General features: G+C 42.9%; 1 protein-coding gene and 2 pseudogenes across 2 annotated transcripts in view; 1 reads left to right on the forward strand and 2 right to left on the reverse strand.

Moving 5' to 3' along the window:
• LOC106591924 (cytochrome P450 3A27-like) overlaps window positions 1–6,888 on the reverse strand; it is a 17,558-nt pseudogene extending 10,670 nt beyond the window's left edge. Inside the window, exons 1-5 of the transcript XR_006758151.1 lie at window positions 6,596–6,888; window positions 6,335–6,428; window positions 5,959–6,011; window positions 3,769–3,868; window positions 3,163–3,276 (exon numbers count right to left, since the gene is read on the reverse strand). The product of XR_006758151.1 is annotated as a cytochrome P450 3A27-like (transcript). The remainder of the gene's footprint in view (window positions 1–3,162; window positions 3,277–3,768; window positions 3,869–5,958; window positions 6,012–6,334; window positions 6,429–6,595) is intronic.
• An 18,067-nt stretch (window positions 6,889–24,955) lies between these two features.
• Window positions 24,956–52,948, forward strand: LOC106591899 (cytochrome P450 3A27). Its single transcript, XM_045690520.1, is given in 14 exon segments — window positions 24,956–25,252; window positions 25,396–25,489; window positions 25,857–25,909; window positions 28,056–28,075; window positions 28,078–28,154; window positions 31,998–32,111; window positions 39,013–39,101; window positions 42,768–42,916; window positions 43,022–43,149; window positions 43,376–43,454; window positions 43,954–44,114; window positions 45,594–45,820; window positions 48,201–48,363; window positions 52,319–52,948. Coding segments are annotated over 14 exon segments (1,539 nt in total). The 5' UTR covers window positions 24,956–25,178; the 3' UTR covers window positions 52,430–52,948.
• A 7,780-nt stretch (window positions 52,949–60,728) lies between these two features.
• Window positions 60,729–70,370, reverse strand: LOC106563974 (G patch domain and ankyrin repeat-containing protein 1-like; annotated as a pseudogene).
• Between the last annotated feature and the right edge of the window lie 1,719 nt (window positions 70,371–72,089).

Raw genomic sequence — 72,089 nt, forward strand, 5'->3', positions numbered from 1 at the left:
ACGACCACACAACTACTGACCACAACCACAGAACTACTGACCACACAACTACTGACCACAACCACACAACTACTGACCACAACCACACAACTACTGACCACAACCACACAACTACTGACCGCAACTATTGACCACAGCTACACAACTACTGACCACAACTACGGACCACAACTATACAACTACAGACCACAAATACCGACCACAACTACCCACCACAACTACTGACTGCAACTACTGACCACAGCTACACAACCACCGACCACACACCTACTGACCACAACTACTGACCACAACCACACAAATATTGGCCACAGAACTACTGACCACACAACCACTGACCACACACCTACTGACTGCAACTACTGACCACACAACTACTGGCAACACCCACTGACCACAACCACTGACCACAACTACTGACCACAACCACACAACTAAATTAAATCAAATGTATTTGTCACATACGCCGAATACAACAGGTGTAGAACTTACCATGAAATGCTTACTTACAAGCCCTTAAGCAAGAATGCAGTTCAAGAAACATAGATAAGAAAATATTTACTAAATAAACTATAGTAAAAAATATGTAAACAATTTGGGTGGCCATTTGATTAATTGTTCAGCAGTCTTACGGCTTGCGGCTGCGACAGAGCCTAGACTCTAACCAGGATCTCGAGTGGCACATTATTATTAGACCATTGCGCCACTTGGGGAGAGCTGGGTGACTGGAGTCTTTGACAATTTTTGGGGCTTTCCTCTGACACCGCCTAGTATATACATTTGAAGTCGAAGTTTACATACACCTTAGCCAAATACATTTAAACTCAGTTTTTCACAATTCCTGACATTTAATCTGAGTCAAATTTCCCTGTCTTAGGTCAGTTAGGATCACCATTTCATTTTAAGAATGTGAAATGTCAGAATAATACTAGAGAGAATGATTTATTTCAGCTTTTATTTCTTTCATCACATTCCTACTGGGTCAGAAGTTTATATACACTCAATTAGTATTTGGTAGCATTGCCTTTAAATTGTTTAACTTGGGTCAAACGTTTTCTGTAGCCTTCCACAAGCTTCCCACAATAAGTTGGGTGAATTTTGGCTTTTTCAGTTATGCCCACACATTTTCGATAGGAATGAGGTCAGGGCTTTGTGATTGCCACTCCTATACCTTGACTTTGTTGTCCTTAAGCCATTTTGCCACAACTTTGGAAGTATGGTTGGGGTCATTGTCCATTTGGAAGACCCATTTGCGACCAAGCTTTAACTTCCTGACTGATGTCTTGAGATGTTGCTTCAATATATCCACATCATTTTCATTGAAGATGCAATCTATTTTGTGAAGTGCACCAGTCCCTCCTGCAGCAAAGCACCCCCACAACATGATGCTGCCACCCCCGTGCTTCACGGTTGGGATGGTGTTCTTCGGCTTTCAAGCCTCCCCCTTTTTCCTCCAAACATAATGAGGGTCATTATGGCCAACAGTTATTTTTTGTTTCATCAGACCAGATGACATTTCTCCAAAAAGTACGATCTTTGTGCAGTTGCAAACTGTCTGGCTTTTTTATGGTGGTTTTGGAGCAGTGGCTTCTTCCTTGCTGAGCGGCCTTTCAGGTTACGTCGATATAGGAGTCGTTTTACTGTGGATATAGATACTTTTGTACCCGCTTCCTCCAGCATCTTCACAAGGTCCTTTGCTGTTGTTCTGGGATTGATTTGCACTTTTCGCACCAAAGTACGTTCATCTCTAGGAGACAGAACGTGTCTCCTTCCTGAGCGGTATGAAGGCTGCGTGGTCCCATTGTGTTATACTTGCGTACTATTGTTTGTACAGATGAACTTGGTACCTTCAGGCGTTTGGAAATTGCTCCCAAGGATGAACCAGACTTGTGGAGGGCTACAATTTCTTTTCTGAGGTTTTGGCTGATTTCTGTTGATTTTCCCATGATGTCAAGCAAAGAGGCACTGAGTTTGAATGTAGGCCTTGAAATACATCCACAGGTTCACCTCCAATTGGCTCAAATGTTGTCAATTAGCCTATCAGAAGCTTCTAAAGCCATGACATCATTTTCTGGAATATTCCAAGCTGTTTAAAGGCATAGTCAACTTAGTGAATGTAAACTTCTAACCCACTGGAACTGTGATACAGTGAATTATAAGTTAAATAATCTGTCTGTAAACAATTGTTGGAAGAATTACTTGTGTCATGCACAAAGTAGATGTCCTAACCGACTTGACAAAACTATAGTTTGTCAAAAATAAATTTGTGAAGTGGTTGAAAAACAAGTTTTAATGACTCCAACCTAAGTGTATGTAAATTTCCAACTTAAAATGTATACTATTCTATCCATGTATTCTACAGATTTGCTATATATTCTATTGACATAATGTCTATACATCCCATCACATATGGGGAGGCAGGTAGCCTAGTGGTTAGGACGTTGGACTAGTAACTGGAAGGTTGCTAGATCAAATCCCCGAGCTGACAAGGTAAAAATCAGTTGTTCTGCCACCAAAACAGCACACTGTTCCTAGGCCGTCATTGTAAATAAGAATTTGTTCATATCTGACTTGCCTAGTTAAATAAAAGGTAAAATCAATTAAAAAATATATATACATATATATAATTTAATACTCCAGACTTCGACATTGCTCATCCTAATATTTCTATATTTCTTAATTCCATTATTTAACTTTTAGACTTGTGTGTATTGTTGTGTATTGTTAGTTATTACTGCACTGTTGGAGCTAGGAACACAAGCATTTCACTACACCCGCATCTGCTAAATATGTGTTTGCAACTAATACAATTTCATTTGATTTAGTTTTGAGTTCATAACAAGCGATAATGAGTTCATAAAGAGTTTCTAACAAGCTAAAACGAGTTAGTAAACAGTTTATAACAAGCTATAATGAGTTTATAAGGAGTTTATAACAAGCTATAAAGAGTTTAGAAAGAGTTTATAACAAGCTATAATGAGTTTATAAAGAGTTTATATCAAGCTATAATGAGTTTATAAAGAGTTTCTAACAAGATATAATGAATTAGTAAATAGTTTATAACAAGCTATAATGAGTTAGTAAATAGTTTATAACAAGTTATAAAGCATTTATAAGAAGTTGATAAAACATAGAAAGGGAGAGATGGAGGGATGGTTCTACCTCTTTTAGTCGTCCAGAGGTAAAGGAAGGTGAGAGGACACTGCCAATCCGTCTCCATGTATCGTCCTCGGCGACGGACAGCGCATCAAACATCTCACCGTTCAGATGGAAGTCCTAAAACATGGAGGACAGTTGTATTAATGATCAAACAGCTCACCATTCAGACAGAAGTTCTAAAACATGGAGGACAGTTGTATTAATGATCATACAGCTCACCATTCAGACAGAAGTTCTAAAACATGGAGGACAGTTGTATTAATTATCAAACAGCTCACCATTCAGACGGAAGTCCTAAAACATGGAGGACAGTTGTATTAATGATCAAACATCTCACCGTTCAGACGTAAGTTCTAAAACATGGAGGACAGTTATAACAATGATATGATTTCATATTGATCAAAGTATTTACATAATAGTCACACTACTTTAAAATGAATGAATAATGAATGCCACAAATAATGTATTAATAATATCAGTAATAATGTTAGGATTATTATTATTCAGATTATTATTAGGGGAATGTGTGTGTGTGTGTGTGTGTGTGTGTGTGTGTGTGTGTGTGTGTGTGTGTGTGTGTGTGTGTGTGTGTGTGTGTGTGTGTCTTACTCTGCGGTTGGGGAAGATGTTGTAGCACTCTTTAATCAGGATGGTCTTGATCATGCTTTTGTCCATGATACACAAAACAGGCTGCCTCCCATCATAGATCCTTCACAGAGGAGAAAGATACCTGGCTTTAACCACTATTTATATATACACCTACATGGTACACAAAACAGGCTGCCTCCCATCATAGATCCTTCACAAGGAGAAGCACACAGGGTTGGGGAGTAACGGATTACATGTAAGGGATCTTTTTTTAAACGGTAACTGTAATCTGTTACATTACCAGCAAAAAATATTGTAATCAGATTACAGATATTTTTTAAAAACTAGATGATTACTTTGAGGATTAATTTAAATTCAGAAAAGATGTTTGTGAAAAAATAACTTTGACACTTCTCTGTTTTCTCAATGACATTCAAATCAGCATTGAAAAGAGCCGCAAGTTTAAGTTTGTTTAATCCTATTATTATATATAGTAGTGTTAGGTTCTGATTTCTTGATTTATGAAATCATGAAATATACTTATTCCTGTCACTGAGGGAGAGAGGGGAATGTATCATGTTTACATTATGTCAGGATATGTTATTGTCATGGATCCTATGAGAGGAGGATAGACACCGTCTGGTACAAGACAACATAACAGCCGTGAGTTGGGGAGGAGTGAGCACTTTGGGGCAGAGGTCAAGTCAGATGAAGTGAGGAAGAACAGGAATCACTAAGGTTCTGTATTGGCTGTTCAGATGTGTAGGAGGAGACTCAGCATAGGAGAAAGGGTTAAATATCAGTGTTTGTGTGAATATGTATTTTGTCTGATGCAGCTGTATTGACCCTAATGGGCGAATAAACTTGATTTAAGCTTTATTAATCATCCGTGAGTTTTACTGGGTTCATTTAGAACCTAACAGTAGAAAGCGATATGTTAGAAGAAGCCTACATAACCAACCCAGGAAGTAAATGTATTGCCTCTTAAAGGGAAAGTAATCTAAAAGTAACTGAATGTAATCAGATTACGTTACTTAGTTTGGGGTAATGTTGGACAGGTAAAACTAGTAACTGAATGTAATCAGATTACGTTACTTAGTTTGGGGTAATGTTGGACAGGTAAAACTAGTAACTGAATGTAATCAGATTACGTTACTGAGCTTGGGGTAATGTTGGACAGGTAAAACTAGTAACTGAATGTAATCAGATTACGTTACTGAGCTTGGGGTAATGTTGGACAGGTAAAACTAGTAACTGAATGTAATCAGATTACGTTACTTAGTTTGGGGTAATGTTGGACAGGTAAAACTAGTAACTGAATGTAATCAGATTACGTTACTGAGCTTGGGGTAATGTTGGACAGGTAAAACTAGTAACTGAATGTAATCAGATTACGTTACTTAGTTTGGGGTAATGTTGGACAGGTAAAACTAGTAACTGAATGTAATCAGATTACGTTACTGAGCTTGGGGTAATGTTGGACAGGTAAAACTAGTAACTGAATGTAATCAGATTACGTTACTTAGTTTGGGGTAATGTTGGACAGGTAAAACTAGTAACTGAATGTAATCAGATTACGTTACTGAGCTTGGGGTAATGTTGGACAGGTAAAACTAGTAACTGAATGTAATCAGATTACGTTACTTAGTTTGGGGTAATGTTGGACAGGTAAAACTAGTAAATGAATGTAATCAGATTACATTACTTAGTTTGGGGTAATGTTGGACTGGTAAAACTAGTAACTGAATGTAATCAGATTACGTTACTGAGCTTGGGGTAATGTTGGACAGGTAAAACTAGTAACTGAATGTGATCAGATTACGTTACTGAGCTTGGGGTAATGTTGGACAGGTAAAACTAGTAACTGAATGTAATCAGATTACGTTACTGAGTTTGGGGTAATGTTGGACAGGTAAAACTAGTAACTGAATGTAATCAGATTACGTTACTTAGTTTGGGGTAATGTTGGACAGGTAAAACTAGTAACTGTAACAGATTACATTTAGAAAGTAACCTACCCAACACTGGAAACCGACATATTTATTAACCACCTCTTATAAAATTACATAGAAAACATTATTCTGGTTTTGGTTGACATTACTAATACTATTCCTCATGGTCACATGACAGCTCGAGCAGGTGATGAATTGTAAGGAAAGAGCATAGTACAGTTGTGAGTCATCTTAGTACGGTACAGCCAACTGAACTCACCCCCAGATTCTCCCATGCTTCTGAACGCACTCTGTGTCAAAGTTAGTGAAACCCTGCAGAGAGAGACAGAAAAGGAGAAACAGCTGATTCATGCCTGGGCATGCCCTAGGAGGTCATCCAGGTGTGTCCTACAGCTGAACAGAGAACACAACTGAAACAGGTGAGGGTTGAGGAGGGTTTGTTCTTTTCTATGGTCCTCAGGGTCAAGCAACACAACGTCTACACTGATCATGTCTCATATTACCTTTTATTTATCTATTGTTCAAACAACCGGCTCGTCCTCTTTTTCCTTATCAATGTATTGTTTTACACAGGGAGGAAAATAACACTATTGTTTAAAATATGAGAGAGATGTTTATTCTGAATGGGCACTAACCTTTTTATACTCCATCATTGTGCCAAAGTAAAGTAGGGGTTTGGGACCAGGGATACCCATCTTAGTGAAAACACCATAGGGCCAGTACCCGTACCTGTACACACACATTAACTAGTAATATGTTCTACAGAAGTATACAAAATATATATCTTATCTTGCATTGTTGGAAAAGGACCCCTAACTAAGCATTTCACTGTTTGTCTAAACCGGTTAACTACGATAAATGTGACAAATAACATTTGATTTGATGTAAGTCCTTACACTACTATTAGGGTGATGAGGAGGGCCAGGAGGGTCCATGTCTCAGCGGAGAAGTATGGCAGAAAACTCATCATCTTTCCTCCGGTTCGGCTCCCTGCTGCTTCTGAAAACAAAGGTTCCGTTTTCTCTCAGGCTCGTTTGAGTTCACTTCTCCAATGGTCTGACAGGTTTTCAGTTGTTTTTTTCTGTCCGGTTCTAGTGTGGTTCTTCTGTGACGAGGCCGATCTCAACTATCGACCGTTGCTCTTCTCCGTACTCTGTTTGAGACCGTGCAGGTTACAAGTGATTATTGTATCAGGTCGGAAAAGCACCTGTGTGATGCTAGCTAGAATAATGATGAGCAACAATGGAATTTGCGGTTTGACTTCAAAATAAGAGTCCCATACTGTAACTGATGCAAACGGATAGAAATAGTGTAATTGTGACTGCATTATAATTGCTTTGGGACATACTTCTATTTTACTGTACAGCTTTACCTCTGGATCTTGGGTCCATGAAATCTGAAGAGTTTACACAAATAATAGCGTTATAGCTCTTATTGCAGGACTTTAACTGTTGGAAATCACCTCACAATTCCATAAGTTTATTTAAAAAATAATAACATTTAACCTTTATTTAACTAGGCAAGTCAGTTAAGAACAAATTCTTATTTACAATGACGGCCTACCCCGGAAGATGCTGGGCCACTTGTGCGCCGCCCTATGGGACTCCCAATCACGTCCAGATGTGATACAGCCTGCATTCGAATCAGGGACTTTAGTGACGCCTCTTGCACTGAGATGCAGTGCCTTAGACCGCTGCGCCACTCGGGAGCCCTGTACATTGCAATATGAATGTTCAATAGGCACTATAGGCTGAATTATGAGGTGATTTCCCACAGGTAAAGTCCCGCAATAAGAGCTACGATGCTAATATTTGTGTAAGCGCTTTAGAATTGTAATCCGTGGGTGTCAATGACTAGGCTGGTACCCCACATCATGATCCCAAGATCCATAAGGCTGGTACCCCATGTCATGAACCCCAGATCCATAAGGCTGGTACCCCATGTCATGAACCCAAGATCCATAAGGCTGGTACCCCATGTCATGAACCCCAGATCCATAAGGCTGGTACCCCATGTCATGAACCCAAGATCCATAAGGCTGGTACCCCATGTCATGAACCCAAGATCCATAAGGCTGTACCCCATGTCATGAACCCAAGATCCATAAGGTTGGTACCCCACGTCATGAACCCCAGATCCATAAGGCTGGTACCCCATGTCATGAACCCCAGATCCATAAGGTTGTACATTCAAGGTATGTTGCAGTCCTGAAGACTAACATCCACAGTGCAATTTTATCAGATTTTATTAGGTGTCAAATTAACTAATTATTATATTTTGTTGAATTTATATAACATTATTCCAACCTTGTTTTCGAATTATCTCGTCCAAATGTAGCATGATTCCATTTGTATCCGTTTGCATCAAGTTTCAATTGGTAACTTTTATTTTGAAAACCGAACCACCGATTCTACTATTGTTGCTCAGGCAAATGTTGTTCACGACAAACACGCAATAAGGAGATAGGAGGGACACTGTGTGAGAGGTCAATGCGAAGCAGGGATACTTATTCTCCCTTTTGTTCTTTAACTATTTGCACATCATTACACCACTGTGTGTAGACATAATATGACATTTGAAATCTGGATGTGGAAAAGTGTTTATCTGGATATTTACTTTGGTCGAAAGGACGGTTAAAATCAAAAACACAATAACAAGCCAACTCACTTCCTCGTTACATTACGAGACTCACTGCAGCGAATGCACTCTTTCTTTCTCAATCTCGTGCGCGCACACACACGTTAACTCCGCCTGACCCTCACAGCCACTCAGCTGTAATCGTCAGTCCTGGTGCCGTACCAACAGTAACAACACAGCATTTTCCATAACACAACAGTAAATCACAGATAGAACAACGAGCCAGATGTTTCACCGGATGAATAAATCTGAAGCATCCGGTTAGTATTTCAAATACCAAATATGGTGATGGGAGGAAGTCCAGTGGCCGTCAGTGGGAGAAGACGGAGCAAGATTCTCATTAATGAAACACCAATCTCAGTCGGTTTTCTGTTTCCCAAACTAGAATCTGTTTTCGACTTTAGCCAAAGTTACAAAAAAATGGCATTGTTTAGGATGAGTGCAAGGGCGAATTGAGTCAATACACACATTAACCTCACAGAGTAGGCGTTCCCTAACGGAAATCAAATCAAATCAAATTCAACAGGGGTAGACCTTACAGTGAAATGCTTACTTACGAACCCCTAACCAACAATTCAGTTTAAAAAAATACAGATAAGAATAAGAGATAAAAGTAACAAGTAATTAAATAGCAGCAGTGAAATAACAATAGTGAGACTATATACCGGGGGTTACCAATACAGAGTCAATGTGCGGGGGCACCGGATATTTGAGGTGGTATGTACATGTAGATAGAGTTATTAAAGTAACTATACATAGATGACCGCAGTGGTGTAAAGAGGGGAGGGGGGCACAGCAAATTGTCTGGGTAGCCATTTGACTAGATGTTCAGGAGTCTTATGGCTTAGGGTTAGAAGCTGTTTAGAAGCCTCTTGGACCTAGACTTGGCGCTCCGGTACCGCTTGCCATGCAGTAGCAGAGAGAACAGTCTATGACTAGGGTGGCTGGAGTCTTTGACCATTTTTAGGGCCTTCCTCTGACACCGTGTAACGGCTGTCTGGAAGAGGGAACCAAGGTGCAGCAGAGGATGTGTTCATCATTAGAATTTTAATTCAAATAAACAAGAGAACACTACAAAATGAACAAACGACAGCAAACAGTCCTGTTAGGAAAATACTCAAAACAGAAACAATTACCCACAAAACCCAAAGGAAAAACATGCTCCTTATGTGTGACTCCCAATCAGCAGCAACGAGCTTCAGCTGTGCCTGATTGGGAGCCACACACGTGGCCCAAAACAAAGAAATACCAAAACATAGAAAAAGGAACATAGAACGCCCACCCAATGTAACACCCTGGCCTAACCAAAATAAAGAACAAAAAACCCCTCTCTATGGCCAGGGCGTTACACACCGCCTGGTAAAGCTTGGCCCCAGCGATGTACTGGGCCGTTTGCACTACCCTCTGTAGTGCCTTGCGGTCAGAGGCTGAGCAGTTGGCATAAAAGGCAGTGATGCAACCAGTCAGGATGCTCTTGATGGTGCAGCTGTAGAACCTTTTGAGGATCTGAGGACCCATGCCAAATCTTTTCAGTGTCCTGAGGGGGAATAGTTTTTGTCGTGCCCCCTTCACGATTGTCTTGGTGTGCTTGGACCATGTTAGTTTGTTGATGATGTGGACGTCAAGGAATTTGAAGCTCTCAAATTGCTCCACTGCAGCCCCGGCGACGAGAATGGGGGCGTGTTCAGTCCTCTTTTCCTGTAGTCCTGTTACAACTTTTACAACACACACATGTAAACTACTGTTACAAACACACACCTGTAAACTACTGTTACAATCACACACCTATAAACTACTGTTACAAACACACACCTATAAACTACTGTTTCAAACACACACCTGTTACAATCACACACCTATAAACTACTGTTACAAACACACACCTGTAAACTACTGTTACAAACACACACATGTTAACTACTGTTACAAATGCACACCTTTAAACTACTGTTACAAACACACACCTGTAAACTACTGTTACAAACACACACCTATAAACTACTGCTACAAACACACACCTGTAAAATACTGCTACAAACACACACATGTTAACTACTGTTACAAACACACACCTGTCAACTACTGTTACAAACACACACCTGTAAACTACTGTTACAAACACACACCTGTAAACTACTGTTACAAACACACACCTATAAACTACTGTTACAAACACACACCTGTTAACTACTGTTACAAATGCACACCTGTAAACTACTGTTACAAACACACACCTGTAAACTACTGTTACAAACACACACCTATAAACTACTGTTACAAACACACACCTGTTAACTACTGTTACAAATGCACACCTGTAAACTACTGTTACAAACACACACATGTTAACTACTGTTACAAACACACACCTGTAAACTACTGTCACAAACACACACCTGTAAACTACTGTTACAAACACACACATGTTAACTACTGTTACAAACACACACCTGTAAACTACTGTTACAAACACACACCTGTAAACTACTGTTACAAACACACACCTATAAACTACTGTTACAAACACACACCTGTTAACTACTGTTACAAATGCACACCTGTAAACTACTGTTACAAACACACACCTGTAAACTACTGTTACAAACACACACCTATAAACTACTGTTACAAACACACACATGTTAACTACTGTTACAAACACACACCTGTTAACTACTGTTACAAATGCACACCTGTTAACTACTGTTACAAACACACACCTGTTAACTACTGTTACAAACACACACCTGTAAACTACTGTTACAAACACACACCTTTAAACTACTGTTACAAACACACACCTGTCAACTACTGTTACAAACACACACCTGTAAACTACTGTTACAAACACACACCTGTAAACTACTGTTACAAACACACACCTATAAACTACTGTTACAAACACACACCTGTTAACTACTGTTACAAATGCACACCTGTAAACTACTGTTACAAACACACACCTGTAAACTACTGTTACAAACACACACCTATAAACTACTGTTACAAACACACACCTGTTAACTACTGTTACAAATGCACACCTGTAAACTACTGTTACAAACACACACATGTTAACTACTGTTACAAACACACACCTGTAAACTACTGTCACAAACACACACCTGTAAACTACTGTTACAAACACACACATGTTAACTACTGTTACAAACACACACCTGTAAACTACTGTTACAAACACACACCTGTAAACTACTGTTACAAACACACACCTATAAACTACTGTTACAAACACACACCTGTTAACTACTGTTACAAATGCACACCTGTAAACTACTGTTACAAACACACACCTGTAAACTACTGTTACAAACACACACCTATAAACTACTGTTACAAACACACACATGTTAACTACTGTTACAAACACACACCTGTTAACTACTGTTACAAATGCACACCTGTTAACTACTGTTACAAACACACACCTGTTAACTACTGTTACAAACACACACCTGTAAACTACTGTTACAAACACACACCTTTAAACTACTGTTACAAACACACACATGTTAACTACTGTTACAAACACACACCTGTAAACTACTGTTACAAACACACACCTATAAACTACTGCTACAAAAACACACCCGTAAACTACTGCTACAAACACACACCTGTTAACTACTGTTACAAACACACACCTGTAAACTACTGTTACAAACACACACCTATAAACTACTGCTACAAACACACACCTGTAAACTACTGTTAGAAACACACACCTGTAAACTACTGTTACAAAGACACACCAATAAACTACTGTTACAAACACACACCAATAAACTACTGTTACAAACACACACCTGTAAACTACTGTTACAAACACACACCTATAAACTACTGCTACAAACACACACCTGTAAACTACTGCTACAAACACACACCTGTTAAGTACTGTTACAAATGCACACCTGTAAACTACTGCTACAAACACACACCTATAAACTACTGTTACAAACACACACCTGTAAACTACTGTTACAAACACACACCTGTAAACTACTGCTACAAACACACACCTGTTAACTACTGTTACAAACACACACCTGTAAACTACTGTTACAAACACACACCTATAAACTACTGTTACAAACACACACCTGTTAACTACTGTTACAAACACACACCTGTAAACTACTGCTACAAACACACACCTGTTAACTACTGTTACAAATGCACACCTGTAAACTACTGCTACAAACACACACCTGTAAACTACTGTTACAAACACACACATGTTAACTACTGTTACAAACACACACCTGTAAACTACTGTAACAAACACACACCTATAAACTACTGCTACAAACACACACCTGTAAACTACTGCTACAAACACACACCTGTAAACTACTGTTACAAACACACACCTGTAAACTACTGCTACAAACACACACCTGTAAACTACTGCTACAAACACACACCTGTAAACTACTGTTACAAACACGCACCTGTAAACTACTGTTACAAACACACACCTGTTTCAAACACACACCTGTTTCAACACACACCTGTTTCAAACACACACCTGTTTCAAACACACACCTGTAACAAACACACACCTATAAACTACTGTTTCAAACACACCTGTTTCAAACACACACCTGTTACAAACACACACCTATAAACTACTGTTACAAACACACACCTGTTTCAAACACACACCTGTAAATACTGTTACAAACTAATGTTACAAACTGCAGGAGGAGATAGATACTGTGTTCCCCAACAAGGTAACCCCCACACCATGACCAAACTGCCGGAGGAGATAGATACTGTGTTCCCCAATAAGGTAACCCCCACACCATGACCAAACCGCAGGAGGAGATAGATACTGTGTTCCCCAACAAGGTAACCCCCACACCATGACTAAACTGCAGGAGGAGATAGATACTGTGTTCCCCAACAAGGTAACCCCCACACCATGACCAAACTGCAGGAGGAGATAGATACTGTGTTCCCCAAAAAGGTAACCCCCACACCATGACCAAACCGCAGGAGGAGATAGATACTGTGTTCCCCAACAAGATAACCCCCACACCATGACCAAACTGCAGGAGGAGATAGATACTGTGTTCCCCAACAAGATAACCCCCACACCATGACCAAACTGCAGGAGGAGATAGATACTGTGTTCCCCAACAAGGTAACCCCCACACCATGACCAAACCGCAGGAGGAGATAGATACTGTCTTCCCCAACAAGGTAACCCCACACCATGACTAAACTGCAGGAGGAGATAGATACTGTGTTCCCCAACAAGATAACCCCCACACCATGACCAAACTGCAGGAGGAGATAGATACTGTGTTCCCCAACAAGATAACCCCCACACCATGACCAAACTGCAGGAGGAGATAGATACTGTGTTCCCCAACAAGGTAACCCCCACACCATGACCAAACCGCAGGAGGAGATAGATACTGTCTTCCCCAACAAGGTAACCCCACACCATGACTAAACTGCAGGAGGAGATAGATACTGTGTTCCCCAACAAGATAACCCCCACACCATGACCAAACTGCAGGAGGAGATAGGTACTGTGTTCCCCAACAAGATAACCCCCACACCATGACCAAACTGCAGGAGGAGATAGATACTGTGTTCCCCAACAAGGTAACCCCCACACCATGACCAAACTGCAGGAGGAGATAGATACTGTGTTCCCCAACAAGGTAACCCCCACACCGTGACCAAACTGCAGGAGGCGATAGGTACTCAAATCAAATCAAATGTATTTATAAAGCCCTTCTTACATCAGCAGATATATCAAAGTGCTGTACAGAAACCCAGCCTAAAACCCCAAACAGCAAGCAATGCAGGTGTAGAAGCACGGTGGCTAGGAAAAACTCCCTAGAAAGGCCAGAACCTAGGAAGAAACCTAGAGAGGAACCAGGCTATGAGGGTTGGCCAGTCCTCTTCTGGCTGTGCCGGGTGGAGATTATAACAGAACATGGCCAAGATGTTCAAATGTTCATAGATGACCAGCAGGGTCAAATAATAATAATCACAGTGGTTGTCAAGGGTGCAACAGGTCAGCACCTCAGGAGTAAATGTCAGCTGGCTTTTCATAGCCGATCATTCAGAGTATCTCTACCGCTCCTGCTATCTCTAGAGCGTTGAAAACAGCAGGTCTGGGACAGGTAGCACGTCCGGTGAACAGGTAAGGATTCCATAGCCACAGGCAGAACAGTTGAAACTTAAGCAGCAGCACGGCCAGGTTCACTGGGGACAGCAAGGAGTACAGGAGTTACAATAACAAATAACCCCTTTACTGGTCAGGACGTGACAGTATCCCCCCCCCCACAAAGGTGCAGACCCCGGATGCACCTCAAACAAAAAAAACTAAAATAAACCCCAAAACAAAAAAATAATCCGGACTGTAGACCGTCTCTGCAGGTTCCGGACTGTAGGGCGATTCTGGCTGCGCCGGTTCTGGACTGTAGGGCGACTCTGGCTGCGCCGGTTCTGGACTGTAGGCCGTCTCTGCAGGTTCCGGACTGTGGGCCGTCTCTGCAGGCTCCGGACTGTGGGCCGTCTCTGCCGGTTCCGGACTGTGGGCCGTCTCTGTCGGTTCCAGACTGTGGGCCATCTCTGCAGGCTCCGGACTATAGGACGTCGCCGGAAGCACTGGACGGGGAACTGTCGCCGGAAGCTCTAGATGGGGAACTGTCGCCGTAAGCTCTGGACGGGGAACTGTCGCCGAAGCTCTAGACAGGGAACTGTCGCCGGAAGCTCTGGACGGGGAACTGTCTCCGGAAGCTCTGGACTGGACAGGCGCACTACAGGCCTGGTGCGTTGGGCTGGCTTTGGAGGCGCCAAACTAGAGACACACACCTCAGGGCTAGTGTGAGGAGCAGGAACTGGATACACCAGGCCATGAACAAGCACTGGAGGTCTGGAGCGCACAGCCTGCACCACCCGTCCTGGCTGGGTAGTCACAGTAGCCCTGCACGGGCAGAGTGCTGGCACAGGGCGAACTGGGCTGTGCAGAGGCCTGATGGCTGTCGTGCGTAGAGCAGGCACCGGGTAGCCTGGGCCTAGGAGACATACTGGTGGCCAGATGTACTGTGCAGGCATACTCCTACCTGGCTGGATGTCCACTCTAGCACAGCACTTGCGAGGGGCTGGAATTGCTCGCACCGGACTGTGCGTGCGCATGGGCGAGATCGTGCGCACTTCCGCATAGACCAGCGCTCTTCTGATCCGCTGCTCCCCATAATAAGCACAGGGAGTTGGCTTAGGGCTCACCCTTGGCCCAGTCAACTACCCGTGTGCCCCCCCAAAAAAAGTTATTGGGGGTGCCTCTCGTGCTTCCGTCATTGGGCACGCTCTTCGTACTGTCACCGTTCCTCCCTCGCTGTCTCCACCTGTTTCCATGGCAGGGTCTTGTCCCCTGCCATTACCTCCTCCCATGTCCATGATGTCCTCCACTCCCTTCTCTCCCTGGCCCAGGATCCTTGCTCCTCCTGGGCCCACTGCTTGGTCCGTTGGTGGTGGGTAGTTCAGTCACGGCCGTCGTAAAGATGGGACCAAGGCGCAGCGGGAATGTGAATACTCATCTTCTTTTATTTGAAGAAGGAAAACCAAAACAAACACTTAATCAAAACAACAACGATGAAAAACAGTCCTGTGAGGCACACAGCTACACACACGGAACAACTACCCACAAAAACCCATGAAAAAAACACCCCTACTAAATAGGACCTTCAATTAGAGGCAACAAGGAACAGCTGCCTCCAACTGCCTCCTTTTTTTTTTTTTTTCCCAAGATGGCGTAGCAGTTCAGACGTCCTCTACCCTCCTCTTGTCGTGTCCCGTGTATTTATATATTTACATATTTATTTATTTTTTCTTCACTTATCTTTTTATATATATATATATTCTTTTTTAATTCTAAAACTCAACCTCAAAGCACTCTCCTGCAACCCGCCTCACCAATTTAAAAAAAGAAAGTATTATTTACCTCATCTGAATTCCACAACAGAAGCTAGCAAGAGGTTAGCCATTTTCACTGGCTAACGTTGAAGTTCAGCTAGCCACGGTTAGCTGTCCTCAGCTATCCATTAGCTCGAAAAGCTATCGCCAGTTTTTGTACAGCGCGACTCAGACCAGAGCATACCGGACCTATTCTCTCTCCTTTCCCCGACTTCTACCGCAGGCTCTGGACATTTACACCTGGATCTTGCAGCTAACTAGCTGCTACCTGAGTGACTATTGGCAACGTCGGTCACGGAAATAACACACATTATTACGGAGCTAGCCAGCTAGCCAGCTGAAGAGTTCCGTCAGCCACTCCTGGGCTATTCCTGAGCTAGCCAGCTGAAGTGTCTCCTGGGCTACAACTCACCTATCCTGACCCGTTTTACTGCCGATCCGGAGCCCCATCGGGTCTTCACGACTGGACCACCGACGTTATCTGCCCGAGGGAGTTATCCAACTGGCCCCTCCGTCGCGACGTAACCTGATCGCCCATCTGCGGCCCGCTAATCGTTAGCTGTCTTTTCGGCTGCGATCTGAATAGGTCTATCGGACACTTTTCTTGGGCCACTATAACTATCTATTTTGCCAACTTGGACAGGTCCCCCCTTCCACACGGAACCCCACTAACCCACAGACGGAAACGCACGAGCTGGCTAAAAAACAGACCTCCCTCCCATCTTCCACCAGCTTGCTACCTATGGCCCGGCTAGCTGTCTAAATCTCACTGGACCCTTTGATCACTCGGCTAAGCATGCCTCTCCTTAATGTCAATATGCCTTCTCCATTGCTGTTCTGGTTAGTGTTTATTGGCTTATTTCACTGTAGAGCCTCTAGCCCTGCTCATTATACCTTATCCAACCTCTCAGTTCCTCCACCCACACATGCTATGACATCTTCTGCTTTCAATGATGTTTCTAGAGACAATATCTCTCTCACTATCACTAAATGCCTAGGTTTACCTCCTCTGTACTCACATCCCACCATACCTTTGTCTGTACATTATACCTTGAAGCTATTTTATCGCCCCCAGAAACCTGCTCCTTTTTCTCTCTATTCTGGACGTCACAGACGACCAATTCTTATAGCTTTTAGCCGTACCCTCATACTTATTCTTCTCTGCTCCTCTGGGGATGTAGAGGTGAATCCAGGCCCTGCAGTGCCTGGCTCCACTCCTACTCCCCAGGCGCTCTCTTTGATGACTTCTGTAACCGTAATAACCTTGGTTTCATGCATGTTAACATTAGAAGCCTCCTCCCTAAGTTTGTTTTATTCACTGCTTTAGCACACTCCGCCAACCCGGATGTCCTAGCTGTGTCTGAATCTTGGCTTAGGAAGTCCACCAAAAACTCTGAAATCTTCATCCCTAACTACAACGTTTTCAGACAAGATAGAACGACCAAAGGGGGCGGTGTTGCAATCTACTGCAGAGATAGCCTGCAGAGTTCTGTCCTGCTATCCAGGTCTGTACCCAAACAATTTGAACTTCTAATTTTAAAATCCACCTCTCCAAAAACAAGTCTCTCACCGTTGCCGCCTGCTATAGACCCCCCCTCGGCCCCTAGTTGTGCTCTGGACACCATATGTGAACTGATTGCCCCACATCTATCTTCAGAGCTCGTGATACTAGGTGACCTAAACTGGGACATGCTTAACACCCCAGCCATCCTACAATCCAAGCTTGATGCCCTCAATCTCACACAAATTATTAATGAACCCACCAGGTACAACCCCAAAGCCGCAAAACACTGGCACCCTCATAGATATCATCCTAACCAACGTGCCCTCTAAATACACCTCTGCTGTTTTCAACCAAGATCTCAGCGATCACTGCCTCATTGCCTGCACCCGTAATGGGTCAGCGGTCAAACGACCTCCACTCATCACTGTCAAACGCTCCCTGAAACATTTCAACGAGCAAGCCTTTCTAATCGACCTGGCCCTGGTATCCTGGAAGGATATTGACCTCATCCCGTCAGTAGAGGATGCCTGGTTATTTTTTAAAAATGCCTTCCTCACCATCTTAAATAAGCATGCCCCTTTCAAGAAATTTAGAACCAGGAACAGATATAGCCCTTGGTTCTCCCCAGACCTGACTGCCCTTAACCAACACAAAAATATCCTGTGGCGTTCTGCATTAGCATCGAACTGCCCCCGCGATATGCAACTTTTTAGGGAAGTTAGAAACCAATACACACAGGCAGTTAGAAACGCCAAGGCTAGCTTTTTCAAACAGAAATTCGCTTCGTGCAACTCCAACTCTAAAAAGTTCTGGGACATTGTAAAGTCCATGGAGAATAAGAACACCTCCTCCCAACTGCCCACTGCACTGAGGATAGGAAACTCTGTCACCACCGATAAGCCCACTATAATTGAGAATTTCAATAAGCATTTTTCTACGGCTGGCCATGCTTTCCACCTAACTACCCCTACTGCATTCAACAGCACTGCACCCCCACAGCAACTCGCCCAAGCCTCCCCATTTCTCCTTCTCCCAAATCCATTCAGCTGATGTTCTGAAAGAGCTGCAAAATCTGGACCCCTACAAATCAGCTGGGCTTGACAATCTGGACCCTTTCTTTCTAAAATTATCTGCCGAAATTATTGCAACCCCTATTACTAGCCTGTTCAACCTCTCTTTCGTGTCGTCTGAGATTCCCATAGATTGGAAAGCAGCTGCTGTCATCCCCCCTCTTCAAAGGAGGTGACACTCTTGACCCAAATTGCTACAGACCTATATCCATCCTACCCTGCCTTTCTAAGGTCTTCGAAAGCCAAGTCAACAAACAGATTACCGACCATTTCGAATCCCACCGCACCCTCTCCGCTATGCAATCTGGTTTCAGAGCTGGTCATGGGTGCACCTCAGCCACGCTCAAGGTCCTAAACGACATCGTAACCGCCATCGATAAGAAACATTACTGTGCTGCCGTATTCATTGACCTGGCCAAAGCTTTTGACTCTGTTAATCACCACATCCTCATCGGCAGACTCAGTAGCCTTGGTTTCTCAAACGATTGCGTCGCCTGGTTCACCAACTACCTCTCTGACAGAGTTCAGTGTGTCAAATTGGAGGGCCTACTGTCTGGACCTCTGGCAGTCTCTATGGGGGTACCACAGGGTTCAATTCTTGGGCCAACTCTTTTCTCTGTATACATAAATGATGTCGCTCTTGCTGCTGGTGAATCTCTGATCCACCTCTACGCAGACGACACCATTCTGTACACTTCTGGCCCTTCTTTGGACACTGTGTTAACAACCCCTCCAGACGAGCTTCAATGCCATTCAACTCTCCTTCCGTGGTCTCCAACTGCTCCTAAACACAAATAAAACTAAATGCATGCTCTTCAACCGATCGCTGCCTGCACCTGCCCGCCTGTCCAGCATCACTTCTCTGGACGGTTCTAACTTAGAATTTGTGGACAACTACAAATACCTAGGTGTCTGGTTAGACTGTAAACTCTCCTTCCAGACTCACATCAATCATCTCCAATCCAAAGTGAAATCTCGAATTGGCTTCTTATTTCGCAACAAAGCATCCTTCACTCATGCTGCCAAACATACCCTCGTAAAACTGACCATCCTACCAATCCTCGACTTCGGCGATGTCATTTACAAAATAGCTTCCAATACCCTACTCAACAAGCTGGATGCAGTCTATCACAATGCCATCCGTTTTGTCACCAAAGCCCCATATACTACCCACCACTGCGACCTGTACGCTCTCGTCGGCTGGCCTTCGCTTCATAATCGTCGCCAAACACATTGGCTCCAGGTCATCTACAAGACTCTGCTAGGTAAAGTCCCCCCTTATCTCCGCTCACTGGTCACCATAGCAGCACCCACCTGTAGCACGCGCTCCAGCAGGTATATCTCTCTGGTCACCCCTAAAGCCAACTCCTCCTTTGGTCGTCTCTCCTTCCAGTTCTCTGCTGCCAATGACTGGAACGAACTACAAAAATCTCTGAAACTGGAAACACTTATCTCCCTCACTAGCTTTAAGCACCAGCTGTCAGAGCAGCTCACAGATCACTGCACCTGTACATAGCCCATCTATAATTTAGCCCAAACTACTACCTTCTTCCCCTACTGTATTTATTTATTTTATTTATTTTGCTCCTTTGCACCATATTATTTATATTTTATCTTTGAACTTTCTTCAAACTACAAATCTACCATTCCAGTGTTTTTCTTGCTATACTTTATTTACTTTGCCACCATGGCATTTTTTAGCCTTTACCTCCCTTATCTCACATCATTTGCTCACATTGTATATAGTCTTATTTTTTGATTATTATTATTATTATTTTTTTTTTTTTTATTTTATTTATTTATTTATTTTTTTTTAATTTTTTTTTTATTCTACTGCATCATTGATTGTATGTTGTTTTACTCCATGTGTAACTCTGTGTTTTTGTATGTTGTCGAACTGCTTTGCTTTATCTTGGCCAGGTCGCAATTGTAAATGAGAACTTGTTCTCAACTTGCCTACCTGGTTAAATAAAGGTGAAATAAAATAAATAAAATAAATAAAATAAATAAATAAAATTGAAGGTCAACCCAATAAACTAAACATAGAAATAGAATAACTAGACACAGACATAGAAATAGACTAACATAGAACATTAACCACAAAAAAAAAACGAAACACATAAAACAAACACCCCCTGCCACGTCCTGACCAAACTTACAATAACAAATAACCCCTTTACTGGTCAGGACGTGACAACATCTCTGCAGCACTCCACCAATCCGGCCTTTATACTAGAGTGGCCAGACGGAAGCCACACCTCAGTAAAAAGAACATGACAGCCCGCTTAGTTTGCCGCCAAAAGGCACCTAAGGGACTCTCAGAAACAATATTCTCTGGTCTGATGAAAAAAATATTGAAATTTTTGGCCTGAATGTCAAGCATCACATCTGGAGGAAACCTGGCACCATCCCTACGGTGGTGGCAGCATCATGCTGTGGGGATGTCTTGTAGCGTCATATGGGAATCCCAATCACGGCCAGATATGATGCAGCCTGGATTCAAACCAGGTACTGCAGTGATGACCCTTACACTAAGATGCAGTGTCTTAGACCACTGAGCCACTTAGGAGCCCATTATACTGCCACTGTTTGTCTATGGAGATTGGTGCTCTATTTCATACACCTGTCAGCAACGGGTGTGGCTGAAATAAACAAATCCACTAATTTGAAGGGGTGTCCACATAATTCACACTCAATAATTATATTTAAAAGAAGGTGAACTGGGGATAAGGTAGGCGAACTAGAACTATAATAAAACTCAGTGTTCATATTTTATTTCTTCTTAAAATAAATAAATATGCATATGTGCATCATTATAATAAAACGCAGGCCTAGAAATACCTTAATTAATGATGTTTACGACTTATCCTTCAACTTGTACTGTTTTCAAAAAATATCCCTCCATATACCCCTCAAGAGTCTTATAATAAGTAATGTCAAACTGTGTAGAATTACAGGAAATGCATTTTAAAATGTCAAAAACAATTCAGGGGGAGGAACCCCGGACCCCACCTCACCCCCAATATCTACACCACAATTTTGCTCTTGATCTATATGGACAACTAAATGGTTTAGGAAGAAACAGGAAGAACAATGGATGGAAAAGCCTAGAAGAAGAGGGGATGAGGAAAGAGGTGAACAGTGAGGGTGAAGAAGAGGGGGAGGCTCACTGAGATCAGAAAGAGGGGGATACTGATCTTGAAGAGCGATATGGAGGAGAAAGGGCTGTTGGTGTGGTTGAAGGTGTCCATGTCAACACTGAAGTAACAACTGATCATCACATCCAGGATGTAAGAAGAACCTGTAACACAACCACACAACTACTGACCACACAACTACTGACCACAACCACACAACTACTGAACACAACCGCACAACTACTGAACACAACCACACAATTACTGAACACAACCACACAACTACTGACCACACAACTACTGACCACACAACTACTGAACACAACCACACAACTACTGACTGCAACTGCTAACCACACAACAACCAATCACACAACTACTGATCACAACTAGTGAAGCAACTACCGACCACACAACTACTGACCCCACCTACTGACCACACAACTACTGACCACAACTACCGACCACACAACTACTGACCCCACCTACTGACCACACAACTACTGACCACAACTACTGACCACACAACTACAAACCACAACTACTGTCCACACAACTACCGACCGCAACCACCGACGACAACCACTGACCGCAACTACTGACCGCAACTACTGACCGCACAACTACTGACCACACAACTACTGATCACACAACCACTGACCACAATCACACAACTACTGTCCACACAACTACTGATCACAACTACTGATCACACAACCACTGACCACAATCACACAACTACTGATCACACAACTACTGATCACAACTACTGACCTCAACTACTGACCACACAACTACTGTCCACACAACTACTGATCACACAACTACTGATCACAACTACTGACCTCAACTACTGACCACACAACTACTGACCACACAACTACTGATCACACAACCACCGACCACACAACTATTGACCGCAACCACTGACCGCAACTACTGACCACACCATCCGGTGAAACATCTGGCTCGTTGTTCTATCTGTGATTTACTGTTGTGTTATGGAAAATGCTGTGTTGTTACTGTTGGTACGGCACCAGGACTGACGATTACAGCTGAGTGGCTGTGAGGGTCAGGTGGAGTTAATGTGTGTGTGCGCGCACGAGATTGAGAAAGAAAGAGTGCATTCGCTGCAGTGAGTCTCGTAATGTAACGAGGAAGTGAGTTGGCTTGTTATTGTGTTTTTGATTTTAACCGTCCTTTCGACCAAAGTAAATATCCATATGAACACTTTTCCACATGGCTTCCATCTTCAGGCAATAAAGAAATGACCTCATAACTCTCTTGTAATCAAAGTTATCTCATCTCTCTGCCAGGGGCCTAGTTGCAAAACATTTAATAAACGGAAGCAAACTGAACGAAACGTGGAGGGACCTACCTGTATTTATCCAATATTAACTCAAATTTTGCTCCGTTTGCTTCCATTTAGTTCTTAAACGTTACATGGTTTCCATAATGAATGTGCTCCTGCTCTCTCTTGTCGATCATTCACCAATTTAAATTCAATTTAAGGGGCTTTATTGGCATGGGAAACATATTTTTACATTGCCAAAGCAAGTGAAATAGATAATTAACACAAGTGAAATCAACAATACAAACATTTCAAATGTCATATTATGTCTACACGTTGTTGTAATGAAGTGCAAATAGTTAAAATACAAAAGGGAAAATCAATCTCCCTGCTTCGCTTTCACCTCTCACACAGTCTCCCTCCTATCTCTTTATTGCAGTGTGTCATGAACAACATTTGCCTGAGCAACAATACTAGAATCGGTGGTTCGGTTTTCAATATAAAAGTTACCCATTGAAACTGATGCAAACGGATACAAATGGAATCATGCTACAATTGGACGAGATATTTCGAAACATGGTTAGAATATTGTTATATAAATTTTAAAAAAGACAATCATTTGATAATTTGATGCCCCCAAAAAAATCTGTTGAAATTGCGCTGTGTATGTTAGTCTTCAGGACTGCAACATACCTTCAATGTACATCCTTATGGATCTGGGGTTCATGACATGGGGTACAACCTTATGGATCTTGGGTTCATGACATGGGGTACCAGCCTTATGGATCTGGGGTTCATGACATGGGGTACCAGCCTTATGGATCTTGGGTTCATGACATGGGGTACCAGCCTTATGGATCTTGGGTTCATGACATGGGGTACCAACCTAGTCATTGACACCCACAGATTACAATTCTAAAGCGCTTACACAAATATTACAATCGCAGCTCTTATTGCGGCACTTTAACTGTGGGAAATCACCTCACAATTCAGCCTATAGTGCCTATTGAACATTCATATTGCAATGTACAGGGCTCCCGAGTGGCGCAGCGGGTTAAGGCACTGCATCTCTATGCAAGAGGTGTCACTACAGGCCCTGGTTCGAATGCAGGCTGTATCACATCTGGTCATCATAGGGCGGCGCACAATTAGCCCAGAATCGTCTGGGTTTGGCTGGTGTAGGCTGTAATTGTAAATAAGAATTTGTTCTTAACTGACATGCCTAGTTAAATAAAGGTAAATGTTATTATCTTTTAAATAAACTTATGGAATTGTGAGGTGATTTCCCACAGTTAAAGTCCTGCAATAAGAGCTACGATGCTAATACTTGTGTAAACTCTTCACATTTCATGGACCCAAGATCCAGAGGAACGCTGTACAGTGCAATAGAAGTATGTCCCAAAGCAATTATAATACAGCCACAGTGCGACTTCAACAATTTTTTGTGTCAAATTAACTACTTATTGTCTTTTGTTTAATTCATATAACAACATTCTTACCCTGTTTAGCATTATCTTTTCCAAATATGGCATTATTACACTATTTTTATCCGTTTGCATCAGTTTTAGTATGGGTCTCTTATTTTGAAGTCGAACCGCAAATTCCATTGTGGCTCATCATTATTCTAGCTAGCATCACACAGGTGCTTTTCCGACCTGATACAATAATCACTTGTAACCTGCACGGTCTCAAACAGAGTACGGAGAAGAGCAACGGTCGGTAGTTGAGATCTGCCTCGTCACAGAAGAACCACACTAGAACCGGACAGAGAATACAACTCAAAACCTGTCAGACCATTGGACAAGTGAACTCCGAAGAGCCTGAGAAAAAACGGAACCTTTGTTTCCAGAAGCAGCAGGGAGCCGAACCGGAGGAAAGATGATGAGTTTTCTGCCATACTTCTCCGCTGAGACATGGACCCTCCTGGCCCTCCTCATCACCCTAATAGTAGTGTAAGGACTTACATCAAATCAAATGTTATTTGTCACATTTATCGTAGTTAACCGGTTTAGACTAACAGTGAAATGCTTAGTTAGGGGTCCTTTTCCAACAATGCAAAATAGAACATATTACTAGTTAACTTGTGTGTGTACAGGTACGGTTACTGGCCCTATGGTGTTTTCACTAAGATGGGTATCCCTGGTCCCAAACCCCTACCTTACTTTGGCACAATGATGGAGTATAAAAAGGTTAGTACCCATTCAGAATAAACATCTCTCTCATATTTTAAACAATAGTGTTATTTTCCTCCCCATGTAAAACAATACATTGAGAAGGAAAAAGAGGACTAGCCGGTTGTTTGAACAATAGATAAATAAAAGGTAATATGAGACATGATCAGTGTAGAAGTTGTGTTGCTTGACCCTGAGGACCATAGTAAAGAACAAACCCTCCTCAACCCTCACCTGTTTCAGGTGTGTTCTCTGTTCAGGTGTAGGACACACCTATGTGACCTCCTAGGGCATGAATCAGCTGTTTCTTCTCTCTCTCTCTCTCTCTCTCTCTCTCTCTCTCTCTCTCTCTCTCTCTCATCTCTCTGTGTCTTTCTCGCTACAGGGCATCACAAACTTTGACACAGAGTGCTTTCAGAAGTATGGGAGAATCTGGGGGTGAGTTCAGTTGGCTGTACCGTACTAGGATGACTTGCAACTGTACTATGCTATTTCCTTACAATTCATCATCTGCTCGAGCTGTCATGTGACCATGAATAATAATAATAATATCAACGACAACCAGAATAATGTTTTCTATGTCATTTTATAAGAGGTGGTTAATAAATGTGTGGGTTTCCAGTGTTGGGTAGGTCACTTTCTAAATGTAATCTGTTACAGTTACTAGTTTTACCTGTCCAAAATTACCCCAAACTCAGTAATGTAATCTGATTACATTCAGTTACTAGTTTTACCCCAAACTAAGTAACGTAATCTGATTACATTCAGTTACTAGTTTTACCTGTCCAACATTACCCCAAACTCAGTAACGTAATCTGATTACATTCAGTTACTAGTTTTACCTGTCCAACATTACCCCAAACTCAGTAACGTAATCTGATTACATTCAGTTACTAGTTTTACCTGTCCAACATTACCCCAAACTCAGTAACGTAATCTGATTACATTCAGTTACTAGTTTTACCTGTCCAACATTACCCCAAACTCAGTAACGTAATCGGATTACATTCAGTTACTAGTTTTACCTGTCCAACATTACCCCAAACTCAGTAACGTAATCTGATTACATTCAGTTACTAGTTTTACCTGTCCAACATTACCCCAAACTCAGTAACGTAATCGGATTACATTCAGTTACTAGTTTTACCTGTCCAACATTACCCCAAACTCAGTAACGTAATCTGATTACATTCAGTTACTAGTTTTACCTGTCCAACATTACCCCAAACTCAGTAACGTAATCTGATTACATTCAGTTACTAGTTTTACCTGTCCAACATTACCCCAATCTAAGTAACGTAATCTGATTATATTCAGTTACTAGTTTTACCTGTCCAACATTACCCCAAACTCAGTAACGTAATCTGATTACATTCAGTTACTAGTTTTACCTGTCCAACATTACCCCAAGCTCAGTAACGTAATCTGATTACATTCAGTTACTAGTTTTACCTGTCCAACATTACCCCAAGCTCAGTAACGTAATCTGATTACATTCAGTTACTAGTTTTACCTGTCCAACATTACCCCAAACTAAGTAACGTAATCTGATTACATTCAGTTACTAGTTTTACCCCAAACTCAGTAACGTAATCTGATTATATTCAGTTACTAGTTTTACCTGTCCAACATTACCCCAAACTAAGTAACGTAATCTGATTACATTCAGTTACTAGTTTTACCTGTCCAACATTACCCCAAACTAAGTAACGTAATCTGATTACATTCAGTTACTAGTTTTACCTGTCCAACATTACCCCAAGCTCAGTAATGTAATCTGATTATATTCAGTTACTAGTTTTACCTGTCCAACATTACCCCAAACTAAGTAACGTAATCTGATTACATTCAGTTACTAGTTTTACCTGTCCAACATTACCCCAAACTAAGTAACGTAATCTGATTACATTCAGTTACTAGTTTTACCTGTCCAACATTACCCCAAACTAAGTACGTAATCTGATTACATTCAGTTACTAGTTTTACCTGTCCAACATTACCCCAAGCTCAGTAACGTAATCTGATTATATTCAGTTACTAGTTTTACCTGTCCAACATTACCCCAAACTAAGTAACGTAATCTGATTACATTCAGTTACTAGTTTTACCTGTCCAACATTACCCCAAGCTCAGTAACGTAATCTGATTATATTCAGTTACTAGTTTTACCCCAAACTAAGTAACGTAATCTGATTACATTCAGTTACTTTTAGATTACTTTCCCTTTAAGAGGAAATACATTTTTCTTCCTGGGTTGGTTATGTAGGCTTCTTCTAACATATCGCTCTCTACTGTTAGGTTCTAAATGAACCTAGTAAAACTCACGGATGATTAATAAAGCCCATTAAGGTCAATACAGCTGCATCAGACAAAATACATATTCACATAAGCACTGATATTTAACCCTTTCTCCTACGCTGAGTCTCCTCCTACACATCTGAACAGCCAATACAGCCAATACAACCCTTTGTGTTTGTCCTCTGTGAAGGATCAATGATGGGAGGCAGTCTGTTCTGTGTATCATGTAGTTGTATATATATATATATATAGTGGTTAAAGCCAGGTATCTTTCTCCTCTGTGAAGGATCTATGATGGGAGGCAGCCTGTTTGTGTATCATGGACAAAAGCATGATCAAGACCATCCTGATTAAAGAGTGTTACAACATTTTCATCAACCGCAGGGTGAGACACACACACACACACACACACACACACACACACACACACACACACACACACACACACACACACACACACACACACACACACACACACACACACACACACACATCCCCCTAATAATAATCTGAATAATAATAATCCTAACATTATTACTGATATTATTAATACATTATTTGTGGCATTCATTATTCATACATTTTAACTTCTTATGGATGGTGGCAGTATTGAGTAGCTTGGATGACTGACGTGCCCAGAGTAAACTGCCTGCTACTCACTCCCAGAAACTATGATATGCATATTATTAGTAGATTTGTATAGAAAACACTCTGAAGTTTCTAAAACTGTTTGAATGATGTCTGTGAGTATAACAGAAGTCATATGGCAGGCAAAAACCTGAGAAAAAATCCAATCCAAAACAGGAAGTGGTCTGTAGGAGTTCAATTAATTCCCTATTCAAACTACAGTGTCTGTGGGGTCATGTTGCACTTCCTAAGGCTTCCACTAGATGTCAACAGTCTTTAGAACCTTGTTTGAGGCTTCTACTGTAAAGCGATGAAGAATAAGAGCTACTGGAGTCAGAACACTGCCAGCAGGGCATGAGCCTCAGGCATGCGCACTCACGTGAGAGGTACCTCAGTTCCATTGCATTTCTGAAGACAAAGGATTTCTCCGGTTGAAACTTTATTGCGGATTTACGATAAAAACATCCTAAAGATTGATTCTATACATCGTTTGACATGTTTCAACGAACTGTAATGGAAATTTTTTAGTTTTCATCTGACATGCGCGTCCTGAATTTGGATTTGTGAACTGAAGGCGCGAACAAAAAGGAGGTACTTGGACATAAAGGATGGAATTTATCGAACAAAACCAACATTTATTGTGGACCTGGGATTCCTGGGAGTGCATTCTGATGAAGATCATCAAAGGTAAGTGAATATTTGTCACGTCCTGACCAGCAGGTGGAGTAGGTGTATAAGTTTTGGTCAGGGCGTGGCAGAAGAAGTTGTGTTTTCTATGTTCTGTCTAGGTTGGGTGTTTCTATGTAGAGTTATTTGGGGTGGACTTCCAATTGAAGGCAGCTGTGTGGTGTTGCCTTTGATTGGAAGTCCTATATTAGTTGGGTGTGTTTGTCTGTGTGTTTGTGGGGAATTGTTTGTGAGCACTGCCACACTGTTGTTAGTCGTGAGTACTGTTTATTGTTTAGTTTTTTCTGTGGATGCTTTACTCTTTTTTGTGAATTAAAAGAATGAGTATCCATATACCTGCTGCATTTTGGTCTTCCCTTCAACACCACGACGAATTTCGTGACAATATTTATAATGCTATTTCTGACTATTGTTGACTCCAACATGGCGGATATATTGTATGCATGTTTTTGTGTCTGAGCGCCGTACTCAGATTATTGCTTTTTAGGTAAAGCTTTTCTGAAATCTGACACAGCGGTTGCATTAACCTGTTATGGCTAGGGGGCAGTATTTTCACGGCTGGATAAAAAACGTACCCGATTTAATCTGGTTACTACTCCTGCCCAGTAACTAGAATATGCATATAATTATTGGCTTTGGATAGAAAACACCCTAAAGTTTCTAAAACTGTTTGAATGGTGTCTGTGAGTATAACAGAACTCATATGGCAGGCAAAAACCTGAGAAGATTTCATGCAGGAAGTGGCCTGTCTGACAAGGTGTCATTCTTCTTGTCTCTGTTTATTGAAGAGTGAGGATCTTAGCTGTCCTGTGACACTTCCTACGGCTGCCATAGGCTCTCAGAAGGCGGCAAAATGCTGAATCGTGGCTTTGCAGGCTCTGGCTGAAAAAAAGTAGCGCGTTTGGGTAGTGGCTGGTTACAGTACTGTGAGACTCAGGCTCGTGCCCGCGTCGACCGAAAGCTTTGTTTTCTTTCCTCTGTTTAGCTAAATGGACATTCCCGGTCTGAATATTATTGCTTTTTTACGAGAAAAATGGCATAAAAATGGATTTTAAACAGCGGTTGACATGCTTCGAAGTACGGTAATGGAATATTTAGATTTTTTTTGTCACGAATTGCGCCATGCGCGCGACCCTGATTTACCATTTCGGATAGTGTCTGGGACGCACGAACAAAACGCCGCTATTCGGATATAACGATGGATTATTTTGGACCAAACCAACATTTGTTATTGAAGTAGCAGTCCTGGGAGTGCATTCTGACGAAGACAACAAAAGGTAATCAAACTTTTATAATAGTAAATCTGATATTGGTGAGTGCTAAACTTGCCGGGTGTCTAAATAGCTAGCCCGTGATGGCTGGGCTATGTACTTAGAATATTGCAAAATGTGCTTTCACCAAAAAGCTATTTTAAAATCGGACATATCGAGTGCATAGAGGAGTTCTGTATCTATAATTCTTAAAATAATTGTTATGCTTTTTGTGAACGTTTATCGTGAGTAATTTAGTAAATTGTTAGCAAATTCCCCGGAAGTTTGCGGGGGTATGCTAGTTCTGAACGTCACATGCTAATGTAAAAAGCTGTTTTTTTATATAAATATGAACTTGATTGAACAAAACATGCATGTATTGTATAACATAATGTCCTAGGTGTCATCTGATGAAGATCATCAAAGGTTAGTGCTGCATTTAGCTGTCTTCTGGGTTTTTGTGACATTATATGCTAGCTTGAAAAATGGGTGTCTGATTATTTCTGGCTTGGTACTCTGCTGACATAATCTAATGTTTTGCTTTCGCTGTAAAGCCTTTTTGAAATCGGACAGTGTGGTTAGATAAAGGAGAGTTTTGTCTTTAAAATGCTGTGAAATAGTCATATGTTTGAAAAATAGAAGTTTTTGTATTTTTGAGGAATTTGTAATTCGCGCCACGCCTATCATTGGATATTGGAGCAGGTGTTCCGCTAGCGGAACGTCTAGATGAAAGAGGTTAAGGAGAAGTTGATCTAAAGTTCCATGTATAACACTTGTATTTTCATTAACATTTATGATAAGTATTTCTGTAAATTGATGTGGCTCTCTGCAAAATCACTGGATGTTTTGGAGGCAAAACATTACTGAACATAACGCGCCAATGTAAACTGAGATTTTTTGGATATAAATATGAACTTTATCGAACAAAACATACATGTATTGTGTAACATGAAGTCCTATGAGTGTCATCTGATAAATATCATCAAAGGTTAGTGATTAATCTTCCCTCTATTTCTGCTTTTTGTGACTCCTCTCTTTGTCTGGAAAATGGCTGTGTTTTTGTGTGTGTTGGCACTGACCTAACATAATCATATCGTTTTTTTTTAGCTGTAAAGCCTTTTTGAAATCAGACACTGTGGCTGGATTAACAAGAAGTAAAGCCTTAATGGTGAATAATACTTGTATGTTTGAGGAATTTTAATTATGAGATTTTGTTTTGAATTTGCTGCCCTGCACTTTCACTGGCTGTCATCATATCGATCCCGCTAACGGGATCAAGCCATAACAGGTTTTAAAGTAGTGTGAATATTATGTAAATACTATGATCAATATTAAATCATATCATTGTTACAACTGTCCTCCATGTTTTAGAACTTCTGTCTGAATGGTGAGCTGTTTGATCATTAATACAACTGTCCTCCATGTTTTAGAATTCTGTCTGAATGGTGAGCTGTTTGATCATTAATACAACTGTCCTCCATGTTTTAGGACTTCCGTCTGAATGGTGAGCTGTTTGATAATTAATACAACTGTCCTCCATGTTTTAGAATTCTGTCTGAATGGTGAGCTGTTTGATCATTAATACAACTGTCCTCCATGTTTTAGAACTTCTGTCTGAATGGTGAGCTGTTTGATCATTAATACAACTGTCCTCCATGTTTTAGGACTTCCATCTGAACGGTGAGATGTTTGATGCGCTGTCCGTCGCCGAGGACGATACATGGAGACGGATTCGCAGTGTCCTCTCACCTTCCTTTACCTCTGGACGACTAAAAGAGGTAGAACCATCCCTCCATCTCTCCCTTTCTATGTTTTATCAACTTCTTATAAATGCTTTATAACTTGTTATAAACTATTTACTAACTAATTATAGCTTGTTATAAACTATTTACTAATTCATTATATCTTGTTAGAAACTCTTTACTAAATCAAATCAAATTGTATTAGTCGTAAACAGATATTAAGCAGATGTTATTGCGGGTGTAGTGAAATGCTTGTGTTCCTAGCTCCAACAGTGCAGTAATATCTAACAATACACAACAATACACAGAAGTCTAAATGTAAAATTAAGAAATATAGAAATATTAGGATGAGCAATGGAGAAGTCTGGAGTATGAAATTACAGTTGAAGTCGGAGGTTTACATACACTTAGGTTGGAGTCCATTAAACTAGTTTTTCAACCACTCCACAAATTTCTTGTTAACAAACTATAGTTTTGGCAAGTCGGTTAGGACATTTACTTTGTGCATGACACAAGTAATTTTTCCAACAATTGTTTACAGACAGATTTCACTTATAATTCACAGTATCACAATTCCAGTGGGTCAGAAGTTTACATAAACTAAGTTGACTGTGCCTTTAAACAGCTTGGAAAATTCCAGAAAAGGATGTCATGGCTTTAGAAGCTTCTGATAGGCTAATTGATATAATTTGAGTCAAATGGAGGTGTACCTGTGGATGTATTTCAAGGCCTACCTTCAAACTCAGAGCCTCTTTGGTTGACATCATGGGAAAATCAAAAGAAATCAGCCAAGACCTCAGAAATATTATTGTAGACCTCCACAAGTCTGGTTCATCCTTGGGAGCAATTTCCAATCGCCTGAAGGTGCCACGTTCATCTGTACAAACAATAGTACGCAAGTATAAGCACCATGGGACCACGCAGCCGTCATACTGCTCAGGAAGGCGACGCGTTCTGTCTCCTAGAGAAGTACGTTCTTTGGTGCGAAAAGTGCAAATCAATCCCAGAACAACAGCAAAGGACCTTGTGAAGATGCTGGAGGAAACAGGTACAAAAGTATCTATATCCACAGTAAAACGAGTCCTATATCGACATAACCTAAAAGGCCGCTCAGCAAGGAAGAAGCCACTGCTCAAAAACCCCCATAAAAAAAGCCAGACTACGGTTTGCAACTGCACATGGCGACAAAGATTGTACTTTTTGGAGAAATGTCCTCTGGTCTGATGAAACAAAAATAGAACTGTTTGGCCATAATGACCATTGTTATGTTTGGAGGAAAAAGTGGTAGGCTTGCATGCCGAAGAACACCATCCCAACTGTGGAGCACGAGGGTGGCAGCATCATGTTGTGGGGGTGCTTTGCTGCTGGAGGGACTGGTGCACTTCACAAAATAGATGGCATCATGAGGAGGGAAAATTATGTGGATATATTGAAGCAACATCTCAAGATATCAGTCAGGAAGTTAAATCTTGATCACAAATGGGTCTTCCAAATGGACAATGACCCCAAGCATACTTCCAAAGTTGTGGCAAAATGGCTTAAGAACAACAAAGTCAAGGTATTGGAGTGGCCATCACAAAGCCCTGACCTCAATCCCATAGAAAATGTGTGGGCAGAACTGAAAAAGCGTGTGCGAGCAAGGAGGCCTACAAACCTGACGCAGTTACACCAGCTCTGTCAGGAGGAATGGGCCAAAATTCACCCAACTTATTGTGGGAAGCTTGTGGAAGACTACCCGGAACGTTTGACCCAAGTTAAACAATTTAAAGGCAAGGCTACCAAATACTAATTGAGCGTATGTAAACTTCTGACCCACTGGGAATGCGATGAAAGAAATACAAGCTGAAATAAACCATTCTCTCTACTATTATTCTGACATTTCATATTATTAAAATAAAGTTGTGATTCTAACTGACGTAAAACAGGGAATTTTTACTCGGATTAAATGTCAGGAATTGTGAAAAACGGAGTTTAAATGTATTTGGATAAGGTGCATTTAAACTTGCGACTTCAACTCTCTATGTATATATGTAATGTGATGTATAGACATTATGGACAGTATGTGGATAGAATATATAGCATATCTGTGGAATACATGGATAGAATATATATATACAGCAATAGCTGAATAGGATGAGCCTTGACTAGAAACAATATATACCATGCATTCAGAAAGTATTCAGACCCATTGACTTTTTCCACATTTTGTTACATTAAAGCCTTATTCTAAAATGTATTAAATTAAAAAAATTCCTCTATCTACACACAATACCCCATAATGACAAAGCGAAATCGTTTTTAAGAAATGTTTGCAAATGTATTAAAAATCAAAAATCGATACCGTATTAACATAAGTATTCAAAGGTGGAGTCATGCGTCCTCTTAAACATTGTCACGTCCTGGCCAGTATAAGGGTTAATGGTTATTGTAGTTTGGTCAGGACGTGGCAGAGGGTATTTGTTTTATGTGGTTCGGGGTGGTGTTTTGGTAGAAGGGCGTTTGATTTAGTGTTTCCGGGTTTTTGGTTTATGGTCTATGTTTATGTATTTCTATGTGTAGTCTAGTGAGTGTATTTCTATGTTAGGTTAATGGGGGTTTGGGACTCTCAATTGGAGGCAGGTGCTTCCTCGTTGCCTCTGATTGAGAGTCCTATATATGGGTAATTGTTTGGTGTAGGTTTTGTGGGAGATTGTTTCTTGTCTAGCGTATATGAGCCTGAGAAGACTGTTCGGGGATCGTGAGTTTGTTTTGTTGTTTTGGTGTTCATTGTGAGTTTAATAAATGTTCAAGATGAACAAACACAGTCTTGCTGCATTTTGGTCCTCCTTCACCATCGATAACCGTGACAGAATCTCCCACCACAAAAGGACCAAGCAGCAGAGGAAGGAGCAACAGGTGGACTGGAAGGAGCAGAGGGAATTTGAATTGGACAAACGGGAGAAATGGACATGGGAGCAAGTTATGGCCGGAGAGGGCCCAGAGGAGTTGCCAGAGCCGCCCATCAGTCAGGAGTCGCCAGAGCCGCCGTCAGTCAGGAGTCGCCAGAGCCGCCCGTCAGTCAGGAGTCGCCAGAGTTGGCCGTCAGTCAGGAGCTGCCAGAATGGCCCGAATGCCCGGAGATGCCAGTTCGACTGACAACCGGTGTCAGCTTGCAGGTGACCAGCCCTGTCACCTAGAGTCGCTAGAGCACGATAAGCCAAGGTCTCGGACGGCGCTGGGCCAATTGTGTGCCATCCTATGGGGTTCACGGTCACGGTCGGTTGTGACATAGCCTGGGATCGAACACCAGGCGGTGCAGTGCTTTTGACCGCTGCACCACCCAGGACCCCTATCTTCTTCATTCATATATAGGACTAGAATTAGATGCAGATGGATTTCACTTCTCTTCCCAAAGATTTTATGGTTATATGGGTCTGAATAAATAACTGCTATAGTTTACCGCCATCTGAATGGTTATGGGTCTGAATAAATAACTGTTATAGACTACCACCATCTGAATGGTTATGGGTCTGAATTAATAACTGCTATAGTCTACCACCATCTGAATGGTTATGGGTCTGAATGGTTATGGGTCTGAATGGTTATGGGTCTGAATAAATAACTGTTATAGTCTACCACCATCTGAATGGTTATGGGTCTGAATGGTTATGGGTCTGAATAAATAACTGCTATAGCTTACCACCATCTGAATGGTTATGGGTCTGAATGGTTATGGGTCTGAATGGTTATGGGTCTGAATAAATAACTGCTATAGTTTACCACCATCTGAATGGTTATGGGTCTGAATAAATAACTGCTATAGCTTACCACCATCTGAATGGTTATGGGTCTGAATGGTTATGGGTCTGAATTAATAACTGCTATAGCCTACCACCATCTGAATGGTTATGGGTCTGAATGGTTATGGGTCTGAATTAATAACTGCTATAGTCTACCACCATCTGAATGGTTATGGGTCTGAATAAATAACTGCTATAGCCTACCACCATCTGAATGGTTATGGGTCTGAATGGTTATGGGTCTGAATTAATAACTGCTATTTCCCCTCTATGGTTATGGGTCTGAATGGTTATGGGTCTGAATTAATAACTGCTATAGTCTACCACCATCTGAATGGTTATGGGTCTGAATAAATAACTGCTATAGTCTACCACCATCTGAATGGTTATGGGTCTGAATGGTTTGGTCGATTTATTGAATTAACAACTGCTATAGCCTACCACCATCTGAATGGTTATGGGTCTGAATAAATAACTGTTATAGTCTACCACCATCTGAATGGTTATGGGTCTGAATTAACAACTGCTATAGCTTACCACCATCTGAATGGTTATGGGTCTGAATAAATAACTGTTATAGTCTACCACCATCTGAATGGTTATGGGTCTGAATTAATAACTGCTATAGTCTACCACCATCTGAATGGTTATGGGTCTGAATTAATAACTGCTATAGTCTACCACCATCTGAATGGTTATGGGTCTGAATAAATAACTGTTATAGTCTACCACCATCTGAATGGTTATGGGACTGAATTAACAGCTGCTATAGCTTACCACCATCTGAATGGTTATGGGTCTGAATAAATAACTGTTATAGTCTACCACCCTCTGAATGGTTATGGGTCTGAATGGTTATGGGTCTGAATTAATAACTGCTATAGTCTACCACCATCTGAATGGTTATGGGTCTGAATTAATAACTGCTATAGCTTACCACCATTGTGCGTTCGCTCTTCTTTCAAACTACCAATTTCTATTGGCTGCTCTATTTAACATTCAGCAAACAAGAGCTTGCATCCCTCTTCGATTAGTCTATTTGTATAGGAAATGCAACAACAACAACAATGTCCAGCAAGCTATTCTAATCTAGCTTTTCCTGAATGGGAATCCAAGAGCTAAGGAGCCTAATTTACTGGTGTATCTTAGTTATTTATCCCAGGAAAAGGGAGTGGTTTTGTGCGTTAATCTCTATCCGGGTTATGGCCATTCAACCCTAATCATGAAGCAGCACTCTGCTAACCTCTCTCTCTCTCTCTCTCTCTCTCTCTCTCTCTCTCTCTCTCTCTCTCTCTCTCTCTCTCTCTCTCTCTCTCTCTCTCTCTCTCTCTCTCTCTCTCTCTCTCTCTCTCTCTCTCTCTCACTATGTACAGTGCCTTTCGAAAGTATTCGGCCCCCTTGAACTTTTCGACTTTTTGCCACATTTCAGGCTTCGAACATAAAGATATAAAACTGTACATTTTTTGTGAAGAATCAACAACAAGTGGGACACAATCATGAAGTGGAACGAAATTTATTGGATATTTCAAACTTTTTTAACAAATAAAAAACTGAAAAATTGGCCGTGCAAAATTATTCAGCCCCTTTACTTTCAGTGCAGCAAACTCTCTCCAGAAGTTCAGTGAGGATCTCTGAATGATCCAATGTTGACCTAAATGACTAATGATGATAAATAGAATCCACCTGTGTGTAATCAAGTCTCCGTATAAATGCACCTGCTCTGTGATAGTCTCAGAGGTCCGTTTAAAGCGCAGAGAGCATCATGAAGAACAAGGAACACACCAGGCAGGTCCGAGATACTGTTGTGGAGAAGTTTAAAGCCGGATTTGGATACAAAAAGATTTCCCAAGCTTTAAACATCCCAAGGAGCACTGTGCAAGCGATAATATTGAAATGGAAGGAGTATCAGACCACTGCAAATCTACGAAGACCCGGCCGTCCCTCTAAACTTTCAGCTCATACAAGGAGAAGACTGATCAGAGATGCAGCCAAGAGGCCCATGATCACTCTGGATGAACTGCAGAGATTTACAGCTGAGGTGGGAGACTCTGTCCATAGGACAACAATCAGTCGTATACTGCACAAATCTGGCCTTTATGGAAGAGTGGCAAGAAGAAAGCCATTTCTTAAAGATATCCATAAAAAGTGTCATTTAAAGTTTGCCACTAGCCACCTGGGAGACACACCAAACATGTGGAAGAAGGTGCTCTGGTCAGATGAAACCAAAATCGAACTTTTTTGGCAACAATGCAAAACGTTATGTTTGGCGTAAAAGCAACACAGCTCATCACCCTGAACACACCATCCCCACTGTCAAACATGGTGGTGGCAGCATCATGGTTTGGGCCTGCTTTTCTTCAGCAGGGGCAGGGAAGATGGTTAAAATTGATGGGAAGATGGATGGAGCCAAATACAGGACCATTCTGGAAGAAAACCTGATGGAGTCTGCAAAAGACCTGAGACTGGGACGGAGATTTGTCTTCCAACAAGACAATGATCCAAAACATAAAGCAAAATCTACAATGGAATGGTTCACAAATAAACATATCCATGTGTTAGAATGGCCAAGTCAAAGTCCAGATCTGAATCCAATCGAGAATCTGTGGAAAGAACTGAAAACTGCTGTTCACAAACGCTCTCCATCCAACCTCACTGAGCTCGAGCTGTTTTGCAAGGAGGAATGGGCAAAGATTTCAGTCTCTCGATGTGCAAAACTGATAGAGACATACCCCAAGCGACTTACAGCTGTAATCGCAGCAAAAGGTGGTGCTACAAAGTATTAACTTAAGGGGGCTGAATAATTTTGCACGCCCAATTTTTCAGTTTTTTATTTGTTAAAAAAGTTTGAAATATCCAATAAATTTCGTTCCACTTCATGATTGTGTCCCACTTGTTGTTGATTCTTCACAAAAAATTACAGTTTTATGTCTTTATGTTTGAAGCCTGAAATGTGGCAAAAGGTCGAAAAGTTCAAGGGGGCCGAATACTTTCGCAAGGCACTGTATATATGTTTGGTATCATGAAGCAGCACTCTGTTAACCACTCTCTCTGTCTCTTTCTACCTCTCTCTCTACATCTCTACCTCTCTCTCTCTACTTCTATCTCTCTACCTCTCTCTCTCTACCTCTCCACCTCTCCTCTCTCTCCCTCTTCTCTAGATGTTTGGTATCATGAAGCAGCACTCTGCTAACCTGCTGAACGGAATGAAGAAGCAGGCAGATAAAGACCAGACTATCGAAGTGAAGGAGTGAGTCCTGACCTCTAACCTCTGACTTTTCACCTTACACCCCTGAGTCTTAATTGTAATACACATACATACATATATATATTATAACATATAAATATATATATATATATCATATACACTACCGTTCAAAAGTTTGGAGTCACTTAGAAATGTCCTTGTTTTTGAAAGAAAAGCAATTTTTTGGACCATTTAAATAACGTCAATTTGATCAGAAATACAGTGTAGACATTGTTAATGTTGTAAATGACTATTGTAGCTGGAAACTGATTATTTTTTATGGAATATCTACAGAGGCATACAGAGGCCCATTATCAGCAACCATCACTCCTGTGTTCCAATGGCACGCTGTGTTAGCTAATCCAAGTTTATCATTTTAAATGGCTAATTGATCCTTAGAAAACCCTTTTGCAATTATGTTAGCACAGCTGAAAACTGTTGTTCTCATTAAAGAAGCAATAAAACTGTCCTTCTTTAGACCAGTTGAGTATCTAGAGCATCAGCATTTGTGGGTTCGATTGCAGGCTCAAAATGCCCAGAAACAAAGAACTTTCTTCTGAAACTCGTCAGTCTATTCTTGTTCTGAGAAATGAAGGCTATTCCATGTGAGAAATTGCCAAGAAACTGAAGATCTCGTACAACGCTGTGCACTACTTCCTTCACAGAACAGCGCAAACTGGCTCTAACCAGAATAGAAAGAGGAGTGGGAGGCCCCGGTGCACAACTGAGCAAGAGGACAAGTACATTAGTGTCTAGTTTGAGAAACAGACGCCTCACAAGTCTTCAACTGGCAGCTTCATTAAATAGTACCTGCAAAACAACAGTCTCAACGTCAACAGTGAAGAGGCGACTCCGGGATGCTGGCCTTCTAGGCAGAGTTTCAAAGAAAAAGCCATATCTCAGACTGGCCAATAAAAAACAGATTAAGATGGGCAAAGAACACAGACACTGGACAGAGGAACACTGCCTAGAAGGCCAGAATCCCGGAGTCGCCTCTTCACTGTTGACGTTGAGACTGGTGTTTTGCGGGTACTATTTAATGAATCTGCTAGCTGGTCAGTAGTCTTAGTCAGTAGTTGTGTGGTCTAGAGGTCGACCGATTACATGGCCGATTAATTAAGGCCGAATTCAAGATTTCATAACAATCGGTGATCGGCCTTTTTGGACGCCGTTTATGTCCGATTATATTGCATTCCACGAGGAGACTACGTGGCAGGCTGACCCCCTGTTACAGCATCAAAAGGACCTTGTGGCTGCAAGGAGCCAAGGTAAGATGCTAGCTAGCATTAAACTTAACTTATAAAAAAACAATCAATCTTCACATAATCACTAGTTAACTACACATGGTTGATGATATTACTAGGTTAACTAGCTTGTTCTGCATTGCATATAATCAATGTGGTGCCTGTTAATTTATCATCGAGTCACAGCCTACTTCAACTTGATGATTTAACAAATGCGCATTCGCGAAGAAAAATGCACAATCGTTGCAATAACATACCTAACAATAAACATCAATGCCTTTCTTAAAATCAATACACAAGAATATTTATTTAAACCTGCATATGTAGTTAAAATAAATTCATGTTAGCAGGCAATATTAACTAGGGAAATTGTGTCACTTCTCTTGCGTTCAGTGCTATCAGAGTCAGGGTATATGCAGCAGTTTGGGCCGCCTGGCTCGTTGCGAACTGTTGAAAGGCCATTTATTAAGAACAAAGCCCGTAATTAATTTGCAAGAATATTAAATAACTATGACATTACATTTAAGGTTGTGCAATGTAACAGCAATATTTAGACTTAGGGATGCCACCCGTTTGATACAATACGGAACGGTTCCGTATTTCACTGAAAGAATAAACGTTTTGTTTTCGAAATGAGAGGTTCCAGATTTGACCATATTAATGACCAAAGGCTCGTATTTCTGTGTGTTTATTATATTATGATTAAGTATGTGATTTGATATTTGATAGAGCAGTCTGACTGAGCGGTGGTAGGCAGCAGCAGGCTCGTAAGCATTCATTCAAACAGCAGCTCTTAGCAATGCTGGGATGCACAGTGCTGTTTATGACTTCAAGCCTGTCAACTCCCGAGATTAAGCTGGCATACTAAAGTGCCTATAAGAACATCCAATAGTCAAAGGTATATGAAATACAAATCGTATAGAGAGAAATAGTCCTATAATTCCTATAATAACTACAACCTAAAACTTCTTAACTGGGAATATTGAAGACTCATGTTAAAAGGAACCACCAGCTTTCATATGTTCTCATGTTCTGAGCAAGGAACTTAAACCTTAGCTTTTTTTCCATGGCACATATTGCACTTTTACTTTCTTCTCCAAAACTGTGTTTTTGCTTTATTTAAACCAAATCGAACATGTTTCATTATTTATTTGAGACTAAATAGATTTATTTATGTATTATATTAAGTTAAAATAAAAGTGTTCATTGTTCATTCAGTATTGTTGTAATTCTCATTTATTACAAATATATAAAAATCGGCCAATTAATCGATGTCAGCGTTTTTTGGTCCTCCAATAATCAGTATCGGTATCGGCGTTGAAAAATCATAATCGGTCGACCTCTAGTGTGGTCAGTACATGTGTGGTCAATACCTGTGTAGTCAATACTTGTGTGGTCAGTAGTTGTGTGGTCAGTGGTTGTGTGGTCAGTGGTTGTGTTGTCAGTAAATGTGTGGTTGTGGTCAATAGTTGTGTGGTCAGTAGTTGTGCGGTCAGTAGTTGTGTGGTCAGTAGTTGTGCGGTCAGTGGTTGTGCGGTCAGTAGTTGTGGTCAGTAGTTGTGCGGTCAGTGGTTGTGCGGTCAGTAGTTGTGCGGTCAGTGGTTGTGGGGTCAGTGGTTGTGGTCAGTGGTTGTGGTCAGTGATTGTGGTCAGTAGTTGTGCGGTCTGTAGTTGTGTGGTCAGTGGTTGTGGGGTCAGTTGTTGTGGTCAGTGATTGTGGTCAGTGATTGTGTGGTATTTGATCCCCTGCTGATTTTGTACGTTTGTCCACTGACAAAGAAATTATCAGTCTATAATTTTAATGGTAGGTTTCTTTGAACAGTGAGAGACAGAATAACAACAAAAAAATCCTGAAAAACACATGTCAAAAATGTTATAAAGTGATTTGCATTTTGCAGAGTTTGAGAAAAAAAAAACTCGAGTTCTAATGGTCAATAGCGAATTGTAAATAGGAGTTGGGTTTCAGTTGTGGAATGTCACTCCTGAACTCAGAGCAACGTGTTCTATGTGGGCCACATTTTCATTGGTCTGTACAATGAGTCTGTAGTGGGATACTTGTTATTTGGCCATTGGCCAAGTTGTCCTGCAAGGACTTCTGATTGGTCAGGCTAGGGTGGGGGGTTATAAGTGGCATCTTGTCCTTTGTTCTGGGGGGGGGGGGGCTGAGGACAGGGGGAGACTGAATATCTGCCTCCCAGGATAACATCTTGATTTGTCCTCTCTGAATATACCTATTTCTCTCCCCCTGATTTGCTTTGACGTTTATGTTATTGAAGAATAACATATTGCTAACAGCAGTTGTGTGGTCAGTAGTTGTGTGGTTCAAATCAAATCAGAGGCCGAGCAATTGCCGTACCAGGCAGGCAGTGTGGTCAGTAGTTGTGTGGCTGTGGTCAGAATTTGTGTAATTGTGGTTGTGTTGCAGGTTCTTTGGGCCCTACAGTATGGACGTGGTCACCAGCACAGCCTTCAGTGTGGACATTGACTCTCTGAACAACCCTTCAGACCCCTTCGTCTCCAACGTGAAGAAAATGATCAAGTTTGACCTGTTAAACCCCCTGTTCCTCCTAGTCGGTGTGACCACACACACACACATGCACACACACAAGGACACAGACTTATACTTTTTAATCATATGAAGTTGTAAAACTTTCTGTAAAACGTTCCTCTCCCCTCCAGCTTTGTTTCCCTTCACTGGTCCTATCTTGGAGAAGATGAAGTTTTCTTTCTTCCCGACTGAGGTGACAGACTTCTTTTACGCCTCGCTGGCTAAGATCAAATCTGGACGTGACACTGGGAACTCAACTGTAAACATCTTTTATATTTATATTTGATTGTAATGTTGATATTTCATTTTAGAATCTGTTTGTGTCGTTGTGATTGGACGAGATCTAGTATATGTTTGTGATGGTTGTGATTGGACCAGATCCATTAGAATCCGTTTGTGTTGGTTGTGATTGGACGAGATCCAGAAGAATATGTTTGTGTTGGTTGTGATTGGACGGATTTGACCTCATGTCTTTCTGCTTCCAGAGTCGGGTGGATTTCTTACAACTGATGATCGACGCTCAGAAAGGCAGCGACACAAAGACAGGAGAGGATCAGACTAAAGGTACCTGCCAAACAAACACCTGGAAACTGTTGTTACAAACACACACCTGTAAACTACTGTTACCAACACACACCTGTTAACTACTGTTACAAACACACACCTGTAAACTACTGTTACAAACACACACCTGTAAACTACTATCACCAATACACACCTGTAAACTACCGATACAAACACACACCTGTAAACTACTGTTACAAACACACACCTGTAAACTATTGTTACCAACACACACCTGTAAACTACCGATACAAACACACACCTTAAACTACTATTACCAATAAACGCCTGTAAACTACTGTTACACACACCTGTAAACTACTGTTACAAACACACACCTGTTACCAACACACACCTGTAAAATACTGTAACAAACACACACCTGTAAACTACTGTTACAAACACATACCTGTAAACTACTGTTACACACACCTGTAAACTACTGTTACAAACACACACCTGGAAACTATTCTCTCTCTCTCCCTCTCTCCCTCCACAGGACTGACTGATCATGAGATCTTGTCTCAGGCCATGCTCTTCATCTTCGCCGGCTACGAGACCAGCAGCAGTACTATGAGTTTCCTGGCCTATAACCTGGCAACCAACCCCCATGTCATGACCAAACTGCAGGAGGAGATAGATACTGTGTTCCCCAACAAGGTAACCCCCACACCATGACCAAACTGCAGGAGGAGATAGATACTGTGTTCCCCAACAAGGTAACCCCCACACCATGACCAAACTGCAGGAGGAGATAGATACTGTGTTCCCCAACAAGGTAACCCCCACACCATGACCAAACTGCAGGAGGAGATAGATACTGTGTTCCCCAACAAGGTAACCCCCACACCATGACCAAACTGCAGGAGGAGATAGGTACTGTGTTCCCCAACAAGGTAACCCCCACACCATGACCAAACTGCAGGAGGAGATAGATACTGTGTTCCCCAACAAGGTAACCCCCACACCATGACCAAACTGCAGGAGGAGATAGATACTGTGTTCCCCAACAAGGTAACCCCCACACCATGACTAAACTGCAGGAGGATATAGATACTGTGTTCCCCAACAAGGTAACCCCCACACCATGACCAAACTGCAGGAGGAGATAGATACTGTGTTCCCCAACAAGATAACCCCCACACCATGACTAAACCGCAGGAGGAGATAGATACTGTGTTCCCCAACAAGGTAACCCCCACACCATGACCAAACCGCAGGAGGAGATAGATACTGTGTTCCCCAACAAGGTAACCCCCACACCATGACTAAACTGCAGGAGGAGATAGATACTGTGTTCCCCAACAAGGTAACCCCCACACCGTGACCAAACTGCAGGAGGAGATAGATACTGTGTTCCCCAAAAAGGTAACCCCCACACCGTGACCAAACTGCAGGAGGAGATAGATACTGTGTTCCCCAACAAGGTAACCCCCACACCATGACCAAACTGCAGGAGGAGATAGGTACTGTGTTCCCCAACAAGGTAACCCCACACCATGACCAAACTGCAGGAGGAGATAGATACTGTGTTCCCCAACAAGGTAACCCCCCACACCATGACCAAACTGCAGGAGGAGATAGATACTGTGTTCCCCAACAAGGTAACCCCCACACCATGACCAAACTGCAGGAGGAGATAGATACTGTGTTCCCCAACAAGGTAACCCCCACACCATGACCAAACTGCAGGAGGAGATAGATACTGTGTTCCCCAACAAGGTAACCCCCACACCATGACCAAACTGCAGGAGGAGATAGATACTGTGTTCCTCAACAGATGTGGTGAGGTACTGATGTGTGTGTAACCCTGGTGTCAGTTGTGGTGAGGTACTGATGTGTGTGTAACCCCGGTGCCAGATGTGGTGAGGTACTGATGTGTGTGTAACCCTGGTGCCAGATGTGGTGAGGTTCTGATGTGTATGTAACCCCGGTGCCAGATGTGGTGAGGTTCTGATGTGTATGTAACCCCGGTGCCAGATGTGGTGAGGTTCTGATTTGTGTGTAACCCCGGTGCCAGATGTGGTGAGGTTCTGATGTGTATGTAACCCCGGTGCCAGATGTGGTGAGGTTCTGATTTGTGTGTAACCCCGGTGCCAGATGTGGTGAGGTTCTGATGTGTGTGTAACCCTGGTGCAGGCTCCAATCCAGTACGAAGCTCTGATGCAGATGGACTATTTGGACTGTGTGTTGAACGAGTCTCTGAGACTGTACCCCATCTCCCCGCGCCTGGAGAGGGTCGCCAAGAAGACAGTGGAGATCAACGGCATCGTCATCCCCAAAGACTGCGTTGTCCTGGTTCCCACGTGGACCCTCCACCGTGACCCAGAGATCTGGTCAGACCCTGAGGAGTTCAAACCAGAGAGGTACTGGACCGCACCGTAACCACAATCCAACCATAACACAACCACAGCACAACCATAACACAACCACAATACAACCACAATTCAACCATAACACAACCACAATACAACCACAATTCAACCATAACACAAACACAATACAATCACAATTCAACCATAACACAACCATAACACAACCACAATGTATTTAAAAAAATTATTAAAATGTATGCACTCTACTGTAAGTCGCTCTGGATAAGAGCATCTGCTAAAATGACTAAAATGTAAAAGAAAACACAATGCAAACACAATTCAACCATAACCACAATACAACCACAATACAACCATAACATAACCACAATACAACCATAACATAACCACAATACAACCACAATACAACCATAACACAACCACAATACAACCACAATACAACCACAATACAACCATAATACAAACACAATACAAACACAAGAGCATTAGTTAATTTTGCTAACCACAACTACAGTGCCTTATAATACTGCAGTGCAATGTGTAATATGACTGAACCACAACCACAAATCAACTACAATACAATGTGTAATATGACTGAACCACAACCACAAATCAACTACAATACAATGTGTAGTATGACTGAAACACAACCACAAATCAACTACAATACAATGTGTAATATGACTGAACCACAACCACAAATCAACTACAATACAATGTGTAATATGACTGAACCACAACCACAAATCAACTACAATACAATGTGTAATATGACTGAAACACAACCACAAATCAACTACAATACAATGTGTAATATGACTGAAACACAACCACAAATCAACTACAATACAATGTGTAATATGACTGAAACACAACCACAAATCAACTACAATACAATGTGTAATATGACTGAAACACAACCACAAATCAACTACAATACAATGTGTAATATGACTGAAACACAACCACAAATCAACTACAATACAATGTGTAATATGACTGAAACACAACCACAAATCAACTACAATACAATGTGTAATATGACTGAACCACAACCACAAATCAACTACAATACAATGTGTAATATGACTGAACCACAACCACAAATCAACTACAATACAATGTGTAATATGACTGAACCACAACCACAAATCAACTACAATACAATGTGTGATATGACTGATCCACAACCACAAATCAACTACAATACAATGTGTAGTATGACTGAAACACAACCACAAATCAACTACAATACAATGTGTAATATGACTGAAACACAACCACAAATCAACTACAATACAATGTGTAATATGACTGAAACACAACCTCAAATCAACTACAATACAATGTGTAATATGACTGAACCACAACCACAAATCAACTACAATACAATGTGTAGTGTGTCTGATCCACAACCACAAATCAACTACAATACAATGTGTAATATGACTGAACCACAACCACAAATCAACTAAAATACAATGTGTAATATGACTGAACCACAACCACAAATCAACTACAATACAATGTGTAATATGACTGAACCACAACCACAAATCAACTACAATACAATGTGTGATATGACTGATCCACAACCACAAATCAACTACAATACAATGTGCAGTATGACTGAAACACAACCACAAATCAACTACAATACAATGTGTAATATGACTGAAACACAACCACAAATCAACTACAATACAATGTGTAATATGACTGAACCACAACCACAAATCAACTACAATACAATGTGTAGTGTGACTGAACCACAACCACAAATCAACTACAATACAATGTGTAATATGACTGAAACACAACCACAAATCAACTACAATACAATGTGTAATATGACTGAACCACAACCACAAATCAACTACAATACAATGTGTAGTGTGTCTGATCCACAACCACAAATCAACTACAATACAATGTGTAATATGACTGAAACACAACCACAAATCAACTACAATACAATGTGTAATATGACTGAAACACAACCACAAATCAACTACAATACAATGTGTAATATGACTGAACCACAACCACAAATCAACTACAATACAATGTGTAATATGACTGAAACACAACCACAAATCAACTACAATACAATGTGTAATATGACTGAACCACAACCACAAATCAACTACAATACAATGTGTAATATGACTGAAACACAACCACAAATCAACTACAATACAATGTGTAATATGACTGAACCACAACCACAAATCAACTACAATACAATGTGTAGTATGACTGAAACACAACCACAAATCAACTACAATACAATGTGTAATATGACTGAACCACAACCACAAATCAACTACAATACAATGTGTAATATGACTGAACCACAACCACAAATCAACTACAATACAATGTGTAGTGTGTCTGCCCTCTCCCTGTCCAGGTTCAGTAAGGAGAACAAGGAGTCTATTGATCCGAACACGTACATGCCGTTTGGGGCGGGGCCCAGGAACTGTATCGGGATGCGTTTCGCCCTGATCATGATCAAACTGGCCATGGTCGAGATCCTCCAGAGTTTCACTTTCTCCGTCTCCGACGAGACCGAGGTGAGACGCTCACCTGAGCAGACAGAATATGACATCATCAAACATCAGTAGCATTCATAGATAGAGGCTGCACTTGCCGCATCATGGACATACTACCTCAATTGCCTTGACCAACCAGTGCCCCCGCACATTGGCTAACCGGGCTATCTGCATTGCTATCTGCAAGGTCACCACCTGTTTTAACATGGTCACCACCTATTTAACATGGTCACCACCTATTTTAGCATGGTCATCGCCTGTTTTAACATGGTCATCACCTGTTTTAGCATGGTCAGCACCTGTTCTAACATGGTCAGCATTTGTTTTAGCATGGTCAGCACCTGTTCTAACATGGTCAGCATTTGTTTTAGCATGGTCAGCGCCTGTTTTAACATGGTCACCATCTGTTTTAACTTTTGACCATCTGTTTTATAATGTTCACCACCTGTTTTAACATGGTCAGCACCAGTTTTAACATGGTCACCACCTGTTTTAACATGGACCTGTTTTAACATGATCACCACCTGTATAAACAAGGTCACCACCTCTTTTAACATGGTCACCACCTATTTAATATGGTCACCACCTATTTTGGTCATGGTGAGCGCCTGTTTTAACATGAGCACCACCTGTTTTAACAAGGTCAGCACCTTTTTTTGGGGTCAGCAAAAAAATTTTTAGCACCGGTTTAACATGGTCAGCACCTGTTTTAACATGGTCACCACCTGTTGTAACATGGTCAGCATATGTTTCTACATGGTCAGAGTCTTATTTAGCATGGTCACCACCTGTTTGTTAAATCCTCACCACCTGCTTTATCATGGTCACCACCTGATTTATCATGGTCAGCACCTGTTTTAAAATGGACAGTACCTGTTTTTTTTATGGTCAGCACCTGTTTTAAAATGGTCCGCAATTTTCAGCACCTGTTTTAACAAGGTCCAGGCCTTTTTAACATGTTTAGCACTTTTTTTTACCGTCATCAGCACCTGTTTTAGCATGGTCAGAACCTGTTACATGGTCACCAACTGTTTTAGCATGGTCAGCATCTGTTTTAGCATGGTCAGCTCCTTTTATAACATGGTCAGCACCTGTTATAACATGGTCAGTGCCTGTTTTAACATGGTCAGCACCTGTGTTAGCATGTCCACCACCTGTTGTAACACAATCAGCACCTGTTATATCATGGTCAGCGTCTGTTTTAGCATGGTCATCACCTGTTTTATCATGGTCAGCGTCTGTTTTAGCATGGTCATCACCTGTTTTAGCATGGTCAGCACCTGTTTTAACATGGTCAGCACCTGTTTTAAAATGGACAGTACCTGTTTTTTTTATGGTCAGCACCTGTTTTAACATGGTCAGCACCTGTTTTAAAATGGACAGTACCTGTTTTTTTATGGTCAGCACCTGTTTTAAAATGGTCCGCACCTGTTTTTCCATGGTCACCATCTGTTTTATAATGGTGACCACCTGTTTTAACATGGTCACCACCTGTTTTAACATGGACCTGTTTTAACATGGGCACCACCTGTATTAACAAGGTCAGCACCTGTTTTAACATGGTTACCACCTATTTAACATGGTCACCACCTATTTTAGCATGGTCAGCACCTGTTTTAACATGGTCAGCACCTGTTTTAAAATGGTCAGTACCTGTTTTTTTTATGGTCAGCACCTGTTTTAAAATGGTCTGCAATTTTCAGCACCTGTTTTAACAAGGTCCAGGCATTTTAACATGTTTAGCACTTTTTTTACCGTCATCAGCACCTGTTTTAGCATGGTCAGAACCTGTTACATGGTCACCAACTGTTTTAGCATGGTCAGCACCTGTTTTAACATGGTCAGCACCTGTTTTAAAATGGACAGTACCTGTTTTTTTTATGGTCAGCACCTGTTTTAAAATGGTCCGCACCTGTTTTTCCATGGTCACCATCTGTTTTATAATGGTGACCACCTGTTTTAACATGGTCACCACCTGTTTTAACATGGACCTGTTTTAACATGGGCACCACCTGTATTAACAAGGTCAGCACCTGTTTTAACATGGTTACCACCTATTTAACATGGTCACCACCTATTTTAGCATGGTCAGCACCTGTTTTAACATGGTCAGCACCTGTTTTAAAATGGTCAGTACCTGTTTTTTTTATGGTCAGCACCTGTTTTAAAATGGTCTGCAATTTTCAGCACCTGTTTTAACAAGGTCCAGGCATTTTAACATGTTTAGCACTTTTTTTACCGTCATCAGCACCTGTTTTAGCATGGTCAGAACCTGTTACATGGTCACCAACTGTTTTAGCATGGTCAGCATCTGTTTTTGCATGGTCAGCTCGTTTTATAACATGGTCAGCGCCTGTTATAACATGGTCAGCGCCTGTTATAACATGGTCAGCGCCTGTTTTAACATGGTCAGCACCTGTGTTAGCATGGCCACCACCTGTTTTAAAATGGTCAGCACCTGTTTTATGATGGTCAGCACATTTTTTTGCTTGGTCAGCACCTGTTTTAGCATGGTCACCACCTGTTGTAGCATGGTCAGAACCTGTTTTAACATGTTTAGCACCTGTTTTAACATGGTCAGCACCTGTTTTAGCATGGTCACAGACTTTTTTAACATGGTCAGCACCTGTTTTAACATGTTCAGCGCCTGTTTTAGCATGGTGATCACCTGTTACATGGTCACCACCTGTTTTAACATGGTCACCACCTGTTTAACACGGTAACTGACTGTTTAAACATGGTCGGCAACTTTTTTAACTTGGTTAACGACTGTTTTAACTTGGTCAGCACCTGTTTTAACATGGTCAGCACCTGTTTTAACATGGTCAGCACCTGTTACATGGTCACCACCTGTTTTCGCATGCTCACCACCATTTGTTGCATTGTCAGCACCTGTTTTAACATGGCCAGTGACTGTTTTAACATGGTCACCACCTATTTTAAAATGGTCACCACCTGTTTTAACATGGTCACCTCCTTTTTTAACATGGTCACCACCTGTTTAACATGGTCACTGCCTGTTTTAACATGGTCACCTTCTGTTTTAACATGGTCACCATTTATTTTAACATGGTCTCTGCCTGTTTTAACATGGTCACTGCCTGTTTTAGCATGTTCAGCTCCTGTTTTAACATGGTCACCACCTGTTTTAACATGGTCAGCACCTTTTTTATTATGATCACCACCTTTTTTGCTTGGCCACCGCCTGTTTAAACATGGTCACTGCCTGTTTCAACATGGTCACCGCCTGTTTAACATGGTCACTGCCTGTTTTAACATGGTCACTGCCTGTTTTAACATGGTCACCACCTGTTTTAACATGGTCACTGCCTGTTTTAACATGGTCACTGCCTGTTTTAACATGGTCACCGCCTGTTTTAACATGGTCACTGCCTGTTTTAACATGGTCACCGCCTGTTTTAACATGGTCACTGCCTGTTTTAACATGGTCACTGCCTGTTTTAACATGGTCACCACCTGTTTTAACATGGTCAACGCCTTTTTTAACATTGTCAGTTTTAACATGGTCTGTTATTCTCTATAGATCCTTTTGGAGACGGAAAACAAGGGTTATGTTCTGTTCTGTTGTTCTCTATAGATCCTGTTGGAGACGGAAAACAAGGGTTATGTTCTGTTCTGTTGTTCTCTATAGATCCTGTTGGAGATGGACAACCAGGGTTATGTTCTGTTCTGTTGTTCTCTATAGATCCTGTTGGAGATGGACAACCAGGGTTATGTTCTGTTCTGTTGTTCTCTATAGAACCTGTTGGAGCTGGACAACCAGGATTATGTTCTGTTCTGTTGTTCTCTATAGATCCTATTGGAGATGGACAACCAGGGTTATGTTCTGTTCTGTTGTTCTCTATAGATCCTGTTGGAGATGGACAACCAGGGTTCTGTTCTGTTCTGTTGTTCTCTATAGATCCTGTTGTAGATGGACAACCAGGGTTCTGTTCTGTTCTGTTGTTCTCTATAGATCCCGTTGGAGATGGACAAGCAGCTTCTGCTGATGCCAAAACGACCAATCAAAATGCGGCTGGAGCCCCGTTGCAACACCTCTAGCAACACCACCGCCACCTCTCTTTAGTGTCCAACAACGTGACCAAATGCAGGAGTACCGTACCCTACCCTGGAATACCATACCATAGATAGATAGATAGATCTATCGATCGATCACGCCATCTATCTACCTACCTATCACTCTTTCTAACTATACTGAACAAAAATCTAAACGCAACATGGAACAATTTAAAAGATTTTGCTCTGCTACAGTTCACTTAAGGAAATTAATCAATTTACATAAATTAATTAGGCCCTAATCTACAGATTTCACATGACTGGGCAGGGAAGCAGCCATGGCTGGGCCTAGGAGGGCATAGGTCCACCCACTTGGGAGCCAAGCCGACCCACTGGGGAGCTAGGCTCAGCCACTCAGAATGAGTTTTTCACACAAAAGGGCTTTATTACAGATAGAAATACTCCTCCGCACGCCCCCTCCCCTGCTGACGATCCGCAGGTGAAGAAGCCGGATGTGGAGATCCTGGGCTGGTGTGGTTATACGTGGTCTGCGGTTGTGAGGCCGGTTGGGACGTACTGTCAAATTCTCTAAAACAACTTTGGAGGCGTCATATGGTAGAGAAATTAACATTAAATTATCTGGAAACAGCTCTGGTGGACATTCCTGCAGTCAGCATGCTGACTGTGGCATTGTGTTGTGTGACAAAACTGCACATTTTAGAGTGGCCTGTTATTGTCCCCAGCACAAGGTGCACCTGTGTAATGATCATGCTGTTTAATCAGCTTCTTGATATGCCACACCTGTCAAGTGAATGGACAATTTTGACAAAGGATAAAATGCTCACTAACAGGGATGTAAACAAATTTGTGGACAACATTTGAGAGAAATCAGCTTTTTGTGCATATGGAACATTTACTGGGATCTTTTATTTCAGCTCATGAAATGTTATTGTTAAGTATATCTCTGTCTGTCTGTCTGTCTGTCTGTCTGTCTGTCTGTCTTGACCCTGCTATAGGCTACTGAATATTCAGGCTGGGATTCAATAGGCTATTTAATATGATAATAAGACTGCATTCACAATGAATGTTCAGTTCAATCATAAATTACCTTTAAAATGGCACATAGCTGACAAAGTGCTGGGATTGAATCCTGGTCTCAGTCTCATGCTTGGTTTGAGTAGGACTCAGAAACCCATTTCCACCAGATAAAAGAAAGATAGTAATACTATGGATGCATTAGGGGTACATGTCTTGTTAAAGTTATACACCAGGAGGTATTAAATCCATGGCATGATGTCATGCCTGGATCCTGCACACTACTGGCTGGTGGCTGGAATTCTCCTAGAATGTAGAACTCTAGCTGGTGTTCTCTAGAACTGTACTCTCATTCTGTTCCTCTGGGTGTTTTGCTGTCCAGTCATTCCAAAATAGAATCTGTACTGTCTGTTGAGATGATCCCTGCAGCTGCTTTGCTTTTGCTTTAATCATCACAAACCAATAAAAATCATCACACTAATGAACAAGGTTGTCTGTGTATTTATTAACATTCGTAAGACAAAACTTAAGACACAAACACACAGAAATATACATGAGAAAAATCAGTATAGATTAATTTGTGTTATTTATCAAGACATACTGTATTTCTATTTTCATTCAGCTAGGCCTAATTGTAGTGTTACAACTTGGTCATCCACACGTTTCTTGTCAGATCCCAATACCACCCTTGTGTAGCCGTTGGATGTCAATACACAGCCCTGGCAGCTCCCAGGTCCCATTTACAAACTATTAATTCACTTTCTACATTTTCCAGCTCTTGTACTTTCTGCATTTATAAAAAAAATTATATGACTTTTTATTGCTTTATATGAAATTAACGTGAAGAAAAAAACATCACAAAATGTATCTCAGAATTTTGGAAAAGCTGCCGCAAAATCTACCATTTTTGACCGCAGAAAATCACAAAAAAATGCTGCGAAATCCTGGAGGGACTGTATTATACTAAACAAGTTTGGAATATGTTATATAAATTCAACAAAAGACAATAATTAGTTCATTTGACACTACAAAAAATCTGTGAAATTGCACTGTGGATGTATAGTCTTCAGGACTGCAACATACCTTCAGTGTACAGCCTTATGGATCTGGGGTTCATGACATGGGGTACCAGCCTTATGGATCTTGGGTTCATGACGTGGGGTACCAGCCTTATGGATCTTGGGATCATGACATGAGGTACATTACATTTTTTACATTTACATTTAAGTCATTTAGCAGAGGCTCTTATCCAGAGCGACTTACAAAATGGTGCATTCATCTTATGATATCCAGTGGAACAACCACTTTACAATAGTGCATGTAAATCTTTTAAGGGGGGGGTTAGAAGGATTACTTTATCCTATCCTAGGTATTCCTTAAAGAGGTGGGGTTTCAGGTGTCTCCGGAAGGTGGTGATTGACTCCGCTGTCCTGGCGTCGTGAGGGAGCTTGTTCCACCATTGGGGTGCCAGAGCAGCGAACAGTTTTGACTGGGCTGAGCGGGAACTGTGCTTCCTCAGAGGTAGGGGGGCCAGCAGGCCAGTGGTGGATGAACGCAGTGCCCTTGTTTGGGTGTAGGGCCTGATCAGAGCCTGAAGGTATGGAGGTGCCGTTCCCTTCACAGCTCCGTAGGCAATCACCATGGTCTTGTAGCGGATGCGAGCTTCAACTGGAAGCCAGTGGAGAGAGCGGAGGAGCGGGGAGACGTGAGAGAACTTGGGAAGGTTGAACACCAGACGGGCTGCGGCGTTCTGGATGAGTTGTAGGGGTTTAATGGCACAGGCAGGGAGCCCAGCCAACAGCGAGTTGCAGTAATCCAGACGGGAGATGACAAGTGCCTGGATTAGGACCTGCGCCGCTTCCTGTGTGAGGCAGGGACGTACTCTGCGAATGTTGTAGAGCATGAACCTACAGGATCGGGTCACCGCCTTGATGTTAGTGGAGAACGACAGGGTGTTGTCCAGGATCACGCCAAGGTTCTTAGCACTCTGGGAGGAGGACACAAGGGAGTTGTCAACCGTGATGGCGAGATCATGGAACGGGCAGTCCTTCCCCGGGAGGAAGAGCAGCTCCGTCTTGCCGAGGTTCAGCTTGAGCTGGTGATCCGTCATCCACACTGATATGTCTGACAGACATGCAGAAATGCGATTCGCCGCCTGGTTATCAGAAGGGGGAAAGGAGAAGATTAATTGTGTGTCGTCTGCATAGCAATGATAGGAGAGACCATGTGAGGATATGACAGAGCCAAGTGACTTGGTGTATAGCGAGAATAGGAGAGGGCCTAGAACAGAGCCCTGGGGGACACCAGTGGTGAGAGCGCATGGTGCGGAGACAGATTCTCGCCACGCCACCTGGTAGGAGCGACCTGTCAGGTAGGACGCAATCCAAGCGTGGGCCGCGCCGGAGATGCCCAACTCGGAGAGGGTGGAGAGGAGGATCTGATGGTTCACAGTATCAAAGGCAGCAGATAGGTCTAGAAGGATGAGAGCAGAGGAGAGAGAGTTAGCTTTAGCAGTGCGGAGAGCCTCCGTGACACAGAGAAGAGCAGTCTCAGTTGAATGCCCAGTCTTGAAACCTGACTGATTAGGATCAAGAAGGTCATTCTGAGAGAGATAGCAGGAGAGCTGGCCAAGGACGGCACGTTCAAGAGTTTTGGAGAGAAAAGAAAGAAGGGATACTGGTCTGTAGTTGTTGACATCGGAGGGATCGATTATATATATATAATATACTCCTTACCATATATATATAATATACCCCTTACTATATTAACCACATTATGTTTTTATCATAAACGTCACAATTATCCAATCCACAAGCTAGAATTGTTCATTTCACTGGTTCCTGTGTGTTTGTCTGCTAGTAGTAAGCCATTAAATGTCCGGCGTTCATAGTGAATGCAGATAACACCCACTAAATGGGGGCGTGCTCACAAAACGTGCACGATGGCTTTGTAGACTTTGAATGAACAACACACAGCGATCTCAGAACTTCTGCAAGTTAAGGTCTTTAGTCACAGCTGTATACATGTGTTTAGCTTTTCAGGCTTTATAAAATGTTTTAACATAATGTGATTTCTGTCTAATCAAATACAAATTTTATTAGTCACATGCTCCGAATACAACAGTGAAATGCTTACTTACAAGCCCTTAACCAACAATGCAGTTTAAAATTAAAATAAAATGTATATATTACAAATAAGAATAAGAAATAAAAGTAACAAGCAATTAAAGAGCAGCAGTAAAATAACAATAGTGAGACTATATACAGGGGGAACCGGTACAGAGTCAATGTGGAGACTATATACAGGGGGTACCGGTACAGAGTCAATGTGGAGACTATATACAGGGGGTACCGGTACAGAGTCAATGTGGAGACTATATACAGGGGGTACCGGTACAGAGTCAATGTGGAGACTATATACAGGGGGTACCGGTACAGAGTCAATGTGGAGGCTATATACAGGGGGAACCGGTACAGAGTCAATGTGCAGGGGGCACCGGTACAGAGTCAATGTGGAGGCTATATACAGGGGGGTACTGGTACAGAGTCAATGTGGAGACTATATACAGGGGGGTACTGGTACAGAGTCAATGTGGAGACTATATACAGGGGGTACCGGTACAGAGTCAATGTGGAGACTATATACAGGGGGTACCGGTACAGAGTCAATGTGGAGACTATATACAGGGGGTACCGGTACAGAGTCAATGTGGAGACTATATACAGGGGGAACCGGTACAGAGTCAATGTGCAGGGGGCACCGGTACAGAGTCAATGTGGAGGCTATATACAGGGGGGTACTGGTACAGAGTCAATGTGGAGGCTATATACAGGGGGGTACTGGTACAGAGTCAATGTGGAGACTATATACAGGGGGTACCGGTACAGAGTCAATGTGGAGACTATATACAGGGGGTACCGGTACAGAGTCAATGTGGAGACTATACAGGGGGTACCGGTACAGAGTCAATGTGGAGACTATATACAGGGGGTACCGGTACAGAGTCAATGTGGAGACTATATACAGGGGGTACCGGTACAGAGTCAATGTGGAGACTATATACAGGGGGTACCGGTACAGAGTCAATGTGGAGACTATATACAGGGTGTACCGGTACAGAGTCAATGTGGAGACTATATACAGGGGGTACCGGTACAGAGTCAATGTGGCCTGGCTGTGTGGTGTTCTGTTCCTGGCTGTGTGGTGTTCTGTGCCTGGCTGTGTGGTGTTCTGTTCCTGGCTGTGTGGTGTTCTGTGCCTGGCTGTGTGGTGTTCCGTGCCTGGCTGTGCTAATTACAAACAAACACTAAAATGAGTTTCACCATTCTACCTACCAGAGATGACTTTACCACAATGCTGCCAGCAAATATGCCTTGGTGATATTTGCCATACAATGCAGCTGAAGTAACGTAGCTAGCTAGCTATTTTATTGCTTATTGTGTAGTGGAGGATAAAAATAACTGTATGCCTATGGCATGTGTAGCTTTGATGCCGATCTGTGTTTGGACCCTACAACGGTTAGTATAAATATGAGTTCACAACAGTTGTTTTTAATTGTTTCCACCAGTTAATCATTAATCACTCAAAGAAATTTGACAAAATTACTGTTAAATGTCAATATTATAACGTCAATATTTGCTAGCTAGCTATCATAGCCGGTTGTATTGAATTCAAGACACTCTGAAAGGCATCGATGAAGCCTATGAATTGAGTAGAATATAATATAACTTTATCGTCGTATATACATGTAGTTATTACCATGCATGAGATCCCCACATTGTAGCCTGTACATTGAATATATTCACTGATCATGTACTCTATCTTGGCCAGTTCAGGTGTTAGCATGTAAATCTTGGTGAGGCAAAGTCAACATTTTTGTTGTAGATGCATGCCAGAAAAGCCACCACACAACACTAAACAATATATTAATTGAGCTATAACAGTGACAAACGGTGCCCACAAACTGTTAGGGTCTACATAAAGCTGTCCCAACAGCAGAGCTTTCTTTTCAGCACCATGGAGTGAATCCTTACCACGGCTACACCTGGCTATCAGCTGAGCCTTGTCTGGCAGCTAAACAGTTCATTCAGCCTCATTTACTGCCTTTTAAAAAACATAGCTGATATGGCTGACTTGCTTAAATAAACATGGCTTCTACTGACTCCTTGTGGATTTGTGTAACTCAATAAGAACCGCATTCTCCTTCAATAACAACGAACGCCGCAATGAGTTTAGACTTTTGAACCATAGACAAACATTATTACATTTAGGTTCAGTAAACTCATAACATTTGTTCTTATATCATTAAGTATAAGCAAGTGCAAGCAAATGAGCTGTGACTAAGTAGACCTAGTCGTTCAGCACTTTCAAAATGGACACCGACAGAAATTCACATAGTTCAGATAAATTCGGCATGTTGAGGCATTAACTTCACTTTTAGTCACCAGACAGACAGACAGACAGACAGACAGACAGACAGACGCCTACCATTGTAACAATTTTATTAGGCCTATATAGTCTAAAAAGGAAAGAAAATACAATCAGGAGGATCCACTTTTATACACAATCCAATATACCAATGCACGGACGGACGGACGGACGAACAAACAGGCAGACAGACAGACAGGCAGGCAGACAAATCAACTGAAATGACATGGATCTATTACTGAACTGTCTGTTGAATGGGAAGAAACTGTTACTGGTAACCATGGTTACAGACCCCAACAACATACTGCATATAGAATACCCTCCTTGATGAGAAAAGCACACGAGCTAATTAAACTCAGCAAAAGAAACGTCCCCTCTCTGTCAACTGCGTTTATTTTCAGCAAACTTAACATGTGTAAATTTTGTATGAACATAAGATTCAACAACTGAGACATAAACTGAACAAGTTCCACAGACATGTGACTAACAGAAATGTAATAATGTGTCCCTGAACAAAGAGGGGGTCAAAATCAAAAGTAACAGTCAGTATCTGCTGTGGCCACCAGCTGCACTAAGTACTGCAGTGCATCTCCTCCTCATGGACTGCACCAGATTTGCCAGTTCTTGCTGTGAGATGTTACCCCACTCTTCCACCAAAGCACCTGCAAGTTCCCGGACATTTCTGGGGGGAATGGCCCTAGCCCTCACCCTCCGATCCAACAGGTCCCAGACGTGCTCAATGGGATTGAGATCCGGGCTCTTCACTGGCCATGGCAGAACACTGACATTCCTGTCTTGCAGGAAATCACGCACAGAACGAGCAGTATGGCTGGTGGCATTGTCATGCCGGAGGGTCATGTCAGGATGAGCCTGCAGGAAGGGTACCACAAGAGGGAGGAGGATGTCTTCCCTGTAACGCACAGCGTTGAGATTGCCTGCAATGACAACAAGCTCAGTCCGATGATGCTGTGACACACCACCCAAGACCATGACGGACCCTCCACCTCCAAATCGATCCCGCTCCAGAGTACAGGCCTCGGTGTAACACTCATTCCTTCGACGATGAACGCGAATCCAACCATCACCCCTGGTGAGACAAAACCGCAACTCGTCAGTGAAGAGCAGTTTTTGCCAGTCCTGTCTGGTCCAGCGATGGTGGGTTTGTGCCTGTAGGTGACGTTGTTGCCGGTGATGTCTGGTGAGGACCTGCCTTACAACAGGCCTTCAAGCCCTCAGTCCAGCCTCTCTCAGCCTATTGTGGACAGTCTGAGCACTGATGGAGGGATTGTGCGTTCCTGGTGTAACTCGGGCAGTTGTTGTTGCCATCCTGTACACTTAATTATCAAGCCCAGGTGGAGCTCCTCAGTAACAGAGTAAAACTTCATTATCAAGCCCCAGTGTAACTCCTCAGTAGAGTAACACTTCATTATCAAGCCATAAATGGGCCCTTGGCCCTGTGGACAACAGGTAGAGTGGAGCAAATACCACATAACGACAAAGCAAAAACTGTTTTTTAGAAATGCTTGCAAATTTATTACAAATAAAAAACTGAAATACCTTATTTACATAAGTATTCACACCCTTTGGTATTTGATTAGGGTCCTCATTAGCTGTTGCAAAAGCAGCAGCTACTCTTCCTGGTGCATTTTCTATGCGACATAAGAGAGCAGAGTGTACACTACACAGAGAGAGAGACAGAGAGAGCGAGACAGAGACACAGAGAGCGACAGAGAGACAGAGGCACACAGAGAGACAGAGAGAGAGAGAGAGAGAGAGAGAGAGAGAGAGAGAAAGAGCAGAGTGTACACTAGAGAGAGAGAGAGAGACAGAGAGAGAGAGACAGAGACACACAGAGAGACAGAGAGAGAGAAAAAGAGCAGAGTGTACACTAGAGAGAGAGAGAGAGAGTGTACACTAGAGAGAGAGAAAGCGCAGAGAGAGAAAGAGCAGAGTGTACACTAGAGAGAGAGAGAGAGAGAGAGAGAGAGAGAGAGAGAGAGAGAGAGAGAGCAGTGTACACTAGAGAGAAACTGACTACAACAGGTGATCACATCACATGTGTTCCCTGAGGCAGCATTTAGAGGTCAGGGGTCAAAGGTGTTAAAGGAAGAGCGGAAGTCCCTCTCCCAGTTCCTGTCCTTCTCCTCCCTCCTGCTCTCCTCCTTCATCCCCCTCCTCCCCCGCTCTCCCGACCCTCCTTCCCCGTCCGTCTGACTGCCTGTGGGTCTTTAGGTTGGAAGTGTGTGACCTTAGGTCGGGGTGTGGGTCCGTACCCCAGGCCTCTACTGTCCCTCTTCAGGACGGTCCGGACCGGCTGTTTGTGACCCTCCCCCGCGGGCCCCAGCCCCCCCCCAGGGGTCCATCCGGAGCGCAGCATCATCTGGTAGGCGGGGGTGGAGGGGGGGCAGGGCGGGAGAGAGAGAACAGGTAGAGGGTGGAGGAGAGGTGCGTCTCTGGAGGAGAGGAGTAGTGGACACTGCAGACTGGACACCACTGGGTCTGATTCTGGGTGGACTGGTTCTGATGGGTCTGGACTGCTGCTACCGCTGGGGGAGAACTGGGGGGGGGGAGCAGAGAAAGAGAGGAGCAACAAGGGAGGAGAAAAATGTGAATCTCCTTGACAACAAACCTTCAATCACAGGTCTTATTTCTACACTAGGACAGAGGTAGGAGAGCCTGTTCCTGGAGAGCCTCAGATACTGCAGGATGGTGTTCCAGCTAGGTACCTACCACACCTGACCAACTGATCTAACTGATCAGTTCAGGGACTGTCTATAGTCACCACACCTGACCAACTGATCTAACTGATCAGTTCAGAGACTGTCTATAGTCACCACACCTGACCAACTGATCTAACTGATCAGTTCAGGGACTGTCTATAGTCACCACACCTGACCAACTGATCAGTTCAGGGACTGTCTATAGTCACCACACCTGACCAACTGATCTATCTGATCAGTTCAGGGACTGTCTATAGTCACCACACCTGACCAACTGATCTAACTGATCAGTTCAGAGACTGTCTATAGTCACCACACCTGACCAACTGATCTAACTGATCAGTTCAGGGACTGTCTATAGTCACCACACCTGACCAACTGATCTAACTAGTTCAGGGACTGTCTATAGTCACCACACCTGACCAACTGATCTAACTGATCAGTTCAGGGACTGTCTATAGTCACCACACCTGACCAACTGATCCAGTTCAGGGACTGTCTATAGTCACCACACCTGACCAACTGATCTAACTGATCAGTTCAGGGACTGTCTATAGTCACCACACCTGCCAATATCAGTTCAGGTATGTCTAAGTCACCACACCTGACCAACTGATCTAACTGATCAGTTCAGGGACTGTCTATAGTCACCACACCTGACCAACTGATCAGTTCAGGGACTGTCTATAGTCACCACACCTGACCAACTGATCTAACTGATCAGTTCAGGGACTGTCTATAGTCACCACACCTGACCAACTGATCTAACTGATCAGTTCAGGGACTGTCTATAGTCACCACACCTGACCAACTGATCAGTTCAGGGACTGTCTATAGTCACCACACCTGACCAACTGATCTAACTGATCAGTTCAGGGACTGTCTATAGTCACCACACCTGACCAACTGATCTAACTGATCAGTTCAGGGACTGTCTATATTCACCACACCTGACCAACTGATCAGTTCAGGGACTGTCTATATTCACCACACCTGACCAACTGATCAGTTCAGGGACTGTCTATAGTCACCACACCTGACCAACTGATCAGTTCAGGGACTGTCTATATTCACCACACCTGACCAACTGATCAGTTCAGGGACTGTCTATAGTCACCACACCTGACCAACTGATCTAACTGATCAGTTCAGGTACTGTCTATAGTCACCACACCTGACCAACTGATCTAACTGATCAGTTCAGAGACTGTCTATAGTCACCACACCTGACCAACTGATCAGTTCAGGTACTGTCTATAGTCACCACACCTGACCAACTGATCTAACTGATCAGTTCAGGGACTGTCTATAGTCACCACACCTGACCAACTGATCTAACTGATCAGTTCAGGGACTGTCTATAGTCACCACACCTGACCAACTGATCAGTTCAGGGACTGTCTATAGTCACCACACCTGACCAACTGATCTAACTGATCAGTTCAGGGACTGTCTATAGTCACCACACCTGACCAACTGATCTAACTGATCAGTTCAGGGACTGTCTATAGTCACCACACCTGACCAACTGATCTAACGGATCAGTTCAGGGACTGTCTATAGTCACCACACCTGACCAACTGATCAGTTCAGGTACTGTCTATATTCACCACACCTGACCAACTGATCAGTTCAGGGACTGTCTATAGTCACAACACCTGACCAACTGATCAGTTCAGGGACTGTCTATAGTCACCACACCTGACCAACTGATCAGTTCAGGTACTGTCTATAGTCACCACACCTGACCAACTGATCTAACTGATCAGTTCAGGGACTGTCTATAGTCACCACACCTGACCAACTGATCAGTTCAGGGACTGTCTATAGTCACCACACCTGACCAACTGATCTAACTGATCAGTTCAGGGACTGTATATAGTCACCACACCTGACCAACTGATCAGTTCAGGGACTGTCTATAGTCACCACACCTGACCAACTGATCAGTTCAGGGACTGTCTATATTCACCACACCTGACCAACTGATCAGTTCAGGGACTGTCTATATTCACCACACCTGACCAACTGATCAGTTCAGGGACTGTCTATAGTCACCACACCTGGTCTTCCAGGTGGGTTAAATCAAACATGAAGTGGCTGCGTCAGTCTAGTATGGTCGACCACATGACAGTACGGTCCCTGGCTGTCTGTGTTCGCTAACCTGTGGTCAGTCAGTCAGTCAGTCAGTCACTAACCTGTGGTGAGTCAGTCAGTCAGTCAGTCACTAACCTGTGGTCAGTCAGTCAGTCAGTCAGTCACTAACCTGTGGTCAGTCAGTCAGTCACTAACCTGTGGTCAGTCAGTCAGTCACTAACCTGTGGTGAGTCAGTCAGTCAGTCAGTCACTAACCTGTGGTCAGTCAGTCAGTCAGTCAGTCACTAACCTGTGGTCAGTCAGTCAGTCAGTAACCTGTGGTGAGTCAGTCAGTCAGTCAGTCACTAACCTGTGGTCAGTCAGTCAGTCAGTCAGTAACCTGTGGTCAGTCAGTCAGTCAGTCACTAACCTGTGGTCAGTCAGTCAGTCAGTCAGTAACCTGTGGTCAGTCAGTCAGTCAGTCAGTAACCTGTGGTCAGTCAGTCAGTCGGTCAGTAAGTCAGTCACTAACCTGTGGTCAGTCAGTCAGTCGGTAAGTCAGTCAGTCAGTCAGTCAGTCACTAACCTGTGGTCAGTCAGTCAGTCAGTCAGTAACCTGTGGTCAGTCAGTCAGTCACTAACCTGTGGTGAGTCAGTCAGTCAGTCAGTCACTAACCTGTGGTCAGTCAGTCAGTCAGTCAGTCACTAACCTGTGGTCAGTCAGTCAGTCAGTCAGTCACTAACCTGTGGTCAGTCAGTCAGTCAGTCAGTCACTAACCTGTGGTCAGTCAGTCAGTCGGTCACTAACCTGTGGTCAGTCAGTCAGTCAGTCAGTAACCTGTGGTCAGTCAGTCAGTCGGTCACTAACCTGTGGTCAGTCAGTCAGTCGGTCAGTCAGTCAGTCAGTAACCTGTGGTCAGTCAGTCAGTCGGTCACTAACCTGTGGTCAGTCAGTCAGTCGGTCAGTAAGTCAGTCACTAACCTGTGGTCAGTCAGTCAGTCGGTCAGTCAGTCAGTCAGTCAGTCAGTCAGTCACTAACCTGTGGTCAGTCAGTCAGTAACCTGTGGTCAGTCAGTCACTAACCTGTGGTCAGTCAGTCAGTAACCTGTGGTCAGTCAGTCAGTCGGTCACTAACCTGTGGTCAGTCAGTCAGTCAGTAACCTGTGGTCAGTCAGTCAGTCGGTCACTAACCTGTGGTCAGTCAGTCAGTCAAACCTGTGGTCAGTCAGTCACTAACCTGTGGTCAGTCAGTCAGCAGTCAGTAACCTGTGGTCAGTCAGTCGGTCACTAACCTGTGGTCAGTCAGTCAGTCAGTAACCTGTGGTCAGTCAGTCAGTCAGTAACCTGTGGTCAGTCAGTCAGTCGGTCACTAACCTGTGGTCCTGTGTCTCTCTCCTGTAATGGTTGTGTTGACCCATCTGTCTCCCATGCCGGTCACCCGTCTCATGGTCACAGTCCTGCGGAGACCCGTAGTGGTCCAGTTCCTCTAGGACCCCGCTATGCCCCGCCATCCTAGCCAGCTCCCTGGCGTCCCGGCCCTGCGTGTCCACCACACCGCCCCCTGCTGGAGGAGGAGCCTAACGACACCCTGCTGCCCTGCCGCCGCTGCACACATCACACCTGTCCACCACCAGCTGTCCTGGAGAGAGAGTCAGGGAGAGAAAGAGGAGAGATAGAGAGAGAGAGAGAGAGAGAAAGAGGAGAGATGGAGAGAGAAAGAGAGAGAGAAAGAGGAGAGATGGAGAGAGATAGAGAGAGAGCGAGAGAAAGAGGAGAGATGGAGAGAGAGCGAGAGAAAGAGGAGAGAGAGAAAGAGGAGAGATAGAGAGAGAAAGAGGAGAGATAGAGAGAGAAAGAGGAGAGAGAGAGAGAGAGAGAAAGAGGAGAGATGGAGAGAGAGAGAGAGAGAAAGAGGAGAGATGGAGAGAGAGAGAAAGAGGAGAGATGGAGAGAGAGAGAGAAAGAGGAGAGATGGAGAGAGAGAGAAAGAGGAGAGATGGAGAGAGAAAGAGAAAGAGGAGAGATGGAGAGAGAGAGAGAGGAGAGATGGAGAGAGAGAGAAAGAGGAGAGATGGAGAGAGAGAGAAAGAGGAGAGATGGAGAGAGAGAGAAAGAGGAGAGATGGAGAGAGAGAGAGAGAAAGAGGAGAGATGGAGAGAGAGAGAGAAAGAGGAGAGATGGAGAGAGAGAGAGAAAGAGGAGAGATGGAGAGAGAGAGAGAAAGAGGAGAGATGGAGAGAGAGAGAAAGAGGAGAGATGGAGAGAGAGAGAGAGAGAGAGAGAGATGGAGAGAGAGAGAGAAAGAGGAGAGATGGAGAGAGAGAGAGAGAAAGAGGAGAGATGGAGAGAGAGAGAAAGAGGAGAGATGGAGAGAGAGAGAAAGAGGAGAGATGGAGAGAGAGAGAAAGAGGAGAGATGGAGAGAGAGAGAAAGAGGAGAGATGGAGAGAGAGAGAGAAAGAGGAGAGATGGAGAGAGAGAGAGAAAGAGGAGAGATGGAGAGAGAGAGAAAGAGGAGAGATGGAGAGAGAGAGAGAAAGAGGAGAGATGGAGAGAGAGAGAAAGAGGAGAGATGGAGAGAGAGAGAAAGAGGAGAGATGGAGAGAGAGAGAAAGAGGAGAGATGGAGAGAGAGAGAGAAAGAGGAGAGATGGAGAGAGAGAGAGAAAGAGGAGATGGAGAGAGAGAGAGAAAGAGGAGAATGGAGAGAGAGAGAGGGGGAGAGAGAGAGAGAGAGATGGAGAGAGAGAGAGAGAGAGAGAGAGAGAAAGAGGAGATGGAGAGAGAGAGAGAGAGGGAGAGAAAGAGAGAGATGGAGAGAGAGAGAGAGAGAGAGAGAGAGAGGGAGATGGAGAGAGAGAGAGAGAGGGGAGAGAAAGAGGAGATGGAGAGAGAGAGAGAGAGAGAGGGGGAGAGAAAGAGGAGATGAGAGAGAGGGGGAGAGAAAGAGGAGATAGAGAGAGAGAGGGGGAGAGAAAGAGGAGATGAGAGAGAGAGGGGGGAGAGAGAGGAGATGAGAGAGAGAGGGGGAGAGAAAGAGGAGATGAGAGAGAGAGGGGGGAGAGAAAGAGGAGATGAGAGAGAGAGAGAGAGAGAAAGAGGAGATGAGAGAGAGAGAGAGAACGATGAGATGAGAGAGAGAGAGGGGGAGAGAAAGATGAGATGGAGAGAGAGAGAGAGAGGGGGAGAGAAAGAGGAGATGGAGAGAGAGAGAGAGGGGGGAGAGAAAGAGGAGATGAGAGAGAGAGAGAGGGGGAGAGAAAGATGAGATGAGAGAGAGAGGGGGAGAGAAAGATGAGATGAGAGAGAGAGGGGGAGAGAAAGAGGAGATGGAGAGAGAGAGGGGGAGAGAAAGAGGAGATGGAGAGAGAGAGGGGGAGAGAAAGAGGAGATGGAGAGAGAGAGGGGGAGAGAAAGAGGAGATGGAGAGAGAGAGGGGGAGAGAAAGAGGAGATGGAGAGAGAGAGAGGGGGAGAGAAAGACATTAAGAAGAATGTATAGAGAACATTTTGGTCATGTAGCAGACACTCCTCAGTAAAGCAGTTTTTAGCTAAGTCAGTGTTAGTAAGAGAAGACAACCGGTGTTAAAGACTAGCGCAACGGGAAGGAGGTTGGTTCGAGGGCAACGGGAAGGAGGTTGGTTCGAGGGCAACGGGGAGGAGGTTGGTTCGAGGGCAACGGGGAAGAGGTTGGTTCGAGGGCAACGGGGAGGAGGTTGGTTCGAGGGCAACGGGAAAGAGGTTGGTTCGAGGGCAACGGGAAGGAGGTTGGTTCGAGGGCAACGGGAAAGAGGTTGGTTCGAGGGCAACGGGAAAGAGGTTGGTTCGAGGGCAACGGGAAAGAGGTTGGTTCGAGGGCAACGGGAAAGAGGTTGGTTCGAGGGGCAACGGGAAGGAGGTTGGTTCGAGGGCAACGGGAAAGAGGTTGGTTCGAGGGCAACGGGAAAGAGGTTGGTTCGAGGGCAACGGGAAAGAGGTTGGTTCGAGGGCAACGGGAAAGAGGTTGGTTCGAGGGCAACGGGAAAGAGGTTGGTTCGAGGGCAACGGGAAAGAGGTTGGTTCGAGGGCAACGGGAAAGAGGTTGGTTCGAGGGCAACGGGAAAGAGGTTGGTTCGAGGGCAACGGGAAAGAGGTTGGTTCGAGGGCAACGGGAAAAAGGTTGGTTCGAGGGCAACGGGAAAGAGGTTGGTTCGAGGGCAACGGGAAAGAGGTTGGTTCGAGGGCAACGGGAAAGAGGTTGGTTCGAGGGCAACGGGAAGGAGGTTGGTTCGAGGGCAACGAGAAGGAGGTTTGTTGGGGGCATGTTAGCGTTTTAAAGGGGAAACAGGACTGAAGGCAAAAAGTTTGCGGTAGGTTGTTCCAATAAATGTAAAAAAAACTTGAAACCTGATATATTTTCACTTGACATACTCCACCAAACAATAAACACATCTTAAGAGTTTTGAAAATGTTGTCATAGAGCTTTTAAATTGAACCTGGCAAACAGATGCATTTAGAACAATGCATTTGATTATTATTAAATTGAATACAAACCGTGAATCCAGTACTTATACTACTGGCATCCTTATGTAGTGAGTTTGACTCCTCCTGATGAGGTAGTCCTGCCTGGGACTTCAAAAATAATCAGGGTCACCCTCGGGCCAAAGAGGGCAATTCCTCTTGTTCAAATGGTCAGAACACTGAGGTGATTTGATTAAACTGCCCCAGGTTGAACCGGGCTATGGTCTAATGGTCAGGACACTGAGGTGATTTGATTAAACTGCCCCAGGTTGAACCGGGCTATGGTCTAATGGTCAGGACACTGAGGTGATTTGATTAAACTGCCCCAGGTTGAACCGGGCTATGGTCTAATGGTCAGGACACTGAGGTGATTTGATTAAACTGCCCCAGGTTGAACCGGGCTATGGTCTAATAGTCAGGACACTGAGGTGATTTGATTAAACTGCCCCAAGTTGAACCGGGGCTATGGTCTGTCGCGTGACTGGGTGAAACCGGTGAGGGAGGTGCGCCCTGCTCAAATAGAACTGTAATCTTAAAATATATGTAAGACACTTAGGAGGCTGCTGAGGAGAGAACGGCTCATAATAATGGCCGGAATGGAGCAAATGGAATGGCATCCAACACATGGAAACCATGTGTTTGATGTATTTTCTAACATTCCACTGATTCCACTCCAGCCTTTACCACAAGCCTGTTCTCCCTAATTAAGGAGCCACCAACTTCCTGAGGTAAGAATACTCCATTTTCTAGCAAATAAACCATTTTTATCAAAAGCCCCACTTTAGCATGTGAAAACACAGCATCCTACTCATTAGTCTAGTCTACATGCTTCACCTAGGTCACTTTTGTTTTGAGCTATCTTCCCCGTGGGCTTTGAGCGGGGCACCTGGCTCACACCCGGGAAGCAGCCCGGTGATAAAAACGAAAATCGCTTTTCACTCCACCAACCCGGTCTAGTAATCCATCTCCTACTTGGTTTCTCCCCGTGGGAGACCATCCCTCCTGTTACCTACCTGGAAGTTGACATCCACCCCCCGGGACAGCAGGCCTCTCACCCCAGACAGGTCACCTTCCTGGGCACAACGCAGCAGTCTTAGCCCCTCCAGCTCCGTGGTAGCACTGGTGGTGCTAGCCTGCTGCCTGCTAGCCTGTGGGAAAGAGTACTTTAGTTACATTTCGGTCAATCAGCAGATGCTTGACTGATGCATCTGGAGTGTGCAAAGTTGTCAAGGCAAAGGGTGGCTACTTTGAAGAAACTCAAATATAAAATAGATTTTGATTTGTTTAACACATTGGTTACTACATGATTCCATGTGTCATATTTCATAGTGTTGATGTATTCAATAGTATTCTACAATGTAGAGAATAGTACAAATTAAGAAAAACCCTGGAATGAGTAGGTGTCAACTTTTGACTGGTACTGTGTATATATACTGATGAAATACTTTATTTTTAAATCATACATGTCATGATCATAGATGATGTAGCTACTAGGGTATATTTGTTGTGTTTGTGGTACCTGGACGTGCTGCCCTGCTCTTCCCCTCCTCTCTCTCGCTCCCAATCTTCCCCTCGGCTCCATTCCTCGTCTCTCCCCTCCACCCCCCTCTTCTATGAGGCTTTGATAGAAGCGCCGTGCCTCCTCTCCTCCGAGGGTGCTGGGTTGAGGTCCGGTGGCTGCGCCTGCGTTCCCCGACCACAGCAGCTCTTCCTCTCCGGCAGGGGTGAAGTAGCTTAGTGAGCTCATGGCTGGGCCAGTTGGTCGGCGGCGCCGGAATAGCTAGTTGACCGCTAGACAGGCTAGGCGACACTAACGTTACAGTCACCTAAAACACAGCTGACCAGTCGAATAGTGATTAGATGTGTGTAAACGAGGTAACTGACGTTCGTGAATCACTTTTCTGGAGTCTGGAAATGTCGGTCTAGGTTATTTTCTTTACACAGCTAGTTAACTACAGTGGCTAACTCAATGACTAGTCTAATTCCTCCACAATAGTGTTACTTTTAGTTAGTAGCTAAGTGTAGTTAGCTAGCCTCAACCAAATATATTGTCTGTGCCTCAACGCTCGGTCGTAAAGGCTAATAGGTAGCTAACGTTAGTTAGCTGGCTGGGACTTATCAAACAGAATTAGCTATGGGCAGCTAGCACACTGAATTTAACTTTAGGTCCCTGGATATTTAACAAAAAGTTATATATATAATCAAGAGTTCTCAAATGTAAATAAAAAAAATAAATGCTAGCAAAATAGTTAGTTCACTACCTGAGGTAAAGTAGCGTGCCTCCATCTTTGTTGTTGTTGGAGTGCGGCGTCATGTCCACTATTTTCTACGTCACGCATTATAGCTCACGTCACCCTTCTGCTGACTGGAGTTGGTAACGCAGCAAAATCATTTTAGGACACATTTTACATTACTTCAGTCAAACAAAATAAGCACATAGGTCTATAGCGCCTAAATGGTGTACCAGTCGATATGAAATATTGGTGTTCCACATTTATTGATATTCAGACCAAAATATGTTGCATTAATCAAATAATTTTTATACTGAACAAAAATATAAATGCAACATGCAAACATGTCAACGATTTTACTGAGTTACAGTTCATATAAGGAAATCAGTCAATTGAAATAAATTCATTAGGGCCTAATCTATGGATTTCACATAGATTAGGGTGAGCATAGGCCCACCCACTGGGGAATCAGGCCCATCCAATCAGAATGAGTTTTTCCCCACAAAAGGGATTTATTATAGGCAGAAATAGTCCTCAATTTCATCAATTGTCCGGGTGACTGGTCTCTGACGATCCCGCAGGTGAAGAAGCCGTATGTGGAGATCCTGGGCTGGCGTGGTTACACGTGGTCTACGGGTGTGAGGCCAGTTGGATGTACTGCCAAATTCTCTAAAACGACTTCGGAGGAGGCTTATGGCAGAGAAATGAATATTAAATTCTCTGGCAACAGCTCTGGTGGACACTCCTGCAGTCATCATGCCAATTACACACTTCAAAAGTTGACACATCTGTAGCATTGTGTTGTGTGAACAAACTGCACATTTCAGAGTGGCCTTTTATTGTACCCAGCACAGGGTGCACCTGTGTAATGATCATGCTGTTTAATCAGTTTCTTAATATACCACAGCTATCAGGTGGATGGATTATTTTAGCAAAGTAGAAATAATCACTAACAGGGATGTTAGCAAATTTGTGCACAACATTATAGAGAAAGAAGCTTTTTGTGCGTATGGAACATTTCTGGGCTCTTTTATTTCAGCTCATGAAACATGGGACCAACACTTTGTTTTTGTTCAGTACACAACCAGCGCCTGTGTTTTCTCTGACATGGTGGAATAACATTGATGGAAACATTCATGAGGTTGTGAATGTTTTTCATGTCAACAACTTATCAATGTTATCATAACTAAGAGAGTTCATTCCTTAAGTACAAGACCTCAGCTGAATCTGGTAATAAAGGATGTGGCTGTTGAGCTAGTAGCTAGAGGAAAATACTAAACTAGGCACAAACTGATTGAATCAATGATGTTTCAACGTAATTTGTCAACAAATTGTGACATGGAATCGACGTGGAAAATACATTGGATTTCCAAAAAGTCATCAACGTAAACTATTGTTTTGACAGTGAAATTTCAACCATAGGATTGTCATCATAGTAACCAACGTTCAACAGACAAGCCTTGTATAAAATACAGTGCCTTTTGAAGTAACTTATTTCACATTTTGTTGCATAAGTATTCAGCCTAAATGAGTTCAGGAGTGAAAGTTCCCGAGTGAAGCAGTGGTCTGAGGCACTGCATCTCAGTGTGAGAGGCGTCACCACAGTCCCTGGTTCGAATCCAGGCTACATCACATCCGGCCGTGATCGGGAGTCCAATAGGGCGGCACACAATTGGCCCAGCATTGTACGGGTTTGGCTAGGGTAGGCCGTCATTGTAAATAATAATTTGTTCATAACTGACT

This window comes from Salmo salar, chromosome ssa12 (genome assembly GCF_905237065.1).
Source record: "Salmo salar chromosome ssa12, Ssal_v3.1, whole genome shotgun sequence".
Classification (NCBI taxonomy): domain Eukaryota; kingdom Metazoa; phylum Chordata; class Actinopteri; order Salmoniformes; family Salmonidae; genus Salmo; species Salmo salar.